The 72,089-nt window shown below is 46.8% G+C and overlaps 1 long non-coding RNA gene across 1 annotated transcript; it reads left to right on the forward strand.

Moving 5' to 3' along the window:
- Window positions 1-28,354: 28,354 nt before the first annotated feature.
- On the forward strand, window positions 28,355-56,338 carry LOC128322237 (uncharacterized). The gene is made up of 3 exons (XR_008305616.1): window positions 28,355-28,439; window positions 53,937-54,023; window positions 55,900-56,338. It is a non-coding gene; the product is annotated as an uncharacterized LOC128322237 (long non-coding RNA).
- Window positions 56,339-72,089: the final 15,751 nt, after the last annotated feature.

Below are 72,089 nucleotides of genomic sequence, written 5' to 3' on the forward strand. Positions count from 1 at the left end.
CCTATCTGGATTCCTTAGGTAGATCTGTGGAGGAAGGAAAGATGCATGGATCATTCTATCTTGCAGCTGGAATCATTCTATCTTACAGTTGGATTGTTGCATGGATCATTCTATCGTGCAGTTGGGCTTGCCCAGGGTGACTAACCTGAGGCTCTGCAGTTGTGGTTAAACTGCAGCTCCCATCATCCTCAGCCACATCCCCAGGAGGTCATGGGAATTGTAGTCCAACAACAGCTGCAGAGTCTCAGACTGGCCTGGGCTAGACAAAAGGCACATTCGTGTGTCTATTTGGGGATGGGCTGGAGGGCAGAGGAACTCTTACTCCAAGTTGAGCACATGAGCAGAACCCAGGAGACACATAAACAAGCCGGCCGTGGTGTCTGTTGTTGAAATTAGCAGCGGCAAGCCCCATTCTGTCATGGAGGGTCCTCCAAGGACTCATTTGCCTTCCCAGCATGCTTTGTACTGCCAGCAGAATGGAAAGGCTTCATGACATCAGTGGTCTCCCTCCCATTGGCCATGAAGGATCAGGAGGCAGACACGGCCCTGCCAGAGCTGTTTCAGCTTCAGGATCATATAGTCTGTTTTGCAGAGGAGTGTGTCCTTTGCTGACAGCTGCTCTGGCTACACAACTTTGTGGCTGCCATATGGGGGAGGGTGGGGAAGATGCTCTTTGGCCAGGTAGAAGGGCCACATGAGTTCTCACAACCACAAAATCAAGGTACTACAAGGGCTCTCTTCTCCTCCACCCTCTGTTGAAAGTTGGGTAGGAAAACTGGGCTGGAGGGATTTGTATGAGTTCTCATGATCATGCAAATGTCAGTAGCCCAGCTCGTACCTAGATTTTAATGGTTATGTGAACCAGCCTAAAATCTATTCATGAGATGGTCCAACTTCTTGAAAGTTTCCAGACTGATCATTCTAAAGCAATCGCATAGCTGCATATGTTTAGAGAACCCTAATGCATGCAGCCATCCTGGGCACCCTTCTTTCAAGCATCTCTTTTACACCTTCAACTTGGCAAAGGATGCCTTGGTTAAGGTCAAATCTCTATATTTCGCTGCCCTTCAAGCAATATTGAACCAGTAAAGTATCTTTTCCGTTACGGTTATATTAGAGATAGCTATTGACTTCCTACTTTTTTATTGCACCATAAAACATGCTGTAGCAAAAAAAAAAAAAAAAGGTTTACTTTGCAACAGAGAATTCATGGGCATCATTTACAACAGATTCTTCAGGTCCTTGGCCACATGTCCTGATGCTGGTGTTGCTTGAGATAGTCTGAAAACCAATTAACTCTCCTCCAACCAGCTACACTGACGTGTATAATTAGAGCAGACTCTTTTATGCACATCTATAAGTAGATGCTAAAATGGCCCCCCCGAGTCTTTGGTTGTATAATCAAAATACAAATGAAAGGTTATGAGTGCCCATTTTGTTGCTTTATTGTTTGAAGCACACAATCTGTTTTCTCGGCATTGATTCACAAGTGGTTGCACGCTTTTTCCCTTCTAGGCTGAAGAGGTAATTGCCTCCTGCTTGGCTTTTCCGTCCCTAGCAGAAATAGTGCTGACAGTGGGATGAACTCCAAAAACTTGGCACCTGCTTTAGTTTGGTGGCTGCCAGCTGAACCAGCTGATCGGAAGGAATAAGGCAACCAGTGCAATAATTGAGCGAGTCCCTTACAAACCCCACCCCAAAGTGGGCTTGGTGCAGCTTTGCAGCTGGCATAGAGGAAAAGTGGAAAAGAACCTGGGTGCCTTGGCCCTTGTCAGCTGATGGTATCTTGGGACTCCCCTGTCTGTAGGCATGTTTCTGCCTGCAGCTTCTGGCCAATAGGAAGAGTTTGGCATCCCAACAGCTTCCTTCCTGTTGGATTTAGCTTCTTTGTCTCACCCATGATCCTCCTATCCATCCATCCATCCATCCATCCATCCATCCATCAAGAAGTACAGAATAGATTGAACACCTTTAGGGAAACACCTTGGAATTTCCCTCTCTACCCAGACTGGCCTAGGGTTGCAGATATTTATCTCCTGCTCTGGCAGGGGAAGGTTAGGTTTGGGTAATAAGGAAGTTGATTTCAAGTCAGATCACAGTGTTAGGATAGGTGCAGGCAGGGAGTTATTGGTTTATGGAAGTTGACAGGCATCGTGAGGCAATGATGAGTGAAGGGGTTTCCAGGGATGAGTATTGGGGTCACTGGGCTTCAGCAGGGAGACAAGGAAAGAATGACTCAGATACTTAAGGCAGAGGAGAGGAGAGGAAAGGAGAGGAGAGGAGATTATCTGTATACTGCTCTTCAACAGAAGAGTCCTCAAAGTGGTTTACAAAGCAAGAAGAATAGGAAGTGGATGGCACCCTGTCTCCAAAGGACTCACAATCTAAAAGGAAATCCAAGGGAAACACCAGCAACAACCACTGGAGAGGCACTAGGCTCATTCACATGACCAGTGGCAGGGTAGAAGCATCCAGCCTGGGTAGGCGAGCAAGGCACACTCCTGATAGGCAGTCTTGAGTTTGCAAACATCTAGGTAGGAGGAAGGGACCATGACTGTGTGGAGTATGAATGTGTACGAGGCGGCACCTGGGTAGGATTAGTGTGCCCTACCCAGATTCTGCCCCCAGCATTTTATCGAGTTAGTGGGGAAAGCTTTCCTACCCTGCTGCCACCCTGCACACAATCATGCATCCACCTTGGTGTTTGCACACACACAACCTTTGTGCACAGCTCTCCTACCCAAGCTGGGTGCTTCTCCTACCCTGCTGGCAGCTGTATGAATGAGTCGATTGACTGATTGATTGATTGATTGATTGATTTTTAGGCCACCTTTCATTAAAACAATCTCAAGGGGGTTTACAAAACATTTAAAAACAATATAAAACTATTAAACAGTTCTCCTCCATTGCCAATTTTACCAAGATATACGGTGTATACATATAACCCCTTTTATTAATTGCCATCCAGGTTCTACAGACTCTTTTTATCTTGATTATCTTTTAAATGACCAGAATGACCTGAGATACTATAATGTGGCTAAGTTCGGTTTGATAGCCAGGAAAATCCGCCAGGAGTTCATTAAGAATCATTGTTAACTGATCTGTTTGCTTAAGTATGTGCTTATTATAGATCTGTAGGTTATGTAGACTTTGGTTTTACTTCTGTTTGTAAACTGTACTGGTCTGTGATCGTAACAAAGAAATTGAATTATTGAACAGTTAAACAATACAAATATTAAAATGAAATATAAAAAATACAAATCTAATTACAGGTTTTTAAAAAACATACACAATGAGATCATAAAACACAGAGCAGCAGCAACAAAAACAACACTCATAGAAAAGCCTGGGTAAAAAGCCAAGATTTCACTTGCTTTCTAAAAACTGTGATGGAGACTGAGGGCCATATGCCCACTAGGAGAGCAGTCCAAAGTCTGGGGGCAATAACAGAAAAGGCCCTGTACCTCATGCATGACAGCTGAGACTCCCTCACTGTCAGCACACAGAGCAGAGCCCCGTCCAATGACCTTGTCTAGTGGGCAGAAACCCTTGGGAGCAGACCATCCCTCAGATACCCAGGGCCCAAACTGTTAAGGGCTTTAAAGGACAAAACCACCACCTTGAACTGGATCTGAAAACAAGCTGGCAACCTGTGCAGCTCTTTCAAAATGGGTGTAATATGATCCAGTGGGCAGCTCCAGATAAAATCCTAGCTGCCACATTTTGCACTAGCTGCAGTTTCTGAATATTCCTCAAGGGCAGCCCTATGTAGAGTGCTTTATTGTAACCCAGCCGTGGTGTGACTAAGGTATGGGTGACTGTGGCCAGATCTGCCTTCTCAAGAAAGGGACACAGCTGGAGCACTAGTCAAAGTTGTGCAAAGGCACTCCTCGCAACTGCCTCCACCTGAGCTTCCGAAAGCAGAGCCGGGTCCACTTGGCACCTGCTCTTTCAAGGGGAAAGCTGTGCACCTGCTCCCAAGCTGTGCACCTGCTCTTTCAAGGGGAGTGCAACCCACTCCAGAACTGGTCAAATCCCCTCATCCTGATTGGCTCTTCTGCTGACCAACAGCACCTCCATCTTGCCCCTGGTGGCGCAGTGGTAAAACTGCCGCCCTGTAACCAGAAGGTTACAAGTTCGATCCTGACCGGGGCTCAAGGTTGACTCAGCCTTCCATCCTTCCGAGGTCGGTAAAATGAGTACCCAGAATGTTGGGGGCAATATGCTACATCATTGTAAACCGCTTAGAGAGCTCCGGCTATAGAGCGGTATATAAATGTAAGTGCTATTGCTATATCCAACCCCAATTTATTAGCCCACATCCAATGCATCACTGCCTCCAGCTCCCAACTCAGGACATCCACTGCCTCCCTAGAAGCAGGTGATAAGAAGAGTTAGAGCTGAATGCAATCTATATATTGCTGACAACTCAGTCCAAGTCCCCAGATGACCTCTCCCAGCAGTTTCATGCAGATGTTAAACAGCATGGAGGACAAAACCGAACCCTGTGCGACCCCACAGACCAATGACCAAGGAGCCGAGCAGTAGATCCCCCAAACCACCTTCTGGACTCTTCCCCCAGGGAAAGGACTGAAGCCACTCCAAAGCAGGGCCTCCAATCCCTATACTTGAGAGGCAGTCCAGCAGGATACCATGGCCGATGGTCCAGCAGGATACCATGGCTGAGAGGTCCAGCCGAACCAACAAGGACAGACTCCCGCTGTCAAGCTCCTGGTGTAGGTAATCCACTAGAATGATCAAGGCTGTTTCAGTTCCATATCCAGGATGGAAGTCAGATTGAAAGGGGTCTAGATAATCCATATCATCCAAGACCCTCTGCAGCTGGGACACCATCACATGCTCTATCACCTTGCCCCAAAAGGGCAGGTTAGAAACAGGTCTATCGTTATCCAGGTTGGAGGGACTGAGGGAGGGCTTTTTCAATAATGGTCTTACCACCACCTCCTTGGGGCATGGTGGTATCTTGCCTTCCCTTAATGAAGCATTGATTATAGCATCCAACTAATTGGCCTGTACCCTCCCTGGCAAATTTTATTAGCTGTGAAGGGCAAGGGTCAAGAGTGCATCATGTTGCCCACATGTTGGCCAGGATCATGTCCACATCCTCAGGCTGCACTAACTTAAAATAATCCAGTCCAACACAATAGGACCAGATGGTACCTGAGGTACGTCTGCCCTAATTGTCAAAACCCTGGAGTTCAACCTATTGAGATGGTGTTGGTGAGGGCCAGTTGTTCTTCATTATTATTATTATTATTATTATTATTATTATTATTATTAATTCAATTTATATACCGCCCTTCCAAAAATGGCTTACTAAACTTAAGAGAGGTACTGCTTCCAAAGGTGTCTCTTTGCTCAGTTATCAGGGGTTCAAGAATCCATCAAGATACCTTAGGAGGTGAGGCTATGAAGGGCAGATCAGCATAGATCCATGCATAGAATAAAACACTCAGAAGACGAGAGCTCAAGAGACTGGGAATTTGCGGGCGAGGGGACGGGGCTACACAAATAGGGGCTATTTCCATTCAGTTCCCAGTGACTTCCATTGAGATCTATGGGACAGGGTCAACAGTCTCTGCCACTACTCCCACAGCCCCCTTCCCCATAGCAGCCCCTCCACTCCCCTGCTGCCACTGGCCTTTGCAGCCACCATGGCTGGCAAAAGGAAGCAAACTGGCCATGACGTGGCCTAATGATGTCACCACCAGTGTTCCCTCTAACAGGAATTCCCAGATGTTGATGACTACCACTCCCAGAATACCCAGCTGCAATGGCTTTTGCTTGGGGATTCTGGGAGTTGTAGTCAACGACACCTGGGAATCCCTGTTAGAGGGAACACTGGTCACCACAAGCTGTTGCAGTGGTTAGCAGGGCCACAGACGCCAGCAGGAGGAGAGAGTGTAGGCAGGGGGCTGTGATGAGATGTGACAGGCAATGAATGGCAGGGCAGACGGTGGGGTCACAGTGGAGGCTGTGAATGGCAGGGCCTGTAGCATCTTCCTTCCGGCTGCCCCCCTCCCTGGTGGGTCTTCTGGCAGTCTGGGTTCTTAGCATGCAGCTGCACAATGGAAGGTCAACCCCTACCTGCTTCTTTAGCCTCACCACAATGGGGGACCCAGGGAGCTTTATGGCTGAGGAATGATTTGAACCCAGGTCTTCCCAGGCCAAATTCAGCATTGCTCAATCTTACACCGCACCAACACAGCCCTCATTTTAAAAATGCTTCCCCAGAGACAGCGTTCTTGGATGCATCTCAGTCTTGTGGCAACCAGAGTCAAAGAGTGGGGAAGCCCTGAGTACCAGCCGCTCTCTCTCTCTCTCCTCTCCTCTCCCCCTTCCCCAACCCCCGATTTTATTCTACACACTAACAAAGAGCTGGCGCTTAATTGCCTGATTTGATCTATTTCATTAAAACTCTTTCCCCCTCTACTTCAAAAGGTTAATGCCACTCATATTTCCTCCTTTTATTGTCTGGCTTCACATAACACCATGGGACAAGGCGGAATAAACCGTTGCTCCATCAAGCCATCATTCATTCCAGCAGAGCAGCGGCTGGTTGTAACTCAGGCTATTTTTAAATACCAAACGTAATGAAAACTGCTAAAAATACAGCGCTGGACGGAGGCCAGACAAATAGACCCCCAAAATGCGTAACAATTAGCACTCTGCCTCAGAGCTCCAGGCTTTGATGTGTCTTATGACTGTAAGATTTGTTCCTTGCAATCAGACCAGTTCATTGGTGTCTTTATTCTTCATTGGTGTCTTTATACTTAAAGTGTCTTTATTAGAAACAGATATGCCTTGTTCCCGCTATTTTTAAAACAACTGAAGCACAAATATCTGTCTCAGCACATAAGAGGGTGAGGAAGAGCCCTGTCCATCACAGCTCCAGTCCCAGGATCCACCAATCCTCAAAGCAAAGTAATTTGAATTCTTTATTAGCATTTAGGAGAACCCTAAAGACCTACCTGTTCGGCCTGGCCTTCCAGGGTTTTTAAATTGTTTTAAATGGTTTTCAATGTATCGAGTTTTTATAAGGTTTTGAATTGTTTTATTTTTTAGCTCTTGTATTGTATTTTAAAATTTTTATTCCCAATCATCGATTGATTTTAACTGTTTTGTGATAATTGTGAACTGCCCTGAGCTATTCTGTAAGGGCGGTCTAAAAATTGAACAAACAAACAAACAAATAAAGCAAAGTTCCTACCTAAGATGACTGGGTCTTCCCCTGACCTTCCCAAAGAGACCTGTGCAGAAGTCAAGGATACAAGTTGGAGAAAGACCATTTCCTCTTTGGAACGGAACTATCCCCCAAATTTCAGACAGTGCATCCATTTCTCACATTTTCCACAAGGACAGGCGTGAGGGAAGAGAGAAGCCCTAATCAGACATTGTTATGCACCTACATTCAGATTGCTAAGCACACATATATGTCTTTGTGTGCATGACTGTGGATATGAACCACAGTTAAATGTGAACTATATATAAATGAATGCGGGTTCACTGTATTCATTTACAAAATGAACCTGGGACACCTGCATTTCAGGGGGCCTTTTAAAAGGCCCCCTGAAATGCAGGATACAGGAAGAAAGTAGGATACAGAAAGAAAGTAGGTAAAGGATTCCGGACCTTGGAGAGCTCCAGCAAAAGAGCTGGGTACATCAAGATACGATGGATGTTGCCCTAGCAGATGTTTGGCAGTGACTGCCAGTTTATATAGCTATTGCCCATGCAGGATGGATTGGCCATACCCTTTCCCTGAGAGAGCCCTGTAGTTTAAAGATGTCTTGCCCTATTTGTAAGCCCTGGCTCTGTGGGCATTGGAGAACTTCTGCTTGGACTGGCACATCCTTGACTCCTCTGAGTTGGTGGATGAAGGCAGGTCCATATGCTCAGGTCATAGCCTTTTCTAAGGTTGCCCTGGGACTTTGGAATGCACTTCCTAACCAAATTAGAGCCTCCCCTTCTTGGGATGTTTTTAAGAGAAATCTGGAAACATATCTGTTTAACCAGGCTTTTAATTTCTAGTTTTAATGTTTTAAGTTTTAGAACTTTTATCTATTTAGAGAGGCTGTTCACACAAGCAGCCCTACTCAGGCTTGGGCAGCCCTGCATGGCGAGGGCTATTTGTGTGACACGCCAGGATCAAGGCCACTCCCAGTTCTGCTACCCTGGGTAACTTGGGGATTCCCCCCCAGGCTTTTACCTGGGTAAGAGGGCGTGAGCATGCCCTTTTAACCAGGTCCGGGGTTGTGTGTGTGTGTGCCTGGGCTGCAGGCTCCTTGCACAGTGCATTTAGGGATATCTGGAGGGCAGGCTTTATTTTCCCACTCAGAGCAGTGCAAATCGTGTGGGTGCATGAGCTGCGCACCACACAGAAGATGATCGTCTGGGGGCAAGGTAGGTCTGACCCTGCCTTCCCCACCCCACCCCTCCCTGCTCCAGTAATGTTCACGTGAACAACCTTTTGAAATTGTTTTCATTGTGTTAATGTTTTAATTGTTGTGTGATCGATTGTGCACAACCCAGAGATTTGCATATGCGGCAGTATAGAAATTAGACAGATAGATAGATAGATAGATAGATAAGAAGGTGCTGGTGCTGGCTTTGGTTCCTCTGGCATGGGGGGTCCTGGCAGTGTCTGATTGCCTAAGGTCTGGATCGTAGGCACTGTTCACTGTAACAGGGATTCTCAGATATCGTTGGCTACAACTCCCATCATCCCCTGTTGTCATTCATTCATTCATTCATTCATTGAATTTATATACCACCTAGTATAAAAATCTCAAGGTGGTTTTACATTAAAACATAATATAATATAAAACATTAACATTCATAAAAAGAGAAAATAGATAAAAACACATTAATGTTTAAAAGTTTAGTCTCACTTGAAGGCCTGGTTAAATAGGTATGTCTTCAGGGTCATCCTAAAAACAAACAGAGAAGGAGATGCTCTTATTTCAGCAGGGAGTGCATCCCAAAGCCCTGGGGCAGCCACAGAGAAGGCCCAGTCCCGAGTTGCCACCAACTGAGTTGGCGGCAACCATAGCTGGACCTCTCCAGATGATCTTAATAGGTGACAGGGTACATGATAGTGAAGGCATTCTCTTAAGTACCCTGGACCTAAGCGTTAAGGGCTTTATAAGTAACTAGCCAACTCCACCCAGAGCATCTGTGCATTCTTTGGGGCCGGCGGTTACTTCCCCCCCCACCTACTCTTCCCCACTACCCGCTTATCCCCCCCCACTTTCTTCCCCCCTCCCTGCTCTTCGGCACAGCTCTGCCACCCACTCATCCAGGCCCTCTGCCTCTTCCTGGAGGCCCAGCCACCGCCTCACCATGGGGCCTGGACACACCTCTGCTGCCACTGCTTCCTCACCGGCTGGGCCCATGCGGCTCTGCCGGCCGCCCAGCCAGGCCCAGCCAACTCTCCTCCCTGCCACCGCCTACTCCTCCCTGCCGCCCACTTCCCTCCCCCCCCCACTTTCTTACCCCCTCCCTGCTCTTTGGCACAGTCCTGCCACCCGCTCAGCTGGGCCCTCTGCCTCTTCCTGGCAGCCCAGCCGCCGCCTCACCACAGGGCCCAGACCTGTCACTGCTGCCACTGCTTCCTCATTGGCCGAGCCCGCACGGCTCTTCCAGCCGCCCAGCTGGGCCCAACTGCCTCTCCTCCGCGCCATCGCCTACTCCTCCCCAATGCCACCGCCACCTCCCCCAATTTCTTTCTCTCCTCCCAGCTAATAGGCCTGGGCTGGGCCTGCCTCCACCCGCCAAACCTCCCCATGCATCCCCGCATCCCCACATCCGCATGCATTTCCGCCGCTACTTCTGCCCGCCACACACTGGCTTAGTGAAATAATTATATAGATAACCAGCACTTTGTATTTTGTTCGGAAGTATATCGGCAGCCAGTGAAGTTCTTTTAGAATCAGTGTTAAACGGTCTCTTTGGGTAAACCCAGAGACCAATCTGGCTGTCGCATTCTGTACCAATTGTAATTTCCATACTACATGCAAAGGCAGCCACATGTAGAGTGCATTACAATAGTCAAGCCTAGAGGTTACCAGCATATGTACCACCGTTTTAAGGTCATTTGTCTCCAGAAATGGAGTTATCTGGTGTATCAGCTGAAGCTGATAAAAAGCACTCCTGGCCACTGCCTCCAGCTGAGAAACCAGGGACAGTTTGGGATCCAGGAGCACTCCCAGACTACTAACCTGATCTTTTAGGGGGAGTGTAACCACATCCAGAACAGGCAGATCTAAACCATCTCTCAGATCCCGACCCCCTACAGAAAGTACCCCTGTCTTTTTTTAAAAATTAAACTTCAGCTTAAACTTAAAATTAAACTTCAGTTATCCCTCATCCAGCCCAATATCGCCTTCAGGATTACGGGAGTCAACAACATGTGGGGATCCCTGTTACAAGGTAAACTGTCTTCCCACTATCTCATCACCTGAGCAGTCCACCTCATTCCCCAGCTGGAGGAGGAATCACAGATCTGCGGTTATGACCCCAACTGCCTGCCTGCTTTGCAGCTCCACTGTTAGCCTATTTAGTGCCTTCCAAGCTGTCAGCCCTTGCATACCTTGCTTATAAGAGCTCCATACCCATCAGCAAAAACAACTCTAAGCTGTTGTGTTCCCTTGTCAATGACACACGTTCAGCAGTCATATAATCTACTGTACCATTGACAAAACAAGAGAGTCAGCCTCTTTGGCTTCACAGGCAATATATGAGCCCCTATTTATATCCCAAATAAAATGGGAATCTGTATCAAAGGAATGATGATAGCATGGCTGACCCATCTCAGCAGTCTCAAGACTGATGGCCTGCTGGTACACACCACCTGTATTTTACTGCGATCTTCAGGGCTACCTGCCAAAGTGCCCTGCCTTCTGTGGGTTGACAGAACATCTCGGGACACAATGAACACCTGCAAAGTGCTGATTAATCTTTGGGCATGAGCCAAGAAGCAAGCTACTGTCACAATGTCCCTTTGGAATCTATATTGGCTTTTTCTTTTTTAATTATTAGTTCACGCCATTGTCTGATCCCTGACAAAAGTTCTTTTAGTGCTTGCAGTTTTGCAGCTCACACATCTGGAGATGGCTCCTCGGGGGCTAATGAAGCATTTGCCTGGGAACCAAAGGAACACGCTGAAATAAAACAGATGACTTCTTTCCTCTCCCATGGGCTACTTGAGTAAATATCAAACCTGGTAGTTATGAAATGGAGATTGGGGCATTTTGTGGGACTTCCTTACTGCGAGCACTATAATTAACTGACATGACATTGATCAGTAGGGGTATAATAATTTTAGAGATCCTGTGACCGGATCCCTCGGGATCATGGGAAAATCATTGTCATGAAAACATATGCATCTACATTTGGAAAATTATTCTTTCAGCAAATGCACGCCCTATGAAATTTCAGTGGGATTCTACAAATCCCTTCCTCTGACTCACAGCACACCGTCTGCCTGTCTGCACATTGCCTACCTCTACTATTCGCACACCTAACCATCATGGTGCCATCAGATGTAAATCATCCGTAGGACCACATCCAGAATCATATGTACAGTTCTGGTTGCCCTGTTTTATAAAATGTGCAAAGTGTTGGAGGACCCGTAGAAAGGCTAACAGGGTTTAAAAGCAGATGATTAAGCAGATCATGACAGAGGTTTATAAATATGGAAACCATGGAAGTGTGGACAGTATGGAAAGCAAGGATAGAGAGAAAATTGTGAAAAGAAGAAAGGGGGGGAAGAGAGCTGGTGTGGTGTAGTGGTTAGAGTGCCGGACTAGGACCAGGGAGATCCGATTTCAAATCCTGTCCAGCCATGAAGCTCACTGGGTGATTCCAAGCCAGTCACTGATCTCTTGGCCTAACCTACCTCACAGGGTTGATGTGAAGATAAGCATAACCATGTACAGCACTCTGGGTTCTCTGGAGGGGAATATAAATGTAAAAATAAAATAAATGTATGAATAAATAACTTTAATAGAAAATGGGCAGCGGAGGCCAGGTAGATCAACAGGTTGAAGCAGTTTTTGTGGTTTGAAACTGGAGAAGAAAGAGTTGATGGTATAAATGGAGTTAACTACAAACTGAGGGACTCCAAAAGTGCCTTTGTTAATATCAGAGAAATTTCTCAGAAGATTTTTAAAGCACTAAATTGGAGAAGTTGGGTCAGGAAGCAAATAGTAACCTGGGACCTTCAGCACACAAAGCAGATGCTCTTCCAGTGAGCTACCAAGTTTCTTCATCCCTGCTAGTGACCCAGCATGTGATATGATGATGTCACCAGTGTTCCCTGAAGCAGGAATTCATTGTAGATGACAACTCCCAGCATCCTTAGCTGCAATGACCTTTGGCAGGGGATCATGGTGTAGACTACAACTCCCAGCATCCTCAGCTGCAATAATCTTTGGCTGCGGATCATATGGAAGTTGTAGTCACCAATATCTGGGAATCCCTGTTACAGGGAACACTAGATGTCACCCTGAGAAGTATTAGTACACTTCACACAGAGAGGAAGAGAACTCAGGAGTGCTGATCTGTAGCTTCTGTAGCACACGTAATAAGCAGCTCTGACCTACCAGGGAGCCACTGTCAATCCCGGCTCCAAGTGTCCATCATGGTATGTCTATTTGCAAACACCTATTTTTATTTATAAATGCATCATCAAGGTTTAGCGAGCTTTAAAAGGTATAAGGAGAAAGGTCTCTGCTTCTTTAAGCTTATCTTAAAGACTGCATTTCTTGCAATCACACTTTCTATTTTTAAGTATATACATAAAGCCATTTCAATGTAAACCTAAAGTGTAAACCTGTAAAATGGCCTGAGTTGTTTGGTTTTGAGACCAAAACAACTGTCTTTTATACTATAGTTTCTTGTAAAGAGAAGGAAAAATCTGGTTCTAACCAATGTGCCTTTCTCTGTAGTAACTGGGAAATATGGCCGCATTCACACAAAACGTAAAACCACAGTTAAACGGAGCAGAGGTTTGAAATCATGAATGTCCAAACGCATGCAACTGTGGGTTTTTTTTTTGGCAAAAGCAACCTATGGTTTGCCTCACCAAACTCCAATTTGAACCTTTGGTTTGTAGTGAGTTTCACTGCCGTAACCTGAAGTTTTTTGGCAGCACCGATACATCCGAACACAGCCAGCACCATAATTGTGGTTTAGTTTAGTTTCTGGAACCATAATTATAGAAATGGCAGCACATACCCGCCCAAGATCACGCCCACTCCATGCCTGTGGCACTTCTTGCTGGCTGCCTCTCCACATACTTGCCTAGAACCCCTGCCTCTGATCCAATAAAGCAGTTGCCTGACAACAGGAATGCCACCACGTCCCTTCCCAAGCTTCAAAGCTTGTCGAACAGCCAAGTCACCCAGGGGCATGGCCTCTTCCTACTCTGCCCCATGCTCCTCACTCCTGGCAATCAGGAGAGAAAGGGAACAGGATGGCAAGGCAGGCACTACATGCCTTGCTCTCCAAAAATGAATGTACGTTCACAAGCACATGCAAAAAAGCAAAAAAAAAAAAGTATCTTCACAAGCACATGCACTCGAGGTAGCAACATAAGGAGGGCAACCCTATTTGAGTGCTGGGTCGGCAACCTGGGGCTGGGTTTAAAAGGCAGCTCCACCCAGGAATTTTTGAATGTCTAATGTCTATCTTTTGTACAATAATGTTGGGGAATGGGGGCCAGCCCCTTCCCCTTTGGGGACATGTGTGGTCCCTAGGCTTACTCATGAGAGGCCAAGCAGCAGGATCAGCAATGGCTGCAGTGAAAGGAGTTATTCGGCAGATGCGATGGTGATGGATGTTGATTCTGAGCAGACTGCTCACTCATGAGAGTGTAAGGCCATGGGGATACCCCGACACAGCTCATGAGAAGAACCATTTGTGGGGACAGGGGTGCCAGGCAGAATCACTAATAATGGGCAATGACATCCCTTCTCCCACAGACCGCTCTCTCATGAGAGTGTCAGGCCATGGAGACACACATGCGGGCCAGATGGCAAATGCCGCCCAGCCAGGTCGCTCTGTTCAAGCAAACCGTGGGGATGGGTACCCCAGCAACACCTCTCCCTGTCTTGGTGACTGCTGCAGAGAGTTGTCTAAGCATTCCTTCTGCCATCCCATCCACCCATCTGAACATGCCCATCTTTATTTTTGCCAAGAGCCGCGAGACCTTCTACTGCAATTGCTGGAAATTGGGGCTCCCCTTTCCTGCGACTCCCCACAGTGGCAGATCTGCACAACACTGATCCAAACCCAGGAAATTTGAATGAGAGTAACAATCTGACCCAGTCCCTGTGTTTCACGGTTTGAAATATTAACCATGGGCTTGGCAACCTCCGGTTTCACATTACATGTGACTGCGGCCACTATATCATGGACATTAGCAGCTGCCTACATGAGGTGAAGGGGAAGAAAGAAGATGCAAGTCTGTGTCTCAGGTGAGAGAATGAAACCTGAGACTATCAATCTAACAAAGGGCAAGCTGGACAGAGACAGAGAGTGGTCTGAGTGGATTCCCTTACTCATAATCTCTCTAATGCCCCTCATGGTCAGTTGATGCCTTTGGGAGCTGCATCTCCAACAGGAAAGACCCCATTCTGAGACCCCGAAGAGCCATCAAAAGAGATAACACGTAGTTCTCAGTAGGACTAAGGAAGTCTACTTTCTGATTCTTTTAATATGGTGTCTCTTACCTAAGACCCTGTCCCATGTGCTGTGAATTTGGTTTGTATCCTACTGTCAACACATGAGTTACATATGCCTATCATTTGAGTATACTTTGAGTATTGCCTATACTTTGAGTGGCCAAAATCTTGAAACAGCAGGCCAGCAAAAAAATACTGCCACCACGGTCCCCTGGGACCCTCTCCCAAGTGTTTTGAATTTGGTTTGAATCCAACCGTTAGCACTTCACTTACAAAGGGGTGTTGGCTATATGTTGAGTGGCCACAATCTTTAACCAATATGGTGGATCAGCCAAAAATATGTCCCTGTCAGGGTCCCCTATGTCTCCTCCCATGACCCAGGTGCTGTACATTTAGTTTGTATCAAACCGTCATCGTATGAGTTACAAAGCGGTGTTGCCACCTTGAGTGGCTGTCATCTTGAGTCAAAATGGCATATTGGGGTCAGAGGTAAATGCCCTTGTTGGGGTCCCCTAGGACCCCCTCCCATGCGCTGTGAATTTGGTTTGTATCAGACTGCAAATACAAAGGTTATTAGAGGGGGACACACAGAGAGACAGACAAACAAACCAACATAATAATCTCATATGGTAGGATTAAATTCTATACAAGTGGAACCCACAACAAAAATGTTGTGTCAGATCTGAAATCGGATGTGTTTTATTGGTGAGGAAGGGGCAGAATAGGGCATTGATGAGCAGCAGGAAGGTGTAATGTCACGATGGGAGGATCTTGTCAAAACAGGAGCCTATCCCAAGTCCTTGGAAAGAAGTGAGCTATAAAGTAGATTGAATCGATGGGTGTGCACCTGATCAATGACACAGAGCATTCAGTGACAGAGAGTCAGTGACACAGAGCATTAGGCTTGGGAGAAAAGCTGGTCTTCTGGTAGCAAGCATGAAAATTGTCCCCTTTGCTAAGCAGGGTCCACCTTGGTTTGCATTTGGATAGGTGACTATATGTGAGCATTGTAAGATGGATACAGGGGACAGATAGCTCAGTGGAAGAGCATCTGCATGCTTGCATAGAAAATGTCCCAGGTTCACTTCTTGGCAACTCCAGGTAGAGTTGGGAGAGACTCCAACCTGAAACTTGGGAGCGCCACTGCCAGTCAGTGTATAGACCAGTGGTTCCCAAACTGGGAGCCTCTAGATATTGCTTAACTACAATTCCCATCAGCCCCAGATACAATTGATTGTGGCTGGGGGTGATGGGAGCTGTAGTTCAGCAACATCTGGAGGCTCCCAGTTTGGGAACCACTGGTATAGACAATATTGAAATCGATGGGCCAATGGTCTGATTTGATATAAGCCAGCTTCCTATGTTTCTATATGTCCTTGAAATATGTGAACTCATAAATTTAATGGCAAGAAAATAATTTACTTTCTGCCTCAGTTCCCCATAAGTAAAATGGGAATAATAATGCCCAGCTGATTGTTGAGAAGATGAGTTAGATGCAGATGCTAGCAAGCTCTGCAATATTAAGTCCTGCATTAAAAAAATTAATGATAGTTCACTTGTCTTCACTGAAGCAGAATTAAATATATGTTTCCAACTAACCCTGACAGATGTTGATTCAACCTGCTATTTAAAAAGCTTTAGAAGATGGGAATATCACAACCTCGTGTGCTTATATAGGCATTCTTGTGGCTGGAAAGTTTTCTGTACCATTTAAGATTTCCTTTGGTGGTTGATGGCCATTACCTGAGAGTACAAATTGAGCTCACTTTATAAAGCAAAGCCCTTTGAAAAGACTCATCATATCCGTTCCTTGATAATGACGATGGGAAATTTCTCAAACATGGAATCCCAAAGCCAACAGCAGCACAAAGAGACGTGAGAGGCATAAAAAAGTGCAAACCATTGGCACTATCCAAAAGAATCACATAATTATGTGTGGCTAGAGAGCTGGTATAGTGTAGTGGCTAAAGGCCAAATGTGTCATGATGTAAAATAACATAATTTGACCCTAACTGTTTGCTTTTCTATACTTCTTGTTTTTAATGTTTGCAGAAATGTATCCCCAAAAAAGCCCCAAGCAACAAACAACAGATGGAACTCAACTCAGAAACAGGGGGTAGAAAGGGTTGAATATAATAGAGATGTGCACAAAATGAATGTTTGATTTATTTTGAATTCGAATCAAATTCCAAAAAATCATTTTGAATTATTATTATTAGTAGTAGTATTATTTTACATTTATATCCCGCTCTTCCTCCAAGGAGCCCAGAGCGGTGTACTACATACCTGAGTTTCTCTTTCACAACAACCCTGTGAGGTAGGTTGGGCTGAGAGAGAAGTGACTGGCCCAGAGTCACCCAGCTGGTTTCATGGCTGAATGGGGATTTGAACTCGGGTCTCCCCGGTCCTAGTCCAGCACTCTAACCACTACACCACGCTTCAAATCAAATTGACCCAGTTTTGGCACCTTTTAAAAATCAAATGGGGGTGTTTGTGTGCAATTTTTAAAAGGTACCAAATGGCTCTTGAATAAATTCAAAAATTTAGAATTTAGAATTTTGAAAATTCAATTAGAATTCAAATCAAATTGCCCTTTTAAGGGTTGATTCAATTCGAAGTGGAATCACTCTAATCACCCAAATTAAAATCAGTCTGCACATCTGTAAAATATAACCCTTCACTATTTTGGATTATTACTTCACTTTACCTCTCTGTAATTCCATCACAGTTAGAATATTTATAAATACAATTATAAAATAAAAATCTTTTCCAACCATTCAGGTCCTGGATATGCAGGGTTTTGGCATCAATAAAAATTTAAAAGTGTAACCAAATTTCAAAATAAAACAAAACTGGGATGCAAAGAGGCTTGTAGTTACAAACAGAGGTCATCCTGTACTAGGAGCTCCCAAAACTGATATGTGTTTAACCCATTTGTTTTAGGGTCTCTGTTTTGGTTGAATATCATCCATTGGGGGTGGGAGGAATCAGTGCCATGGAGCAATTCCTAGGGGCTATTCTCACGATTAACAAAAATCGGGCTAGGGAAGCCTAGCCCGATTTTTGTTAATCGTAAGAACTACTGGGCTAGCAAGCAAGCCTGGTGGTTCTTGAGCGGCTAACCCACTCAAGGAGCCCGCCCCTTAGCCCGGGTTTGCAGACCAAGCACGCCGCGAACCTGGGCTATCTGCTCATGAGTAGCTGTGGTGCGGCTCCGTGCCATGGCTACTTGTGAGTAGACCCCCGACCGGGAGGCGAAAAGCCACCTCCCAGCTCTGGGGGTCTCCCCAGTATGCCCTGCGTGCTCGCACAGGGCATACTGAGGCTTCTGGGGGCTGCGTGGGCCCCACTCCCCCCAGCCCCTGCCGGCTCCGTCACGGAGCCAGCAATTGTGTGGGCAGCCGATCCGGCCGCCCAGGGCTCCCTGACTGGTCGTCAGCGGGGAGAGTGGGCTTAGCCCACTCTCCCCACAGTTCCAGCGAAATCGTGAGACCTGCCTCCTAGAGTAACAGAATTAGTCATGTTACCATTTTTTCAATAACCGTAGCCATAAACAATTTTTCAAGTAAATACTATATATACCCACTGGCAAGATAACATCTACGATAAGACCATATTTTTACAAAACACTTATATATTATAGATAGTGTCTGAAATCTGCAGAATACTTTGGTAACAGAATCAGAAATGATGTTCAAAAATTCTGATTCCATTACCAATACATTTTGCACATTTCAGATATTATCTATAATATTTATTATTTATTTATTTGAAATATATATGTACGTATGTATTTAAAATATTTCTATACTGCCCAAAATTTGTGTCTCTGGGCAGTTTACAATGAAAATTTAAGGGGTTTTGTTGAAATATGACCTTATAATAGAATATGTTATATTTTCAGTAGCTATATATATTATCAGCTTGAAATTTTTCCTTTGGATACAGTCATTGAAAAAATGGTAACATGTCTGATTCCATTACCCTTGGAATTGCCCCATGGTGGGCATGCATGGAGGCATTTCCCTCTACTACAGTCCTGATGAAGATCCTGTCCACTCACAGCAGTCCCAGTCCTAATAACCCCTCTTTGTGGCTAATATTTAATAACAACAACAAGCCACACAAGGCCAAATAATGTTATTAATGCCATGTTTAGTTAATGTATCAGTTTCCAGTTCAAATCTCACCTCTGCCATGAGCTCACCCATGAGCTTTGGACAAGCTGCTTTCTCTCAGCCCGCAATCTGTAACCTGGGTATAATACTACTAGTCTATCTTGCATAGTGATTGAAGAGTTTCTAATCATCCAATTTCACAATCATGAACCTGAAAGGCAAGGCAAGGCAATCAGGGTTCAGGACCTCGGAGAGCTCCAACTGAGCAACTTGCTCCAATAAAGCCTTAAGCTGGAATAATAGCTCCAGTCCCACACTACTCCATCCCAGGCTTCACTAGCCTGCCTGGAGGGGAAAGGGATTTAAAGGGGCAGTCCTCTGGCCTGTTGTCTGACACTTCTCTTCATTTACACCAAGTCCCTCCTGGTCCATTGCTGCACTGCTATGCTGTCTTTGGGGAGCATGAGATATTCACTGTGAAAGAGACTGGTCCATTTGGAGGCCTGGGCTGAGGCCCAGTCCAGCAGGGACAACTACTAGTTTGGGGGAGCAACGAGGTAGCAAAGAACATTATTAAGGGAGTGAGACTTTTGCTATCCATTAAATCGGGGTTTCTCAAATTGGAGTCCCCAGATGTTGTTGGACTACAACTCCCACCATCCCTATCCACAATGGCACTTGCTACAATGGCACATGCAATTGTGGCTGGGGATGATGGGAATTAATATCTGGGGACACCAGTTTGTGAACCCCTACATTAAATACATAGATTGTTAAGGTAATTAATGTTGTTCGTTTATTTACCTGTTAATGAACTTGCCTGCATTTTCAAACATTCAGAATGTGAGCCAGATTCCTCTTTGAAAATACTGTCTCTTGGGATTAAGCTAAAATTTCTAGTTTTCTTTCCAGGCTAGTTTTCTTTTTCCTTTCCAAGACCATGTGGCAGAAAAGACTGGGGTGGGGAGAGAGGTCAGCTGAAATCTGAAATCTCAGCTGAGGCCAGGCCAGCTGAAATTGTCAGGGGGGAATATCCTGTACCCACCTGGACACATAGGCTGCATTCGGACATAACAGGGACAGAGGTTTCCCAACCGTGATGTCCGAATGCGTCCAACATCAGTCCCGTTCCTCCATGGCCCAAGGTTTTGCTCAGGAGACTCCAATTTGAACACTTGGTTTGTAGGAGTTTCACTGCTGAAAACCGGGGTTCAACAGGGCCTCTGTTGCAGCACTAGAGGCTGCATTCCCCCGGACCGGAGTTGAGGGAGGAAGTGGCTACCTCTCTCCTTGCTTGATTGGCTGTGCAGGCTGACCTTCAAGCAAGAAGGAAGCCCACACAGCCAGGTACCCCTCCTCTCTGCAGTCTCACTTACTGTAAAGAGGGAGCTCTCTGTTTCATTTGAATGCACACAGGAGAGCCAGGGTGGGGGGAGCAGAACCACAAATGCATTGGACACACGACTCTGCGTTATGTGCGAATGCAGCCATCGTCTCACCCAGCACTGTTCCTGGCCAGCAAGAAAGTTAAGGAGTTGGCCTGGCTTCTGAGAGACTGGAGGCATCTCCTACCTACCTGGTGACACTGGCTTCTACTGCTTGCTCTGGGACAAAGGAGTGATTGAATGAGGCATCTGTAAACCACAGAGGCATTTTAAAATAATCAATTCAATCTATAGGACCATACTATGCTATGACTGTATTGTCTGTCACTTGACTGTAAAGTTCCAGTCCGATGGATGGGAAAGCAAAAGGGGGAGTGGAAAATATTTGGGGTGAGGGAGTGCCCAGTACTTCTTGCTACCCGTTGGGGTCATCCCTGCAGTTCAGGGTCTCTGGTACGGGGTCTCCCAGCTGCCAGGCTCATGTCTGAGGGTACAAATGGGCTTGGGATTGAGGCTCTGCTCCCCCTTCCTCAGGGTCAGTTTCTGTGCTGCTGCTCAGAGTGGGGGGTCATGGCAAATATATATGAATGAGAGAACGAGAGAGAGAGAGAATTTCTGTTTATGACCATGGGTTAGTTTTAATGGCTGCATTCATCTCCCTGCTGATGAACTACTGCAGTATTATTATTTCCTGCTGTTTCGGTTTATCTTTATGACAATTTGATTATATGGCTTGTGTTTTTTTAATTCATGTTTCCTTTTTGCTGTGAGTCGCTTTGGTTATTTCCCACCACAGCAAGGTATGAATATTCTAAAAGAAATAAATCATAAATGTAGTGCTGGTTGTTATCATGGTTAGGGCCCGCTTGTACATACATGTGGGCACATCATTTGATCTTTCATCACTTGACGCCTGTTGGACGAAGGTTTGGATGAACACGACTGAAGAGCATGGCATGTGAAGTGGCATAAGGAGGCATTTTAAGCCCATAAGAGCAGCCCTACTGAATCAGGCCCAAGGCCTATCTAGTCCAGCATCCTGTTTCCCACAGTGGCAGTAGCAGCTGGTGCCGGTGCCTCCAAGGGGACTCCAAGAGGCACCTTTGAGCATAAATTAGAAGGTACTTACCTCTGCAGCACCAGCAAGCTCCAAGCTGCAGTGTGCCGCCCAGCACTCCCCGCACTGGCTGCTACTGCACAGTGGCCCACCAAATGCCTCTGGGAAGCCCACAGGCAAGAGATGAAAGCATGCCCCCTCTCCTGCCCTTGCTCCTCTGCAACTGGTATTCAGAGGCATAGCACCCTTGGACCTGCACCATGAATTTGTCTATGCCCCTTTTAAAGCCATCCCAACTGGTGGCCATCACCACATCCTGTGGCAGAGAATTCCACAGATTAATGATGCACTGTGCAGAAAAAGTACTTCCGTTCGTCAGTTCTAAATTTCCCGGCAATCAGTTCCATGGGACTATCCTGGATTCTAGTGTTATGAGAGAGGGAGAAACATTTCTCTCCATCCACTCTCTCCACACCTTGCATAATTTCCCCCAAAAGGCAAATAACAAGCCTGTGCATCGAGGGTTAATGTGGAGATGGGAGAGATGAGGCAGAGCAAGGCAGCCAAAGTGAGGAGAGGAGAGCGGGAACAAGCCAAACCTGTGGCTCATTTAACACCACCACCACCACCCTCCCGCCTATACAGGCTGCTCCTGGGTACACTTGTTAAGCCCCTGTCTTCATCCAAGTGGGGGGAAGAAAGGGGGAGTGGAAGGCTGGAGGTGAGGCAGTGCTTAAGGGGACAGTACATGGTTAATTCACTGAGTGCTAGAGTGCACAATTATCTCATTTTATCCTCACAACCACCCTGTGAGATAGGTCAGACTTAGAGGGAATGAGCTTCCTAAAACCCTCTGTAATGTAATGGTGTGTGTGGGGTGTGTGTGTGTGTGTGTGTGTGTGTGTGTGTGTGTGCGCACGCGCACATATACACAGGTTTCTTTTTCTCCTAAAGACAGCTTCTTGAGATTGCACGACAATTCTGCGCACCTGGTTTTTCCTAATAAGTATCAGCTAAAGCCGTCAAGCAGCTTAAAGAGCTGTCAGACAGCACTCGCTCTGCCAGGGAAAACAGTTGTTTTCTTCCGTCAAGTGCTCAGAGTGATGTTTTGTTGGTTCAGAGGGAAAGAGATGTCAAGGATTACAATAGCCTCTTTTAACTCCTCCATCCCTGTCACCAGGTACTAAAAATACAAAAACAGTATGGAAGACAGCAGTACCGTCGCACAGGCAGAATCAGTCCACATATTTTGCACAAGGAGATGATTCTGGGCTGTGGAATTCTGGACTGTGCCAATTCAGGACACGGATGGGGTGGTCATATTTCTGAATATTCCCACATGAAAAACACTTCCTCCCTGTAGTAAACTAGTACAAGAGGGAGAAAGTTTGAGCCGAGCCCTTTCCCTGTTTTGCTAGTTTTAATGAAAAGTGGTACAGAAATTGAACAATAAAGAAAATGTGTACAGACATCTGTACAATGTTCAAGCTTGGGCTTATCTGTTGGTCTAATTCTTTTCCATGTTGCTTTCTCATGAAAAGAGGCCTGGAGCTGTGTAGGACAGGAAAAGGCCATCCTTTGACCTCTGTCTTGATAAGCACTTCTTGTTGTAAGGTGTGGTTTGGCCCTCATTCTGGATGACCCTAAATTCTCTCTATTCTGTTATGTAATAGCAAGATGGACCTGAAAGCATTTTGGTTGCAATAGATCCACAAAGCTCTAAATGCTGCAATCACTAATCAATGTGTCTATCTATTAAAGGAGAAAAACAGAGGCTGTGCTCACAAACAGCCCTTCCCATGTTAGGGCAGCCCCACTTGGGAATTTAGGAAGCTACCATATTCTGAGTCAGACCATTGGTCCATCTAGCTCAGTATTGTCTACACAGACTGGCAGCAGCTTCTCTAAGGTTGCAGGCAGGAATCTCTCTCAGCCCTATCTTGGAGATGCCAAGGAGGGAACTTGGAACCTTCTGCTCTTCCCAGAGAGGCTCCATCCCCTAAGGAGAATATCTTACAGTGTTCACACATCAAGTCTCCCATTCATGTGCAATCAGGGTGGACCCTGCTTAGCTAAGGGGACAGGTCATGCTTGTTACTACAAGGCTGGCTCTCCAACTCCAACTCTAAGGGTAGGGCTGCTCATGTACACTGCTAGGATCGAGGCCGATCCTAGCGCTGCCTCCACAGCAAGCCTGACTTTTTAGCCTGGCCTTTTATCTGGGTTAGAGGGTGTGAGTGTGTCCTCTAACCCAGGGCCGGGGTCATGCACATACTCAGGCTACACACAGCCCAAGCATACACAGAGTCTGGTGCCTAGAGCACCCAACATCTGGGAGGTTCCCCCAAGGCACCACGCTTATCACGCGGTGATTTGTGGGATTCCTGGAGGCCGGGAAAATGAGTCCCAGAGTCTGGCAATCCGTACTGCTCACAGCAGTGTGGATTGTGTGGGCGCATGCCTGCGTCCCAAAGAGGACTGCAACAATCATTTGTGGGGAAGGTAGGTCCATCCCTGCCTCCTCCTGCCCACTACCAGCCCTCCCCATCTCTATTTTGGTCATGAGAACTGCCTTACAATCACTCTTCCATCTCCATGCAAATCAATCATTTTGAAATTGATCCCTCCATTACTTCTTTGTCAAATCCTAATCACTCGTGTGCTTGGAAACCAGGGGTTTGAATGGCCACTTAATAATGGCTTGGAAAGTAATACATTAAAAGTCCATGTTTAAAAATTGTTAGAGCAATGAAACCATTAATTGGGCTCGGGTGCACGTTAGCGGAGTGATTCTTATTAACCCAGAACACCTCCATGATAACCTCTGCCATTTTTTTCCTTAGCCCATTATCCTGTGATATTTCTGTCTGTTATGCTCTTTTGAGCATTGCTCATTCTATTCTGAAACAGTAAATATTTGCTTTCTTCTCTTTTCTTTAACTGAGCTGACTAGGGATGTGTGAATGGGTTGGACATCAAACGGGTTTGGTTCGACTCTTTGGGGATGAACTGGACCACCTCTTATTCAGTCCAACCCTGAACCGAACCCCCTCCCCCCCAGGGGTTCACGAGTTTTTTTATTTTTCTAATTATTTTTGTTTTAACTTACCCACTCCAGGTAAGGAGGTTCTCCCCCCCCCCAGAGGTCCCCTCCCCCCGCCAGCCTCCCTTATGTCATAAATCAGCCATGTGGACAGAGGCCTATTGTGCAGGCGTGGCTGCCTCCAAAATGGCCACCACACCAAGGGGGAAAGGCCGAAGAGTGGCCAAAGACCAGTTAGAGTTAGGGCATAAGGGAGGCTGGCAGGGGGAGAGGGGACCTCTGTGGGGGGCCCTGCCTCCTCAGACAACTCCCTCGGAGGGGGGACATTTTAAAAAAAATAAAAATAAAAACCTTGCAAACCCACCCACCCCCGGACCGGACTGGGGGGATCTCAAGGAGGTGCCCGACCAAACTGGCATAGTCCAGTTCAGATCCAGTTCAAACTCGAACCAAACCAGACCAGCTAGTTCCATGAACACCACTAGAAGGGATGGCTCAATACAACTGCAACAATAATAGAAAGAATGAAAAGAAAAAATGTTGGGGGGAAACTGGTTCTGAAGACTGCTAAATATAGTTACATAATTAGCTCAATAAGAAAAAAATATATTGAAGAGCCAGCTATCCACACTGCAAATTTAAATCATTTTTATACCAGCACAATTGCTAGGTCAATCCCAAGGAAGCCTGGGCACTGTCGTTTGGTGATGACGTTTGGCTCTGCAAACCTAGTGCAAACCCAATGCACACATGAATAATACAGCCACAGTCTCCATTTTTAAATATGGGTGCTGGGTCATCCAAGGATCAAAAGAACTATCCCAGCATGCATTGTGCTGGCTGGAGACTAGAAATCCCCATTACAGTATCAGCCATCCTCTGATTGGCTATGAAGACGCTGAGGTAGGCCCAGCCCTATTGAAGCCATTGCTAGGTAAGGAAAATAGAGTGTGCTTTACAGAGTGGCACATTCACAGATAGCGGCCCCTCTAGTCACAGTGCTCTCTTACAAGCATGGCTGCTAGCTCCCAGGGATTGCTGGGAACAATGGATGCACCTATATGACTGGAGCACCAAGGTAGGACAGCTGCTATTTTAGTTCTACCTTGGTAAAAACCAAGATATGAAAGGTGAGCTACCCAGATTTGAGCGGTCTGGGTTGGGAGAAATTGCATGGGCTCTCACAAACCTCTAAATCTGGCTGCTTGCCTCCTACCTTCATTTTGAGAATCGTGTGAATAGCCCTATTGTATGAAGACGTTTTTCCTTTTGACTGTCACGAACTTTCAGTCAACCAACTTCATTGGCAATATAACAATAGTAGCTGATGGCACAGCGGGGAAATGACTTGACTAGCAAGCCAGAGGTTGCTGGTTCGAATCCCCGCTGGTATGTTTCCCAGACTATGGGAAACACCTATATCGGGCAGAAGCGATATAGGAAGATGCTGAAAGGCATCATCTCATACTGCACGGGAGATGGCAATGGTAAATCCCTCCTGTATTCTACCAAAGACAACCACAGGGCTCTGTGGGCGCCAGGAGTTGAAATCAATTTGTTGACACACTTTACCTTTAGTACTATGAGAGAGGGGGAATAACAGAATAGATCTTTCGAACATTGCCTAGAATAGACATGCTGAAGGAGTCTGTGGGTATTTTTAATTTTTAAAAAACCTGCCTTGTGCTGCTGACAGGTTAATACCGATTAAACTCCCACGGGGTTAATCTATTACAAATTACCAGGCCTATTCAAAGAGAGGTTTAACCCTACACTCAACCGTGTTAGTCTTCATCAATGCAAGTTCACTGAGCCAGTAAAAAAGAAAACCATCTCTTAGCATTATACTTCCCGCCTACATGGGTTATATCAGCAGCAAACATCATGCAGGTCAGTGAAGCCGGATAAATGCATAGAATATTGCCGGCTAGGGTAGGGAAACAGTGACAAACAGTATATAAACATGAGCCGGTGCATCATAGTAACGAACTGTGCACTCCTATGCATGTTTCCTGAGGAATGAGTCTCATTGGCTTACTCCAAAGCAGGTGTGCACAGAATTGCAGTCTATGCCCTGTTTAGCCCTGTTCAGGCAGTTGCCAAGATGATGCACAGGGTTATGCCTCCATGACCCAGTGCCCTGGGGCTGCTATGGAGAGCTGGTCTTGTGGTAGCAAGCATGACTTGTCCCCTAGGGATGTGCGGAACTGGTCCGGCGGTTTGGTCCGGGGGTTCGTGGGTTCGTGGTCGAACCGAACCACCCCCCGGTTCCGTTGGACCACAACTGGACCGCCGGGTCCGGTCCGGCAGGTTCACGAACTTTTTTTTTAAAAAAAATTAAACGTGCAGCAAGTACCTGTAGACCCTTCGAGAGGCTTGCTGTAGCCGCGGGGGGGGGGGTGTCCACGTGGGTTCCCTCTCCCCCCACTGGCCTTCCTCATCACCACTGCGGCCGGGTAAGTGAAGCCTTTTTGGCCCTTTCAGGCCTCCGTAAGAGCAAGCGGCCGCCATTTTGGCGGCTGCCACACATGAGCAAATGCCCTCTGCAAAAGGGCCAAAAAGGATTCACTTACCCGGCCGCAGCAGTGATGAGGAAGGCCAGCCGGGGGGAGAGAACCCGCACGGACACGCACACACACCCCGCGGCTACACCAAGCCCCCTGAAGGGGCTACAGGTACTTTCTTCACGTTTAATTTTTTTTTTAAAAAAGTTTGCGGACCGATCCGGGACCAGACCGGATTGGGGGGAGGGGTTCGATGGGGACCGGACCAAACTGGCCTGGTTCCATTCCAGGCTGGTCTGGCCTCGAACCGTACCAGGCCAGATGGTTCCGTGCACACCCCTATTGTCCCCTTAGCTAAGCAGGGTCCATCCTGGTTGCATATGAATGGGAGACGAGAAGTGTGAGCACTGTCAGATATTCCCCTTAGAGGATGGAGCCACTCTGGGAAGAGCAGAAGGTTCCAAGTTCCCTCCCCGGCAGCATCTCCAAGATAGGGCTGAGAGTGACTCCTGCCTGCAACCTTGGAGAAGGTTGTATTGTCTGTGAAGACAATACTGAACTAGATGGACCAATGGTCTGATTCAGTATATGGCAGCTTCCTAGGTTGCTATGTTCCTATGTTCCTAGCCACGACCTAGCAGGACCAATGACTAGACTTCCTGTGTTCCTAATCTATCAGGAGGTTCTGCTGCACAAACCTCATTGAAGATCTGGGAGCTGTGCAAGAGCACAGAGGTTGTTGGAAGGTTGACCTTTCCTAATGCAGAACTGTCTTCTGTTTTCTTGAAACTTTGTATTGCTGCAGCTGATCGTGGAGGAAGCCTCCTTCATGGCCTTGAATAGAATTCCAAGAATGTGTGCCCTACTTCTCTTGCCGGGGACTGAAGGAAACAATTTTGCAGTCTGAAACTAAAGAAATAAAAGGTGGAAGAGAAGACTGAGTTATTGGAACTAGCTGGCAAAGCTTTGATGGGGTGAGGCAGCTGTTTGGGAGAAATCCATGCTGCTTATGATGTCTGTCTTGGTGCTTACCTGCAATTTCTTTATGCTCCGTTTGCATATTTGTAAACAAATATATGTCAGTAACATCATGTCCATTACTCTTTGCTTACAAGGAAACTGACACTATAACAGACTGCCCCGAAACTTTCCACCACTTAGGGGATGCACTCTACAAACTGCTTCAGACACATAAAAGGATGAGACAGAAGGAAGACACTCCAAATTTATTTATACCCAGGCGAGTAACAATGATAGGGCAAGGGGAGACAGTTGTCTGGGGGCCCCACTGCCTGGAGGGGCACCCCAGGGGCACCTCATGTGACTCCCCATTGCCCCCTGCCCAGCCCCATAGCCTCTCAGCCACTTGCCCTCTTCATCGTCTCTCCTGCTTGTTCTGCTGGCCGCAATCCAAGCAGCAGGCAAGCTGCCAAGAGCTCCTTTTCTCCCGCCTCTCAGCTGATCGGCGGGTGGGCGGGGCTTCCACGGAGGCCTCCGTGTAGGCCGCAGTGAAGCCTGAACTCGAGTAGGGCCCAAGCCAGCCAGGAAGGAGGAGGCAGCCAGAGTGTTCTCTGCAGCAGAAGACCCCTTGCTGCCCTGCTTAACCCAGACCAGCATTTGCCAGGTAGAGTGTGGTTACCTTTCCCGCCCCCCCCCCATATATAGGGATCTGCTTGCCATAGGGCTTGGATATGGGGGTGGGGGGGAGGGACCGAGAAGTCTCTGAATATTTATTTTGAAACAGCTTGGAAAATTTGCTGACTTAAAAAAAACTATCTAAAAAGTCCTATAAGTGGCTTGTGTCATGGCAGAAAATTGCAAAAACTTCTGGAACAGTATTTTATTAATTTTATTTATTCATTCATCCTATATAATAAAAGGCTAAGTGAGTGGCCGTGGCTTTGGAACGTTGGGGATCTGCGTCCCTGCCTCCCTGGGCTGTTCTGGGCCTGCGCGAAGCGCAGGCCCAGAAGAGCCCAAGGGACACAGGACCTCAGACACCAGTGTCTCACAGCCACGGGCGGCCATTAGCCGGTGTGTGGCGGCGGGGGAAAGTGGCCGAGGCGGCGGCTCCGCCGCCGCCTCGGCCATGAGCTGCGGCACGGCGAGAGGAGGCCGAGACAACCAGAAGCGGCCGCCCTGAAAAAGGCGAGGGCAATGGCGGCGGGGGAAGACCGAGACGGGGGACAGGGAAGCTGGGCGAGGTGGCGGCGAAGCCGCCAACGAGGCCCCCGCCCGCTCACAGCCGTCGCCGCCGCCTGCTCACCCGCCCTCCCAGCTGCCCAAAATCACCTTCCCCGCTCCCCCCCAAAAAAGATTAAGGGCCAAAATGGCCCATGAGAAGGTCGCCGCCCCCGCCTATCGCCCTCCCATCTGTCGAAGACCACCTTACCCGCTCCAGCCCGAGGGAAAAGAGAGGAGCTCACGAGCAGAGCTCCTCTCTGTGCTAAGTCACTGCTCAAACTGCCGCTATGGACGCAAAGGACGCCTATTGCGTCCATTGCGACAGTATGGGCAGCAGCTTAACACAGAGAATAGCTCTGTTTCTGAGTTCCTCTCTTCTCCTTCGGGCTGGAGCGGGTAAGGTGGGCTCCGGCAGCTGGGTGCGCGGGAGGGCGATAGGCGGGGGCGGCCACCTTCTCATGGGCCATTTTGGCCATTATTCATCCACACACACACCCCAAAAAAGTAAAAGCAAAATAAGGAAGAACAAAAACAGAGACAACAACAAAACAAAAAACAAAAAGAGAGAGGGGACAAGGGGGGGGGAAGAGACAGAAAGAGAGAGAGAGAGACAGAAAAGACGGGATAGAAAGCTAGCGCCCGTTATCATAACGGGCTTAAAAATACTAGTTCATTTATAAATGCACTTATGTTCAAGTTGTTTTGCAACCCAGAAGGTCTGAGTGAGAACTGTGAAGCATGTGTGGTGCTTTTATTTTATTTTTCTTGTGTGTGAACTGCTCCCCAATAACTTGCAGGGACTTCAGGGTAAATCTGGCCAACATGTGAATGCAGCACCTCCATTCCAGAGGAGATGTGTCTTAAAGGGCTTTAAAAGCCTCCTGTGAAAAACCTCCTGCAATCAAACTTGACTGAATTTGTTCAGAATTCTGAGAAAACAAACATAGGTTCACCCTGCATGGTTGAAAGTCTCCTTTGCTAATCTGCAGCGAGGGGCCCATTTTAATAATTCATCTTTCTAGTGTGTTCTAGGCATTAAAAGTAATACAAATGTATAGTACTCAATGTATATCACTATATATTGTGACGTGTGTGTGTGTATTCAGTGAAATGTATTTGCAGGCAGCATACTTATTTTGGAATATCAGACTTAAATCCTTGGGGGCCTGGGGTGTGCGGAGGCCCTGGACTTTGGGGGGGGGGCATTTTAAAATCTTGTCTCTGGGCCCACTCCAACCTTGCTACGCCCCTGTTTATACCAGTTTAACTTTCAGGGCTTTCCCCAAAGAATACTAGGATGTCATTTGGGAAGAATGCTGAGAATTCTCTGCTCATGTTTCCTAGCCTCCTCCTGTAGTGGAAAGCCAGTCTTGCAGTAGTAACCATGAATTGTCCCCTTTGCTAAGAAGGATTCACCTTGGTTTGCATTTGGATGGGTGACTACATGTGAGCTCTGTAAGATATTCCTCTTAAGGGATGGAGATGAAGCTCAGTGATAAGAGTATCTGCCTTGCATGCACACAAAAGGTCCCAGGTTCAGTCGCTGGTAGCATCTCCAAGTAGGGCTGGGAAAGATTCCTCTCTGAAACCTTGGAGAGTTGCTGCCAGTCAGTGTAGACAGTACTGAACTAGATGGACCAAGGGTCTGTCTCAGTATAAGGCAGCTTTCTATGTTCCTAACTTCACTTCTGGGGATTTCCTGGGGAAGGGGAGTTGCTATTAGACCTGCCTAAGTTTGTGAGGTTAATCCACATCTAGAGAGAGGGAGTCCTATCCTGCTGCAGGAGAGCTGGTCTTGTGGTAGCAAGCATGACTTGTCCCCTTAGCTAAGCAGCATCCACCCTGGTTGCATCTGAAGGGGAGACTTGATGTGTGAGCACTGCAAGATATTCCCCTCAGGGGATAGAGCCGCTCTGGGAGAGCAGAAGGTCCCAAGTTCTGGCAGCATCTCCAAGATAGGGCTGAGAGAGATTCCTGCCTGCAACCTTGGAGAAGCCACTGCCAGACTGTGAAGACAATACTGAGCTAGATGGACTGATGGTTTGACTCAGTATATGGCAGCTTCCTGTGTTCCTGTGTTCCACATGAATGCAAATAGGTGCCCAACATTAAGGCACTCTGCAATGCACAACATATAGAAGGGGGGTCCAGTCTTCAGCAATGTGCAAACGTGGGTGTGGGACTTGGGTGGTAATCCCACATAGCAGAATTGCTTCTTACCAGTACATCCCTGTTTTCATCTTGGAGGGTATAGGCTTTGGTAATCTGGAATATTATGCTATGAAGTTGTTTTATTATCTGCTTTTCATTTGTGGAGTGCTTGTGGTCAGAACTATACACCATCCCTCCCAGGTACCTTGGCCACACCCAGTGGCCCAGCAAGGCTGTAGTGGGCCCTGAGACAAAAAGTGAAGATGAGCCCCCTAGGCCCCTTGGGGCCTGTGCCTTCTTCACCTGCTCCCATATCTTTGCTGCAGAAGAGTGAGCGATTACTCAGTCCCCTCTCCTTCAAGGGCCCAGGGACATTTGTTCCCCCTGCTTGCTCAATTATAACTCCACCCCTAGCCACGCCCCTACATCTGGTACTACTAGCCTCCTGGGCTGCTTAGCCACGCCCCTACATGTTCATATCATGCCTTCTAGGTTGCTTGGCCACACCCTCTACACATTCCCAGGCATGCCCCTGTTTTCATTGGTGAAATGTTGGAGGGTATGAACATGCACACTAATATTGAAGAGTGTTATTGTGTTCCAGACAAACATATTGGCTGGCAAAAACGAAATATCTAGTTTCGCTCAGCCAAACGTGCTGTCTCATGAGTTTTTGGATGGGTTTTTGGATGATACACTTAGAAAATTATAGTATTCCATATTTTTTTCTCACACTCCTGAGTGCACATGGCTCGTTAAAACATCACTGCTAGAGAAAAGGAGCTTATTAAAGAAATGGGTCAGCTGCCTTTAATTCCTCTATTTCTCCTGTGCTACACGGGCTCATTTCTTCTCCTCTCTATAAAAACTTGAGGTAGACATTTTCTCAATGTGCATCATCTTCTTTTTATCCATTAGGGATTATCCTAAAATGCACAGAGAGAGATTCAAGGAGAAGGAATTAATCTAGATAGGTTTACTACCAAGTGCAGTGAGAGCTTCACCATTATTTCAACCAATGCAAGAGGGAGGGAGTTTGGACATTGTTTTTGCTCTGGGGCACTTCCCCGGCTGTTGGTGTTAGCCCTTGTCTGTTAATCACTGTTGTGGTGAGGTAGAAATCAATACAAAGAAAGACTGGGGGGGGGGAGAGAGAGAGAGAGAGAGAGAGAGATGAACTTGCAAACACTGGAGCCAGTAGTCTTATTCCCACCAGTTTATAGCATAGCAGAATGCAGATATCTGTGCACAGTATTCACTTCAGATTGAGGGAGATAGAAAAATCCTCCTGCCCAACTGAGACTTAGCTCATGATCAAGCTCTCAACCGCCAAACTTGTTTTTATCTAACACATGATCTTAAAATAGGTGTATGTACAGCCCCTAAATGGCGCATGCACCCCCGCAGTGATGTAGATAGGCTCTACCTCCCTCGCAGCTCAGGTGGAAGAGGAATGCTGCAAGTCCATCAAATAGTAGAGGAGGAGAAAAGAGGCCTTGAAGAATATATCAAGGACAGTGAAGAAGATGCACTTCAAATGGTCAATAATGCGAAACTATTCAACACCAATGAAACAAAGCAGGCCTACAAGAAAGAACAAGTCAAGAACCGAGCAGAAAAATGGGAAAAGAAGCCACTGCATGGTCAATATTTGCACAATATAAGTGGAAAATCAGACATCACCAAGACCTGGCAATGGCTTAAGAATGGCAACTTGAAGAAAGAAACAGGGTTTAATATTGGCTGCACAAGAACAGGCACTAAGAACAAATGCAATAAGAGCAAAAGTCGAAAAATCCACAACAAACAGCAAGTGCCGCCTTTGTAAAGAAGCAGATGAAACCATGGACCACCTAATCAGCTGTTGTAAAAAGATTGCACAGACTGACTACAAGCAAAGGCATGACAAGGTAGCAGGGATGATACACTAGAACATCTGCAAAAAATACAAGCTACCTGTAGCCAAACATTTGTGGGACCATAAAACTGAAAAAGTTGAAGAAAATGAAGATGTAAAAATATTATGGGTCTTCCGACTACAAACAGACAAACATCTGCCACACAATACACCAGATATCACTGTAGTCGAGAAGAAAGAAAAACCAATCAAAATAATCAACATAGCAATACCAGGGGATAGCAGAATAGAAGAAAAAGAAATAGAAAAACTAACAAAATACAAAGATCTACAAATTGAAATTGAAAGGCTGTGGCAGAAAAAGACCCAAATAATCCCAGTGGTCATTGGCGCCCTGGGTGCAGTTCCAAGAGACCTTGAAGAGCACCTCAACACCATAGGGGCCACAGAAATCACCACCAGCCAATTACAAAAAGCAGCTTTACTGGGAACAGCCTATATTCTGTGACGATATCTATAACAACTGACAATAAAATTCAGCCATCCCAGGTCCTTGGGAAGGACTCGATGTCTGGATAAAACAAACCAGTCAATAACACCTGTCTGACTGTGTAAACAAGAAATAATTTAATTTCTATACCACCCTTCCAAAAATGGCTCAGGGTGGTTTACATGGAGAAATAATGATTAAATAAGATGGGTCCCTGTACCCAAAGGGCTCACATTCTAAAAAGAAACATAAGAGAGACACCAGCAACAGTCACTGGAGGTACTGTGTTGGGGGTGGATAGGGCCAGTTACTCTCCCCCTGCTAAATAAAGAGAATCACCACATTAAAAGGTGCCTCTTTGCCCAGTAAGCAGGGGCTATGACCCAGTTAGCAGGGGTTATGACTCTGCCATCTTTAATTGGGGTGGGTGGCATCATCACAAACTATGCTAATGAGGTGTCCCTATGGTTCATTCACTACAAATTCAGTTCAAATTGGTTAGACAGCCACAAGTTAGCCCGCTTGTGCCTCAAACGTTCATGCATCTGCCATCTTGATTTGGGGTGGATTACATCATCACAAACTATACCACTGAGGTGTCCCTATGTGTCCCTACAAATGTATGCACTTTGGTTCATTTTGGTCCAGGCATTGCAAAGTTGATCAGGGCATGCACGCACACACACACACTGCTGGGTGATCTCATAAGCTAAGCTTACTTTTCTTAAGGAAAGTAGCCTAAAAATCTGCTTGCACACAGTAAACTAGGTCATCAGGGAGAAAGATGTGACTGTATTCATGCTATGCTACTTTACTCCGTGCAAGGATCTTTTTATGAGAGGGCAATCAAAAATATGACCTCCATCTACAGCTAAAATGATCTGGTCCAGAATTCTACCACTTCATTCTATGCAGTATGTAGAACAGCACTGAGATAGAGGTCTTTCTCTGCCCTGCCTTGTAAGATGTTTATACTAAGATTCCAGAGGACAGAACAGAGAACAACATATGATGCCAGCAGAAGCACGATCACAGAGTCATGGCCCCTCATTTTCTTAAAGAAGAGAGGGTTTTTTTACTTCTTAACTCCAGCCAAAGTTTGGGGAGATTTTTACAAAAAGAAATTGGGTATCACTTACACTATGTTCCACCTTCAAACCTCTTGGTAATATGCTTGTGTTAGGGAAAAAGAATTATTTCTTAAAAATGACTAATTTAAAAATGAAGGCTATGGAACAATTGAGAATGATGGAAACTGCTGAAGTTCTCTCTGGTCCTCAGATCCACACAGTGGACTCCACACTCAATTGTGGAGTCCACACTTTCTGCCAGGTCACACCGTAGGCATGTAGACAAAGAAGCAAGAGGCACAATCTATCAAGCACGGCTGTACCACCTCCATTCATTCACATGAGCCTTGCACTGTACTGGACTCACACAGTATTGCTGGCACTTCTGCTACAGCAGAGATCATGGCCATTTGGTTATCTGTTGCCTAAAACAATTCTAGCTGCCCAGTAATCCTCCTAGTACAGCAACCTTGTTGAAGCTAAGTAGCTCTAGATATGGTCAATGCCTGGATCACATGTACGCTGCCTTGAATTCCGTGATGGAAGAAAAGCAAGACAGAAATGTAATTGTCCAAATGGGTCCACACTGCCCTAACTACAAGGAAGGCACTTGGGGTCAGGTCTCTGAGTCAAAACGGGAGGGGTCACATGTCACCCTGGTCCTCCTTCCTAGGGCTTGGCAGCTACTGTGTCTCATCAGAGACAAAATGCCTCACTACTGTGTCTCTGCGACTGTGTCTCACTACTCTCACTGGAGGTCTATGACACTTCTGCCACAGAGTGTCAGAGTCTATGACACTTCCACCATCACTGGGCGTCTCTCTTTTATAGGCCCCCTCACAGGGCTCACATCTCCAGCCCTCCCACTTGGTTATGTCCCCACCCTCCTTTATTTATTTTATTTATTTATTATTTTATTTTTACATTTAGATCCCGCTCTTCCTCCAAGGAGCCCAGAGCGGTGTACTACATACTTAAGTTTCTCTTTCACAACAACCCTGTGAAGTAGGTTAGGCTGAGAGAGAAGTGACTGGCCCAGAGTCACCCAGCTAGAATCATGGCTGAACGGGGATCTGAACTCGGGTCTCCCCAGTCCTAGTCCAGCACTCTAACCACTACACCACGCTGGGGTTGCATTTGCATGAGTCTCCTGTGTTCAGCCCTTCCCCAGTCCTCGCCCTCCCACACCTCAGCAGTCACCCCCCTCCTTTCACATCGAGGCACACCACTGACATCACTGCAATGACCCTTGCACGCTGCCCCCTTGCTTGGTGACCCCCAGCTGGGCCTCCTCTCTGCCAGAGACTCCCAGGTGAATGAGCCACCCTCGGCCTCCAGCACCTCGCTCATGCCAGGAGACTCCACCATGGCTCTTCCCTTTAGGTCACCACGCGCCTCCGGAACTCTGTCAGCCCTGGAAGACGCTGCACAGCTGTCCTGGTACAGCCAGCAGGCAATCCCACTGGAGAATAATCAATAAATGCGACATACTATTTTGTTATTTATTTAGCATATTTTCATACCACCCAAAACTCACGTCTCTGGCAGTTTACAATAAAACTAGACAGATTAAAACAAACATTAAAACTAACAATGATGAAATCTAGAAGTCTAATTCAAAGTCTGGATGAACAAATGCATCTTAACATTAACAGTGTTCATGCAGGTGCAGTTAACGGTGGCAGCCAATGGCCTCCTTGAGCTTGAGGCAGGGCATCAAGTGCTGCCGCCCCTGCTCGCGCATGCGCATACACACATGCGCTCACACATCCACCTCCTCTTTCGTGGCAGCAGTGATCACTGCCTCCTGACTCACTGCATGCCCTCCTGTGACTCCCTTGTGCACTGCTGCTCCAGTTAAGAAAAGGAGGGCCGAGTGAAAGCGGAAATGTTGAAGAAGCAGTAGAGTAGTGAGCCGCTCTATAGACACTCTGCAGGAGATGTCAAAAGGGCAGTAGAGTACTGGGAGGGCTGCCAAGTCCAGATGGTGAAAAAAGTTGATATCCATCACCCAAAAAGTGGAAACAGAGGATGCTTTTCACACACACAAAAGGAAGTATCCCAAAAGTCTCCACTTTGCATAAAATTTGCATATTTGCATATTTGTTATTTCTCCATGTAAACCGCCCTGAGCCATTTTTGGAAGGGCAATATAGAAATTGAATGAATGAATGAATGAATGAATGAATATGTTTTTGGTATTATATATGCAAATTTTGATAAAAATTGGATCATTTGGGAATAAATACAGCTCACCACTGTGAAGCTGATGACCAGATTTGCTGTATGTCTGCTCAGTCTGCTGTTTAGGTGCAGAGTTCTCAAGGCCCCTGCTTCTGAACCATGAATTCATCTCCTGACTCGGTTTACCACACACACAGTCCTCTGTCCTCCTGCCCCCCACCCCTATGGGTCCCCCAGCCTGCTCTCCCCAGCCAGGCCAGCAACTTCACCTCTTGGTTCAAGAATGGGCAGGCAGCTAGCTACCGAGCCAGCCTCTTTGCATGCTGGTGCAGTGGTGCATGCAAAGTCACCCACTCACTTGCTGTTCTCCACAACTACAAACATTTACATATAGCTTTTCAACAGAAGGTTTCATAGTGGTTTTCAAAGAAACATAAATAAGAAGATCTCCTCTTGTCCCCAAAGGGCTCATATTCTAAAAAGAAACACAAGGTAACACCAGCATCAGCCACTGAAGAATTGCTGTGCTGGGGTTGGATGGTGCCAATTGCTCTCCCCATGATAAATTGAAGAGATTCACCACTTTAAAAGGCATCTTTGTACTCAGCACTGGTGTAGCTGCTAACTGAGTAGAGTTAGCGAGCTCACGGCTAACATTCTCACTGCTACCACCATTGACACCACAGGAAGGAAGCCAGCTGCACCTGCCAGGCCCACCTATCTGTGCTCTGGCATCATCACGTGACTCTGCAACTTGACACTGAAGCAGAACCTCCCCTCTGACTTCCCCGCTGGATGGATGGTCAGCAGAAAGCGGAAGGAGAGGGAGAGAGAGGAAGAGAAGCTGCTCATGAGAGCAAAGTGTGCTGAGTGAACAAAATGTTCCAGCTGCTCCCCAGAACTGCACACACCACAACAGATCCAAAGTTGTTCGGTCCCCAAAATAGTCTCTATTCCTCATAGATAGATAGATAGATAGATAGATAGATAGATAGATAGATAGATAGATAGATAGATAGATAGATCCCCAAAATAGTTCCATGTCCCTCTATAAAAGTCCCTAGTTGGCAATGCTAAGTGCTAGAGATGCTCTATAGAGCATCTCCAACACTCTACTGCCCTTTTGATGTTTCCTGAAGAGCAGCTGTAGCGCATTTCACTACTCGGCTGTCTTTGTGACATTTCCTTCCTCTGCTTCCTCTTTTCTTAACTAGGCCACCTCAATTTGCATTCACTTCTGCCCCCACCCTCACCCTTCTTCTCCTCTTCTGCTGCCACCTGGCTTGGGGGCAGCATGCAAAGAGCCGCTCCACTGCCCCTCAGCATGTTGTATTTGAGGAGGAAGTGGGCAGAGAGGAGAATCATGGGCTAGAGCAGGGATTCTCAACGTTGGGTCCCCAGATGTTCTGGGACTTCAACTCCCATAATTCCCAGCCCCAGTGGCCTTTGGTTGGGGATTATGGGAGTTGAAGTCCAGTAACATCTGGGGACCCAACGTTGAGAATCCCTGGGCTAGAGCATCTCCAGGGAGACGTTCTAGCCCACAAGTTCCCTCCAATCCATCCTCCACACTTCCGCTCCAACTTCCTCCTTTTCTAATACAGCATGCCAAAGAAGAAGATGGAACTTTCTTGGCACACTGCTCCGCGTCCATGGAGAAGGAGGGTGTCAGTGGTGTCAGGTGAAGAGCTAGCAGTGGCATTTGTCACTCTGAAGCACCCAAAGGTCTGGGACTGCCCCTGAGATGTATCAATGGCTATTCACCATGATACTGAACCTCCATATTCAGAGGCAGTATAACCCCCTATAGCACAGGCTGTGGGGCTACAGCAGGAGAGGGCTTCTGCCTTCAAGTCCTGTTTGTCATAGTGACATAGGAAGCTGCCATCTACTGAGTCAGATCATTGGCCCATCTAGCTCCATATTGTCTGCACTGGCTGTCAGAGTTTCTCCAAGGATTCAGGCAGGAGTCTTTCCCAAAGCTGGAGATGCCAGGGATTCAATGTGGGACTTTCCTCATGCAAGGCACTAACTCTGACCTACAGCCCCATCCTCAAAGTTTCTAGGCTTCCTGGAAGCATCTTGCCGGCCAGTGGATGAAGTGATCCAGCAGGTCTCTAATTAAGTCCTCATGTTCCACTAGCAATGGAGACTCCACCACTGCATTGGCCCAACCAGCTGTATGAGCAGGTAGCATCGCTCTCACAAAGGGTGGGCAAGCCAGGATCTGGGCCTGTGGCCACAGAAGGGGTGGGCACTCCTAATGTCAGGAGAGAGATTGCCAGCTGCAAAGATAGCCTCCGGGCTGGCTACCAGGAAGGCTACCAGGAAGCAACAAGAAGCAGTTGCTTCAGGCAGCACGCATTCCAACAGGTGTGCTACTGCCTTACCTCCCCACTCCATGTGTCTCAGTATAGCCCTATCCACATGTTATGTTCAGTACTCCTACAACAAGTGTACATAGGTACAAATCTGTACACAGCTACAGGTATTCATATGTTATGAACCCAGGTAAAAGGAAAAGGTAAAACCCCTGCTACCTTGGCAAAGAGGCACCTTTTAACATGGTGATTCTCTTTATTTAGCAAGGGGAGAGTAACTGGCCCTGTCCACCCCCAGCACAGGACCTCCAATGACTGTTGATGGTGTCTGTCTGGTATTGCTTTTAGATTATGAGCCTTTGGGGGACAGAGATCCACCTTATTTATTTATTATTTCTCTGTGTAAACTGCCCTGAGCCATTTTTGGACGGGTGGTATAGAAATCAAATAAATAAATAAATAATGAAGTGTGTTGTTGAGTCGGAGTCGACTCCTGGCAACCACAGAGCCCTGTGGTTATCTTTGGTAGACTATAGGAGGGGTTTCCCATTGCCATCTCCCGCGCAATATGAGATGATGCCTTTCAGCATCTTCCTATATCACTGCTGCCCAATATAGGTGTTTCCCATAGTCTGGGAAACATACCAGCGGGGATTCGAACCAGCAACCTCTGGCTTGCTAGTCAAGTCATCCCCCACAGTACAGTTCCTATTTATACACAGTGTACACATTTGAGGGCCTGTACAAGTTCACTTTTAATATGAGCACAGGTACAGTCATCCATTCACACAAAAACATGAACGAATGTACAGACATCTGTACTCTATACAACCTATTATCTGAATAGGACTTATGTGCCATTACAATGTGAAGGGATGGGGTGTTGTTTGGCATTGTCCTTCAAGTTTTTAAAATGTACCGAGGCAGCAGCAGAGAGCCTTCTGGTTTAAACTTCCCTCTTCTCTTGCTTCCCTGATCCAGATTTCTCAGCCAGGAGGTAATAAGGCAGTTCACACGATTGGTAAGAGTGTAGAACAAGCATCCTACCCAGCTTTGGGAGCTGTTGGTGCCCCTGAATCTTGATCATCTGTTAGCAAACAATTAGGTTGGGAGGGGTGAGGATCATCTGTGAGACGGAATCTGGGTGGGAGGACCTTTCCTCTAACCTTGTTAAAGTTCTGGGTAGGACAGCCCCATCCTACCCAGCAACTGTCTCACAGATTATCACTTCCTACTCCTCCTACCTAGTTGTCTGTTAGAACATGCAGAGGTGCTCTTACCTCTGGACTTCTGGGCAGATGTCCAGGGCCTCCACACCCCCTAGGGGCCCCCAAATCCTCTTTAGAGACAGAGTGGGGAGTGGGGAAAGAAATATGTAGGAGGGGAATATGTTAAGTTGCATATTAAAATGTTTCTGCTAATGCATATTTGCATAATTATACCTTTTTAATATTATTTCTTGTTTACACAGTCAGACAGGTATTATTGACTGGTTTGTTTTATCCAGACATCGAGTCCTTCCCAAGGACCTGGGATGGCTGAATTTTATTATCAATGTTGTTGCTGTTGTTATAGATATCGTTGCAGAATATAGGCTGTTCCAGTAAAGTTGCTTTTTGTAATTGGCTGATGATGATTTCTGTGGCCCCTATTATTATTATTTATTATTTATTATTTATTGTTATTTATTCGATTTCTATACCGCCCTTCCAAAAATGACTCAGGGTGGTTTACACAAAGGAATAATAAATAAATAAGATGGATCATTGTCCCCAAAGGGCTCACAATCTAAAAAGCAGCATCAGATAGACACCAGCAACAGTCACTGGATGTACTATGCTGGGGGTGGATAGGGCCAGTTACTCTCCCACTGCTAAATAAAGAGAATCACCACATTAAAAGGTGCCTCTTCGCCAAATTAGCAAATGGGCAAAATAGCAAAAATATGGGCAAAATAGCAAAATATTCTTACCTCCTTGTGAATTCAGTTACTGTTTGTGCCCTCAAGAACGCACGTGTTAAAAATACTGCATGTGCTACGGCATGTGTGTGTTGAGGGATGATGCTTAACTTGCAGCGGGAGTGGGGGTAGGTCCAAAGGCCTTTAGGTCCAGGCTCCAAAATTGCCTAGGTGCACCTCTGAGAACATGATTGAAAATCAGGAACACGCACAACTCCTGAAGCGATCCTGTGAGCCGCTTTACTTCTTGCAAATCAAGAGGGGCTAGCACTTCAAAAATACATTTGGGAGGAGGCACTGATGCTCTTTCACCTCATTTGATTCCTCTGAAATTGCCTCTGTTGCTGAAGCAAATCCTCCAGTCCTCCCAATTGGGAAGCACCACGTCTGAGATCCAAAAGTCCTCCCCCCACTCCCCTTTAAAAGGCGACAGAACGAAAGACAAAAATGAATGGGAATCCCCCCCTCCCCCAGGATTCCCAGCCAGCAAAGTTCTTTTCTGGTCCGACTCCCTTGCCACATGCCCTGGTGAGATTAACTCTCCAGTCTAAATTCCCTCTCTGGAAGCCAGAATCCTACTGTGATCCCCTGGTGGCAGCTGAGGGGCATCAGGCTCTCAGCACCTCAGCAGGCTGGGCGCCCATTATGCCAAGTCTTGAAGTACACTGCTTTGATTTTGGCTGAGAAGCAGGAATTCCCGAGCAAAATCTCATTAACCCCTATTACCTCCCTCAGGTGATAATAGTGATGCCCTTCTGGCGGAAGCAGCAGCACAGCTTTCATCTGTAGATCTCAAAGAGCTGTACAAATATAATTAAAGCCTACACAGCACTCCTGCATGGCAGTGATAAGCATTCTTTATTAAAGCTCTTTTCTGGATGAGTAAGTGGAGGTACCAGGAGGCCACCCAAAACCACTGGGGAGGGGCGCAGAGAAGCAAATCCCGTGTCTTTTTGCTACCTCTCTTTGCCTCCACAGGACAGCACAAGCTGCAGTGACAATGCCCAGCAATGTTTGTTGGCGTTTATGACTATTTTTTACTTTCCTCCCTCCAATTTTATTTTGGACATCCACAAATATACAAAGTCAATGCCCACGGTCCAGAGCAAAGAAACACTTGTGGAAGGACTTTACGCCAATGCAAAACTGGCGTGAAGTCACTCTGAGTCTGAAAGATGCCTTTTTGTCAGTTGGCCTGCATCAGTGGCTTCAGCTGAATGCACCTTCAACATGTTGAAGCCGGTAAAGAACTATCACAATTTAGCTACAGGACAAGAACTTTTTGATGGGCTCGCCGTGCTTAGTATCAACCGTGACATCGCACAGAAGCTGGATTTCCCTTCAATAATTAGCACATTTGCCCAGAAGTAGGCTAGAAAAGCATCTGTTACATTTTTAAAATTCATCTTCCATCTCACCCTATTTTTGGTGCCTTGTTTTGTTGTCATGCGTGGTCATTTGTCATTTTAATTATGGCTGGGGGCCTCAAAAGCTGAAAGTGGCCCTGGTCTCTCTGGACCTCTGAGAGAGTCTGCACTACAGTTGCACAACTGCAGCACACCTCACTTATTTCAGTGGGCACTTCTGCGCAAGACCACTCTCTTCCACAACCACCATTTTGAGTGCTACTAAGCCATCCTCTTGTGCTAGCACTATGGGGCTCATTCCACATGCGGTTCCTTGCTCTGGATATCAGCCAATATTTGTAACAAAAAGAAAGGCGCTCTGAACACTACTGTTCAATAGTTCTTATGTCCACATTCAAATGAGCAGGCATATAACCATATGAGGAAACCAGTCCCCAGTTCCTTCCAAAAGTTTATCTGCTTTTAGAGGGGTTTAAAAACAAAAACAAAAACCTTTTACTACAGGGGAAACTCGGAAAATTAGAATATCGTGCAAAAGTCCATTAATTTCAGTAATGCAAATTAAAGGGTGAAACTGATATATGAGACAGACGCATTACATGCAAAGCGAGATAAGTCAAGCCTTAATTTGTTATAATTGTGATGATCATGGCGTACAGCTCATGAAAACCCCAAATCCACAATCTCAGAAAATTAGAATATTACATGGAACCAAGAAGACGAGAATTGAAGAATAGAACAATATCGGACCTCTGAAAAGTATGCAGTGTACTGTGCTTGATTGGCCAGCAAACTCGCCTGACCTGACCCCATAGAGAATCTATGGGGCATTGCCAAGGGAAGGATGAGAGACATGAGACCAAACAATGCAGAATTGCTGAAGGCCGCTAATGAAGCATCCTGGTCTTCCATAATACCTCATCAGTGCCACAGGCTGATAGCATCCATGCCACGCCGCATTGAGGCAGTAATTGCTGCAAAAGGGGCCCAAACCAAGTACTGAATACATATGCATGCTTATACTTTTCAGAGGTCTGATATTGTTCTATTCTTCAATCCTTGTCTTCTTGGTTCCATGTAATATTCTATTTTTCTGAGATTGTGGATTTGGGGTTTTCATGAGCTGTACGACATGATCATAACAATTATAACAAATTAAGGCTTGACTTATCTCGCTTTGCATGTAATGTGTTTGTCTCATATATCAGTTTCACCTTTTAATTTGCATTACTGAAATTAATGGACTTTTGCACGATATTCTAATTTTCCGAGTTTCACCTGTATATGGCCTGGTTTGTACGTAACATGAAGCCGGAGGTAGGCAACCCCACGGTTTCCATTTGGAACTGTAAATTATGCTGCAGACATTCTCCAAACTGCAGCCAGCCAAACTCCAGTTTCTGGAAAGGTTAGCCCCTCCCAGCTGCCAAGGCCAATCCCAGCAAGCTCCACAGCCAGACTGTGGGCAAAGCTTCAGCACAGCAGTGGAACGGCCGTATTTGGCCACAAATCTCAACGGGGGCAAGCCGCACATGCATTTCTGGAGCACACCACCCACCCTCAGCAGGGAAATGGCATTTAAATCCCTTTAAATGCTCTGCCATGCCATGCCAGGGCAACACATCTTCTGGTAGTGATGGCACCAGTGCCCCCCAAAGAGTCCTGCACCCTAATAGTCCCACGCAAGCATGAATTCAGGGGGAGGGGCATTTCCCGGTTACTCGGGGAGGGGAGGGGAACACTGAGACTTCCTAGGAGGGGATATGTAGATGAGGGAGGGCAGAGGATCCTGCGGGGTCTGTCCCACTGTAATCTAGGATGATGTTGCAAGGCGTCACCCAACCAAAGCTGCCCATCCGGACCCAATGAATATCCTGCTCCATTGGCAGCTTACTACTGGTGGGCTCCCTCTCTCATGAGAGGGCCAGTCTTCTGAGGAGACTAATGTGGCTGTGAGCGCACTGGTCAGCCCATGGACTGCCAGTTCATGTGTTCAGCCCGTCCACCAGCCAAGCCAAGGAGGCCTCACTTGTGTGGGGCCCCCAACTCTCCATCATAAAAGATAGAACAGATTCTTGGCAACCTCCCCACCCCCATTCCCTGTGAAGACTTTGTTTGTTTGTTTGTTTGTTTGTTTGTTTGTTTGTTTGTTTGTTTAACATATTTTTATACCGCCCAAAACACAAGTTCTCTGGGTGGTGAACAAAACAATAAAAACAACCAATAAAAAGATTGACACATTTCAACAATTAAAATTTAAAAAGTTACAACTATTAGAACACAATTAAAACACAATTAAAACAATATCTAATTAAAAGCCTGGGAGAACAAATGCGTCTTGACTGCCCTTTAAAAAGTTGTAAGAGATGGGGAGGCTCTTATTTCAGCAGGAAGTGTGTTCCAAAGCCTCGGGGCAGCAATGGAGAAGGCCCGTCCCCGAGTAGCCACCAGACGAGTCGGTGGCAACTGCAGACGAACCTCTCCTGATGATCTCAGTGGGTGGTGTGTTCATAGCAAAGAAGACATTCTCTTAAATACCCAGGGCCCAAGGTGTTTAGGGCTTTATAGGTGATAACCCAAACCTTGTACTTTGCCTGGAAACTTATCAGCAGCCAGTGTAGATGTTTTAAGATAGGAGTGATATGGTCTCTCCGAGATGACCCAGTCCAAACCTGGCTGCCACATTTTGGACTAACTGCAGTTTCTGGACTACTTGCATGCACCCAAAGGAGATCTAGATGCTCCATGTGTCATAGCCTGGCCACATGCACAGAGGGGGTAGACACTGAGATGAACCTTTAAACCCATTCAAAATTCAAGATCCCAGTCCAGCATCATGGCGTATGCAGATCTGCTGGTGTAGAGAATCACAGAATAAGGGAACCCCATGCATTTACATGCAACCCCGGGGCAGCGGGGTTGCTATTTCAGAGTGTTGATAAGGCTGCAAATGTCCACATGGGCAGAGAGGCTGGCAGGGGGCATGCTTCCACAGCTACTCAGTGGCAGTGTTCCTTCTAACAAGGATTCCCAGATATTGTTGACTACAACTCCCAGCATCCCCAGCTGCAATGGCCTTTGGCTGGGGATTATGGGAGTTGTAGTCAACAACACCTGGAAATCCCTGTTAGAGGGAACACCGCTCAGTGGCAGCCACCAGGACATGGAAAAGCAGTCTCCGGGGTACCCCTCCCTACAACTTTCCCCCACACAGCAACCTGGCTCAGTATAGAGCCCACATGGCCTGTCACTCCCGTGAGGGAGTGATCCATAGGAGAAAGGGATGTTGTGCTGTCAGGCATCATGCCTGAATTTGCTCAGCATTTCTTTCCCCTCCCCCTCTGCGTGGGTTCCCTCTCCTCCCGCGGCCGTCCTGATCACTGCTGCGGCCCACTGCGGCCGGGTAAATAAATTTTTTTGGCCCTTTTGGGCCTCCGTATGAGCGTGGCGGCCACCATTTTGGTGGCCAATGCACATGCGCCAATGCCCTCTGTGAGGCCAGGCCTTTAGCCCCTTTAGCCCCAGGCCTTTAGCCCCTGCAAGGCCAGGCCTCACAGAGGGCATTGGTGCATGCGCGGCGGCCACCAAAATGGTGTCTGCTGCCCTCATACGGAGGCCCGAAAGGGCCGAAAATGGTTATTTACCCGGCTGCGGAGGACCACGGTGGTGATCAGGACAGCTGGAGGGGGGAGAGGGAACCCACGCGGACACACACACACACACCCGCCGCGGCCTCAGCAAGCCCCCTGAAGGGGCTAAAGGTACCTACTGTTTTATTTAATGTTAAAGAAAAAAATTGCGGACCGGCCAGACCAGACCCGGCGGTCCGGTTCTGGTCCGAAGGAACCGGGGGGGTGGTTTGGTTCAACCGCAAACCCCCGAACCCCCGGACTAGACCTCCGGAATGCTGGAATGGTTCGCACATCCCTAGTGAGTAAGCCTAGGGAGCACAAAGCTCCAAAGGGGAAAGGGCTGGGGGCCCCCTGACCCAACCTTTCTGTGTAAAAAATAGAAATTGGCTGCTCCAGAATCCATGCTTGGGGCTGCCCTTTGCACCCAGCCAAGAGCAACCCCGCCACAAGCGCTGATGGGGGAGACACCAGGTTATGAGACAGAAACCCATCTCAAAATTTAACCTCATTCAAAATTACTGGGTCCGGCCCGGTGTTGTGCCATATGCAGATCTGCCAGCGCGGGGATTTGCAGGAGAGGGGAGCCCTAGTTTCCCACTACCCCAGGGGTGCAGACAAGGGTGCACATGTCCACATGGGTGGGCAGGCTGGCAGGTGGCACTCTCCGACAGCTGCTTGGCAACAGTTGCCAGGACCAGGACAGCACTTGCCGAGGTACCCGTCCCCACGGCTTTCCTCCCAAGACCATCCTGGCTTGATTTTGAGCATCTGGTGGCCTTGCACCCTGGTGAGAGAGTGGACCATGGGATAATGGGTGACAAGTGCTCAAATACCTCCTAGTAAATTTTAAATTACTACTCACTGACAAGAAGAGTTGTGGAATGCAAGAGCACCTCAGAGTACCCCCTACTCCTCACAGATAGTTCTTCTCATGAGTAAGCCTAGGGACTGATAACCCCCAAGGGGAAGGGGCTGGGCCCCCTTCCCCAAGCTTTCTGTGAAAAAATTAGAGCCTGGCTACTCCAGGATCCCTGATTGGGGCTGCTTTTTAAACCTGACCCCGGGTACCCTGCCAAGCCATTTGTTCCCCTCCCGGTTCTGTGATGGGGTGCCCTGATTATGTTGCCACCTGCTTGCAAACATACAGTACTGTTGCTTACTTCCCGAGGAGCAAAGTACTTGATGCAAGTGCTGTCATCCCGTCCCCTTTCCCTCCTGCTTGCCTAGTGGGGGGAGTAAAGGACAGAGTTGGGATAGGGAATGCCTATAGAGGATGGCAAGGCTTCAATGGGGCATCATGGCATCCCTGTCGTTGGGCAACTCCATAGCTGCATAAGTGACAGGAGGGGTGGGGCTGGTTTTCCAAGAGGCAGCCAGCTAGAAGCACAGCTGGCATAGAACAGCCTCATCCCCAGGCAGGTCTGCACCACCACCTCTATGATTCCAGTTTGAAAATCAACGTGAAACTGTGGTTATGGCGGCACCTGGAGTCAGATGTAATGTTTCAGTGGCCAAACTGGATATTTAAGTGGGGAGCCTTTGTGCAAACCCAAGGTTCAAATCTGAGTTTGCCAAGGCAAAGTAGAGGTCACTTTCCCCACAAAACTGCAGTTTCACGTGTTTGGAAATACTGGAGTTTCAACCTCTGCCATGTTTAACTTCAGTTTAACGTTTTGTATGAACCGGGCCTATGTATAGGTTGCCTTTCAGACATATTGGTTCCCAAGTCAATTTACAATAAAACTGATTCACAATTTAAAAGATTTGGAAGGGAGGGAGGGAGGGAGGGAGGGAGGGAGGAAAAGGGAGGAAGGGAATGGAAGGAAGGGAGGGAGGGGTGGGTACTTGGGTTCAAAACCATTTCAACCTGTGAAATGCAGGACCAAACCAGTAATGAGATGGGAGCTCTGTGTTTGGAATTCTTGACTATTTTGATTTTTCAAAAAGAACCAGAGGGGACCCTGCTTTGGATCAGCCTTGCAGTGTGGGGTGAAGGAGGGGTCTATCTTCAGATTGCCTCCCCAAAGTTGCTTTATGCTGCAAAGGGAAAAATCAAGGCATAGAATGGTGCATCATGACTAGTGTGTCCCTTCCTTAATAAACACTGGGCCAGTCACTGCCTCTCAGCCCACCTCACAGGGTCATCCTCTAGATAAAATGTGGGCAAGAGAATCATGCACACCACCTTGAGCTCAGAAGAGCAAGAGTGGTCTGCAGAGATCTAATAAACAAACACTGCGGACTTCTTTAGTACATTGATGCATGGCCTTCCTAAAATGTCAGCTATGTTTGGGAACAGAGAGTGGGGAACAGGAGTTAAAAGGAAACAGGTCTTAATGAAGTGTTGCTAAGATTAATCATTTGTCTCTGAGAGCCTCCAAACTTCGCTCAGCACTACCAGGGATTGACTCCTGCCAAAGGCTTCTTGTACAGTAAATTCCTCGCAGATTCAGCCATCCGTTGAATAGATCTATTGCTTTCTAAGAATACAGTGTGGCATGTGTCTGCCAGGCAGCCTGCCGAGAAATTCTTTTCCAGTGAAGTACCCAGCTAGGCAGTTTCATGTTCTCTGCACTCAATTTTTCAAGCAGTGGCAGTAAGAGGTGCTGCTTGAGATGCCCAGATGAAAAGTGAAAAGGCAGGCGGCCAGTTAGGAGCTGAATTCCATTTGCTAACTGAAAGGGGATGATCGTCAGAGGCAAATTGTACACTGGGGGCTGGTAGGAGATGCTCCCATCCACCTCTGGAGCACCATTCAGAGAGGCGATAGGGAGGCAGGCACATTTATTTATTTGTTTGTTTGTTTGTGTATTTATTTATTTATTTATTTAATATATTTTTATACCACCCAAAATGCAAGTTCTCTGGGCAGTTTACAAGAGAATAAAAACAACCAATAAAAAGATCAAAACATTTCAACCATTAAACTTTATAAGTTAAAACTATTAAAACACAATTAAACCACAATTAAAACAGTATCTAATTAAAAGCCTGGGTGAACAAATGCGTCTTGACTGCCCTTTTTAAAGTTGTAAGAGATGGCAAGCCTCTTATTTCAGCAGGGAGGGTGTTCCAAAGCCTCCGAGCAGCAATCGAGGAGGCCCATTCCTGAGTAGCCACCAGACGAGTCGGTGCAACTGCAGACGGGCCTCTCCAGATGATCTGAATGGGTGGTGTGGTTCATAGCAAAGAAGACGTTCTCCTAAAAACCCGGGGCCCAAGCTGTTTAGGGCTTTATAGGTAATAACCAAAACCTTGTACTCTGCCCGGAAACGTATCGGCAGCCAGTGTAGATCTTTTAACATAGGAGTGATAAGGTTTCTCCTCCACTTGTGCTCTTATAACATAGGAACATAGGAAGCTGCCTTATACCAAATCAGGCCATTGGTCCCTCTAGCTACAGCAGCTCTCCCAGCCCTAACTGGAGATGCCAGCGATTGAACCTGGGAACCTCTGCCAGCAAAGCAGATGCCCCACTACAGCCCCACCCCCTAATGCTGCCCTGCCCACAACTTTGGTGGGGGTCGTCAAAACTGGCCCTTGCAAGCTTTAAAAGTGGTACAGGAGGAGGGGAGGTTGCCAGCAGCCTCCCCTTCTCTCCTTGTCCTTCTTGCGAGCTTTGCAAGGAGTGTGAGGAGAGGCACTGCTTGCAGAGCTTGCCAGGGTCAGATTGGCCAGGGAGAGCTGCCTGGATAACAGCAAAAGGTGCCATTTTGCCGCCCTGCTGGTGCCTCAGTAATCTGCCGCCTGAGGCAACTGACTGACTCACCTCACCTCATGGAAAAGCCACCCCTGATCACATACTTGGCATGCATAAGGTTCCATAATCCATCCCGGGCATCTCCAGATAAGAGATGGCAGGGACCAGAAAATAGGTACATAAGGACAGTTGTGCATATTTCCTTCCCTTCCCATCTTCCTTCCACGGCACAATCTTCTCACTTCTGCCCTTCCTCCCCCAATGTCCGCATTAGAAAGGCATGCCCACCCCAAACTGTGCTTCCCCCCCCCCAACTTTGAGCCTCCATCCCTTTTAATCGAGCACTACAGAAGTAGCAGTTGCTATGGAGATTCAAGTCAGTAGCAAATTCTATCCCTGACGCCAAGATCCAGACACGGTTTTCTTCCATTATAAGCAGCAATCTGTACATGAGCCACAAACCCCCTCCTCTACATAAAATCCGCAGTGATGGCTGGGTGGGAGGCTATGTCTGGCGTTATAATTGCTCCCTATTGGTGTTTGACAGATCGCAATAATTCATACCCGGCATCAGGCCTGACTACCACCCAGTTTACAATTTTGCAATTCTGTTGCTGCAGCTATTTTTAAGGCTGAACATTCTCCTGGGTCTTTGGTGTGTGCTGAAGCCAAGTCCTGTAGTAGTAATGCAATCCTTGTGAATTATATGGCCGAGACACAAATGTGATGCTGGATGCCGTATGGCAGAGCTCCGAGGGGTATTATGCTGCATCCCTGTTTCAAGAAACCCCAGCCGACTCTTCTCACTTGTAAAGCACCAACAGGAGGGGGCATTTTGCAGCAGAGAGGGGGCTGGGGAGAAGGACATGCTTAACCCTTTCCCTGCTAGTCGCTTGACTCTGAAGCTCCTTCCTTCCCAGTTGTTTTGCCTCTGCAGGATTCCAAAACTGTGTTTGCAAGATACACTTGGATCCATAATACTAGTTCTGTTCGGATATTAAGACTGTCCTTATGGTCAGGAGTAGGGTAGGAGAAGCCGCCTACTCTAGTCTGAAAGCTGTGCATGCTCCCGATATTTGACTGTGTGTGAGATAACAACACGGGAAACCTAGGACCAACAAATGGAAGTACTTTTTCACACAACGCATAATCAACTTGTGGAATTCTCTGCCACAAGATGTGGTGACAGCCAACAACCTTGATGGCTTTAAGAAGGGTTTGGATAACTTCATGGAGGAGAGGTCTATCAATGGCTACTAGCTGGAGGGCTGTGGGCCACCTCCAGCCTCAAAGGCAGGATGCCTCTGAATACCAGTTGCAGGAGAGTAATAGCAGGAGAGAGGGCATGCCCTCAACTCCTGCCTGTGGCTTCCAGCAGCATCTGGTGCGGGCCACTGTGCGAAACAGGATGCTGGACTAGATGGGCCTCCTTCGGACTGATCCAGCAGGGCTGTTCTCATGTTCTTATATAAGGTTGGTGGCAGGGAGCTTGCTTGTCTGTCAAGCACCAATTGGGTGGGATGAGCAGACCCTACCCAGATTCCATCCCAAGCCTCCATTGGAGATTGTTTTTTTTTTTAAACCCCTACCCAGCTGGGACTGGATAGAAGAGCAAGCTCTCCACCTCCAACTCTGATTTTATCTCATGCACTATTGACTACCCTACAACTACAACAAATACCTATATTGTACTTTTCAACAAACAGTTCCCAATGCAGTTCACATCAATATAGATAAATAAATAAAATGGCTCCCTATCCCCCAAGGGCTCACATTCTAAAAAGAAACATAAGGCAGACACCAGCTACAGCCATCGGAGGGATGCTGTGCTGGGGTTGCATAAGGCCAGTTATTTTCCCCTTGCTCAAAAGAGAAAAACCACCAGTTTTAAAAGGTGCCTCTTTGCACAATTAGCAGGGGGAAATATCAGGAGCGTACACAACTCCTGAACGAAGGGAGGAGGCTCCTCCTTCCCAAGCAACAACTGTGAGAACAGCCCTATAATCTTGTGCATGCACATAGCTGTCTGCACACATGGACTTGTTTTTTGTGCGGATGACGACACGTGCATTCATTTTCAAGATGAACCTGGCTGCAGGAGCCCTCCAATGCAGGATACAGATAGGAAAAGTATGACTCTGCATGCGCTGAACATAATGTGCGAATAAACTATATGTGCATACAGGTCAGTTTTTTTTATTGTTTGTTTGTGCGTTTGCTCGCTTGCTTGTTATTCATATGTATGTGCTGCCCAACATATGCATCTCTGAGTGGTTTATATAAAAAATTAAAATACAACAGAAATGAGAAACAGTCAAGAGTAAAACCATTTCAAGATGGCATATGCACCCAGTATACACAGATTATGTGTGCACTGAGCATCATGTGTAAATAGGGTTACTAACTGGAGCAAAAGCAGCAGGGTGGAATTTGGGGGGAGAAAATGGTTGATAGATTGGAAGGGTTAAGTACTCTCTTGCATTGTAAATGCTCTGATTCATCTTTTAAACGGATATGGACCTACCTGTTAATTAAGAGCTGGATCTTGCTCCAGATGCCACCACCTTCAGATGTGTGACACAGGGCAATTAAGGACAAGGCTTTTTCAGTGGTAGTACCCCAGTTGTGGAATGCTCTTCCCAGGGAAATCCAGCCGACATCAACCTTTTTGTGTTTTAGGTCCCAGGTGAAGACCATTTTGTTCTCCTTGATTTTGAAATAAACACAGTTCCTTCTGTTTTCTCTAGGCTTATTACTGCTTTCCTTTCTATTTTTCACTGCTGTTTTATGGTTGATGTAATTGTAATCAGATTTTATTAACCATTGCATTTTAAAAAGAGTTTTTCATTGGAAAACTTCAGCTGGAAGATGTCGTAGAAATCTAAGGAAGGAAGGGAGGGAGGGAGGACAGAAGGAAGGAAGAAGGAAGGAAGGAAGGAGAGAGAGATTGAAAGATCCTGATTATTCTACAGCTGAAAAACTGCTGAGATATTCAAAGACCTCAAATTCACTTGCTTCCTTTTAGTATGGGCCCATCAACCTTTTATAAAATTATGCTTGATTGTTTAGCTAACCTTGAAATGGCTTCAGTCAGAGAATCCTCATTGCCCCCAAGAGATGTCTCTTCCCAAAGTCGGAGCTCAGACAATACTTTTCCTGCAATACGGCCCATGCTTCCAGTGCCAGCTTTCCCCCTTCCTAGGCATCACTTCCTTGAATCCAATGAAATAATTCTTCTCTCCCTTGAAGTTTTACACCTTCCAGAGCCTTTTCAATCCACTGTCGCTGACATCTTGCCAGGTTCTTCATATTTAGTTCTGTGGCTCCTTCCAAGAGGCTATTCTCGATTATGTAAATAAAATAAGGAGCGTGTCATGTGTAAAACAAGAAGGGTCATTCTTCTGCTTCACTTGGCACTGGTTTGAGGCCTCAGTTGGAGTGCTGGATTCGGTTTTGGCTGCTGCTTGTTATGGAAAGGCCCTGACGAATAGGAGTCAGCTCCAAAGAGTGAAAGAAAAATGATTTTAAGAAAAGAGTTGGTTGGGAAAGAAAGCACTCTCAGAACTCAACGGAGATATACTACCTATCTGAAAACTCAGGAAGTGACATGTTGAAGAAAAGCAGGAGCCAGATAGTCCGGAGCGGGGGATGAAGATGGTGGACACGCATTTGTGCTAAAGAAAGGAACAATTCTTTTAAAAAAACATTAAAATGTGCTAGAAAATTCTGAGGCTGATCACACAACTGAAAACTGGGTAGGACAAGTATCCTGGCCAGATTTGGGAGCTGTGTGTGCTCCCAATTTTCAGTTGTTTGGGAGCAAAGGACTAGGTAGGAGGGAGAAGTGCCTGTGGGGGGGGGGGAGACAGGAGCTTGGTAGGGCTGCTTTTCCTCCAGCCTTGGTCAAATGCTGGGTAGGACAGCTGGGTAGGACGGTGCTGTCGTACCCAGCTCCTGCCTGCCACACCATCACTTCTCCCTTCTCCTACCTAGTTGCTTGCTCCCACACAACCCAAAATCGGGAGCGTGTTCAGCTCCCGAACCTGGGTAGGACACTTGTCCTACCCAGTTTTCGGTTGTGTGAACAGCCTCACTACCAGCCAAGTCCAGTATCCTGTTTCCAACATTGGTCATATCTGAGCAACATATTTCAGTCCTGACAGGGTATTTTTTGTTTGTTTGTTTGTTTGTTTGTTTGTTTTAGGAAAAGATTATTTCAGCTCCTTTTTACATCTGGGCCTAGTCTGTGATCTGAGAACACCTGAGGAGCAGCACTGCTGAAGCTAAACTGGTATGTGAACTTAATTTCTCCCTTGGACGAGAGACCACTGGAAGCCTCAGATAAGAGAATGGTAACAATTGGAGAAATGCTGTGTTCAGGGATGATCTTTTCATAAGACAAGGTGAAGCAATAAGCTCAAGCACTGGATTATTAGGGTGCCAGCAAGGTGGCAAGACCCCCCCTGTTTTATAGCTGCTTCCCTCAGAAACACAAAGTAATCTTATATAGGTTTAACTAAAAGTTTGTTCAGAAACATCTGCATTTTCTCCTTCTCCTTTCCCTCACTTTTCCTTTCTGGACCCCACTCCCAACACACACACACACACACTCTCTCTCTCTCTCTCTCTCCAGGATCCCCACTAGGACAAACTTCTAAACAACAAAATATGTCCCTGAGGACACAGCCCTCAGGGAAATATTTCTGGGTGGAACAGCATGCTTCAGCAGGAAGGGGAGATCTAAATATTACCCCCAACCGCTGTGTGAGCACCTGAGCTGCTGCAGTCTAGAATGCCACCCCTGCATGTGGGCTGCCTTTGCTGCATATGAGCTTCTTTAGTCAGGATGTCGACTGTTATTATTAACGGCTGACATGATGAGAAGAAATTATCAAAGTCATCTCAAGGAGGACAAATCATTGCCTCATTTGCCCGTTTAATTTCAATGGAACTACTCTGAGTAATTCTCCTCATCCTATCAGCCATTTTATTAGCCATGTTTCTGGTGCTGTACATACTGTATACCCTTAGGTGTCTCTAACTGTTTTTCCTCTGCTGGAAGTTTTTATTGTTCTTTATTATTATTTTACACAACTACACTTTTTGTACACAATACACTTAAGCTGGCCATCACTTCCATGGCATCCAGAAGAGTCGCCTTGGCCAATCTTTCCTATAGTGCTTGCATCTGGAAGATTCCGTCCACAGAGAAGCCATCAGGCCTAATGCCATGGTTTCCAGCACCAGTTGGCATCGGAACAAACAACACAGACTGGAGTTCCCAAAACTGGAAGCAAGTCAGAAGAAAGCGAAGGCCAAAGGAATTTTCTTCCCACAGAGCTTCTTGAAGAAACGTCAGCTAACTAGATCATCTAATTGGAGAAATCAGGAGGTCCTGTCAGTTTTAATTGATTCATTGGTGTATCAATAGTTTAAATCTGCATGAATTTGCATATGAAGAAAAACAAGAGTTTGGAAGAAAAGGCTTTTTTCCCCACATGCACTTGACACAGCAGGTAGCATCCTAGGAGAGGATTTCTTCTTCCTGTCTCATGCAGAGGGGGCTACCTCTTCTTAGATGTCTGCTGTCTGCAGCTTTTAGAATTATTAATTAATTTATTTTTTTAATCTCTAGCGGTTTTTAAAAGATCTTTGAAGACTCATCTTTGTAACCAGGGCTTTCAACTTTTGTAATTTAAATACTGTAAAGCAGCTTTTGGAGTCTGAATTGATTTTAATGTTTTATTTATTTGTATTGTGGTTTTATAATTCTGAAGCGCCCCGAGGCTTTGGTTTGGGGTGGTATATAAATGTATTAAATAAAAATAAAATAATAAATAAATGGCTGTTTGCGTGTGCAAGCATGTTGTGCAAGCACAAGGATGTTGTGGTAGTTCCGCTCTGTTGGGAACTTGCATTCCAGACCAGTGTTGCATTGATTCAGGGCAGGCAACCTTGACTCTGTTGTTGAACTACAACACCCATCACACCCAGTCACAATTTATTGGGGTTTGGGCTGATGGGAGCTGTAGTTCAACAACAGGTGGAGAGCCAAGGTCACCTACCCTTGCACTAGTGCAACCATCCTTGTGCTTGCACAATAAAGTACACAACCTGTGGTGCGCCTCCTGCTCAGAAACCTCTTCCTTCTTCCATTTACATTGCAGGGATCATTTGCACAACAGGACAAGCACAGAACTTCAGATCTCCAGGAATCGGCATCAATCTCCAAGTGACGACTGAAAGTTTTAATGACTTGATCTTGTGAAATATATTGGAAACAATATTGGGTGGGGGGTGATCTCTAGGAATAGCTTCAGTTAGAGTTAAGTCATTTTCCTGATGTAAATTGACACCTAAAGCTGCCATTTGCCTCAGTATATGGCATGATATATGTGCATTTTGCCCTACTGCGCAAATAGGAGATTTAGGGGAGTGATTTCCATGGAGCCATCATAGGAACATATAAAGCTGCCTTCTACCGAGTCAGACCATTGGTCCATCTAGCTTAGTATTGTCTAGTCCAGGGATCCTCAACGTTGGGCCCCCAGATGTTAGTGGACTTCAACTCCCATAATCCCAAGCCCCAGTGGACTTTGGTTGGGAATTATGGGAGTTGAAGTCCAATAACATCTGGGGGCCCAATGTTGAGGAATCCTGGTCTAGTCCAAGGTTGCAGGCAGGAGTCTCTCTCAGCCCTATCTTGGAGATACCTTCTGCATGCGAGCATGCATGTACTCTTCCCAGAGCAGCCCCATCCCCTGAGGGGAATATCTTACAATGCTCACACATGGAGTCTCCCATTCATTTACAAACCAGGGAAGACCCTGCTTAGAATAGGGGGAAATTCATGCTGCTACCAAAAGACCAGCTCTCCTCCCAGACCCATCATCCCCTCCCACAGTGCTATAGGCCCAATCTGAATAAGGGGCCACTGGTGGCTACTGTAGAAGGAGATCCTATTCAAAGTTCTCCCACAATAGCATTTAGCTTGGCCCTAAGAAGCAGTTTTCCTTTACTTGTGGAAGGACAGGTCATACAGAGTAAGTTGCTTTCAGATGCATAAAGCTTGTCCATTTGCTTGCCAAAGGCCCTAATCCCCTACAGAGTCAGGCTGCTTCGTTCTCATTTAGTTCAGTGGCTTTTAAACTGTCTACTTATGTGCAGGATCGCAGCCAAACGTTTTTGGGGAAAGTGCTCAGCCTGGTCTGGCAGATGTGGAGTTCTCAATGATGTTGCAATTACCGCAAGTCTCCATAGGAATTTCTGATGAAACTCACAGAAACCGTTTTTTAATATGGAATCTTGGCCCAGCTGAGCAATTTTGTAACTAAACCCCATGCAGGCATCAAATCCCTACAGCCTTCAAGATTCCATGGAAGAGAATGTGAAGAGTACAAAGTTGAAATGTGTAAGTGTAGATATGGAGTAAGGACAGTGGCAAATCTTTGCAAGGCCCAAATCAATGTCAGCTGTCTTATAGAGATAGAAATGTTATGAGCCTTATGGATGCATAACCAGAGCACCTGTAGGTGAGAGGGAGGTATCAGCAGGATCACCTGCAGATATGTTGGTTTCACAAAAATTTGAAGGGGGAAAATTGAATAAGGCAAATACAAAAAATTTTTTTTGAAAAAAATCCCAAAACTGCCTCAGTGTAACTCCATGGAGCGGAATGTTCACAGCCTCAGAATGCTGTTAGAGCTAGTGGAACTTAGTGGCGAGGAGGCGGGAAAGAAAGACAAAAAGAGCAAGAAATTTCTCAACTTGAAGAATGCTCCCTCAATACAGTCACAACCCCTTCTGCTTCTGAGCAGGAAAGGCTCGGGTAACACATGCACACCAGGGATATACTGCAACGTGTTGTTGAAAGTCCATACTTGTTTGTAATAATTCATGTTATGATGCAAAATCAAGCCCATATTGAATCATGCTCCAGCATTTCTCAAATGCTAATGGGAAATTAAAACATCTCATCATCAAAGCAACCCTGTGGGCTGCTAATTAGCAAAATAAAAACCACAGAAGATCTCTCTGGCTGAGTCTAGTCTGGCTTGCCCTTAGTGTCATGATCAGCAGGGAACTTGATGCATGGACCGTCTGATCTGCATTGCGGTGATTCACTCATGGCTGCCATGCACAAGCAGAGGTGCACCTGGGTAATTTTGGAGCTTGGACCTAAAGGCCTTTGGAGGCCACCCTCCCCTGCTGAAAGTTAAGCATCATTTTTTAGCACGTAGCTTCTTGAGGGCACAAACCACACCACCCAGGACAGACTAAAGAGGATTTGGGGGGCCCCAGGGGGTGTGGAAGCCTGGACTTCAGCTCCAAAGTCCAGGGGTAAGAGCGCCTCTGAGCACAAGGCATCTGGGACCTTGGGGAAGGACCATAGCTCAGCGGAAGAGTAACTACTTTGCAGAGGCAGAGCTATAATAGTGTGGAGAGGTTCAAAGAACCCAAGGAGCCCTGGGTCCTGGAGCCTTTGACCTCCCCCGTCCCCTCTCAAACTGGCCAGGGCTCCTGCAACTGCCGGCCATGCCAAAAAGCAGTGCCGGTCCATATTCGAGTTGAACCGGGCCCGGTGGAAGGAGGCGGACCTGGGAGCCGGGTGGCAGGAAATAGCGGTGGCCAGTGGCAGTGATGGGCGGAGGTGCCCACCACACAGGCAGTGAGGGGGGCAGCAAATGTGAGAGAGGGAGTGGGGTGGGTGCATGCATGTGAGTGCACGCTGCCATGGGGTGGGGCACCACTGGGAGGAAGGAGGTTGCCCATATTCACTCTGTGAACACGCGCCCAGCCTCCCCTCTTCACACCCCTGCTGCAGAACACCCAAGGCCGGGAAAAACCCATTTGAAAACCCTGGAGAGCTGCTGCCAGCCCAGTTAGTGTGGTCAAAAATATTTATTTATTTATTTATTTAGTTAGTTAGTTAGTTAGTATTTATTTACTTTTATACCGCCCTTCCAAAATAGCTCAGGGCGGTATACAATTAAAAACAGAAACCATTAAAACCAATAACAATTAAAACAGAAATATAAATATGAACACCAATTTAAAAACAATTAAACTATCAGAACAATTAAAACCCTGAAAACCAGGTTAGCATTAAAACAGTGAAAACTAATTAAAAACCCCGAAAGTCCATGCCAAACAGATGGGTTTTAAATACTGAGCTAGATGGGCCAATGGTCTGGCGGCCGTTGCCTATAAAACCTAGGAAAGGGACACCTTCCGGCTCAGGTATGGCTCCGGCTCCAGACAGTCCATTGGTTCTCCCTGAACCTGCCTAGCTATAAATTCTCTCAGGTCAGGCTTCACCTTTGTCTTGAGCAACATTCCAGTGCAACCAAGAGGGCGAGAGGCCTGGAAACCAAGTCCTGTGTGGAACCGTTCAGGGAGCTGGGTGTGTTTAGTCTGGAGAAAAGGAGACGAAGGTGAGATATGGTAGCCACCGGGCTGCTGTCACGTAGAAGAAGGAGTGGGCTTGTTCTTTGTTGCTCCTCCTGAGGGCAGGGCTGGAACCAATGAGATGAAATTACCAGGAAGCAGATTTAGGCTAGACACGAGGAAGAATTTCCAAACCATAAGGGCTGTTCAACAGTCTGCCTTGTGTAGACAGTAGGCTCTCTGTTACTGGGGGTTTTCAAACAGAGGCTGGGCAGTTATCTGTCAGGGATGCTATAGGACAAGCCTGCTCAACTTTGGCCGCCCAGTTGTTTTTGGACTACAGCTCCCATAATCCCCAGCCACAGTGGCCAATAGCCAGGGATTATGGGAGTTGTAGGCCAACATCTGCAGGAGGGCCGAAACTGAGCAACCCTGATATAGGAGATTTCTGCACTGGGCAGGGGGTGGGGCAGAGAGACCTCCAAGGGCCCTTCCAGCTCTGACATTCTATGATTCTATTCTGTGATTCTAGGTCTTGCCTTTATACCCTCCTGCAGCTGTCTGGCTAGCCAGTGAACAAGTAATTTGTGGACAACCCCTTCTGCACAAAACTAACTGCTACAGAAACCCTCCACATGTCGCTCTTTCCTATCATCTTGCTGGAAGATCTCTGGCATGTTTGTTTCCATCTCTGTTCTTCTATGTGAGACATGAGTACCCAGTTTTGGAATTCGCTGTGCTTATCGGAATGAAAAGGAGATCTCCTGTGAACCCGTGAGCCAAATCCTCATCTTGCAAACAGCCACTGTCTTATGGGCCAGACATAATGGCAGATCCAAACAAACTGGGATTCGGGAGTGGTCCAAAGTGGGAATCCATATGTTCTGGGTTAAGCCTATGTCTGTTCTTTAGTGGCCATATCAACAGCGGCTGCACTCATTCCCCTCTCAGCTGATCCCACTGTTGGCCATAATCTTATCTTGGAATGTACACCAAAAAGTACAGTCAGGAAAACCAAAATGGAAAAAACTTAGGAGGTTTTCTAATCCAAGATGAGAAGATGTGGCTGATTAAATCCTCCCTTGGGGAAGCCAGGGGTTCCCCAGCCTCACAATAAAATGTCTGTTGTACTCCCTGGCTTCCATAAATACCCATGAATGCCCTCTCCAGAACATAAGAATCGGCCCACATCGCCATCAGCTGCTTGATGGCCATTGAAAAGACATTTGAAAATCTTGTACATGGTGGCCTGTGACGAACCTGTGTTATTCTCCTATGTATTTGTTTGTTTATTTGAGGTGTGTATAAGTCATGCATGTTATGAACATATGCAAAAGTCATACATTTCATGAAAATGTGAACCTATTTTTCTACTGCATGTCTCATGACAACTATCCTAATACAATCAAAGGATTTGTATCTTTGATACACATACCTAGTACAATTAGTAATAACTAGCTGGCCTGGGCACAGAGCATCTGCACCTCTAGTTCTCCCCTTTCCCCCCTCCCTCTCAGATCTCCCCCCATTCTCAGCCCCCCCAGCTGCTGCCGCTTTCTCTCCCACCACTGCTGTTTTCTCCCCCCCATTTTCTCCCTGCCCCACTGTTTTCTCCCTGCCCCCAGCCACCGCTTTTCCCCACCACCACCACTGCCACCATTTTCTCTGTCCGCCACCGCTTTCCTCTTCCCTTCCTGGCAGCTCGCTCACAAACTCTCGCGAGAGCTGCCACGCATGGGATTAGCGACAGGTACATCTTAGAGAATTATATAGAGAGATACTTAGCAATATATAGCACTTCAGTGAGTTCAAAGCACTAAACACACACACACAATCTTGTTGTGCACTTTACAACAACCCTGCAAGGCAGGTCAGTTTCATCCTCCTCCAACTGCATATGCAAGGAGCTGAGAGGAGTGGTTTGCCTAAGGCCCCTTAGTGAATTCATGCAGACTGAAACCATGGTCATCTTGATTGACAGCTCAGCTTCTAAACCACTATGCTACATCAGCTCCACACAGGCCCATCAAATCACTTAATGGCAACGGCTACCGCAGTGCCTTGGATCCAGAGACGTGCAAGTGGTATTCCACTTGAGCAAAGGGGCTTTCCTCCCCCCTCTTCCCCACTGTGGTTCCCTGGCTCCCCAGATACAATCTTGAGACTGGGGGAACTTCAGAATGGTGTGGAATGGGGGCTGAGGGCAGAGGGCTGTGTTGGGTGGAGGGAGATGAGGCAGCTCCTTTCCTATGCCTTTCCATTCAGCAAGATACCTTTAGATCCAACAATGTGCAGTGCAGGTAAGTTGGCCAGAAAGTAGGTGGTCCTGAGATAGACATGTGTTCTTCAAACATGGAATGGGGAGGACTATCCCATCCTGTTCTTGCTGAACTGTGGCCCTGGGATAAACTTGCAGTTCATACTGCCACTTCCCTGACTTCTCTTTACCCCCATCTGACCTGTGCAATGTTGGTGCCATGCAATTAATAATGATGACAGTCATGGAGGACTCATCAGAACTAATGAAGCACCTTGACAATTAGCCCTGTAGCAAACACATCAAAAGATACATCCTGCCCAATGGACTTGCAATCTAATTGCACAGTCTTGTTGCCGCACAGCGCAATTGCACTGTCCTGAGTTGCTGTATCTGAGGAGCAACCTCGGAAAAGGACTGTAACTGAGTGGCAGGGAACCTGCTTTGCATGTAGTAGGGGTGTGCGAAGCGGCTCAAATCAATCCAGATTCGATTTGAACTGGACCAGCCCTCCAAAAATGGGAGTCAGCCCAAGTTTGAGTCTAACTGGGCCCGGTTCAGACTGAACCAGTTTGGTCCGTTTCCATCACTCTGACTTGCAAAAGGGAATCGAGGGGACCCTACGGGGTTGAAAAGGGGCAGGCGTGGGGATGGGTGGGAAGTTAATGTATGCAATGTGGTGGCGGCACAGCTCCTCAGCAACGAATCAGCAGTGGCTCCCCTAGGCCCTGACAGTACTCCCCCCCCCGCATCAGCACAGGCCAACAGGGGCCCAGTTTAGGCCTCCATGCAAGCGTGGAGGCCATTTGCCCATGCTGATGGGTGGGAGCACTAGCAGGGCCTATGGGAGCTACCACTGCCAATAAGCCATGCTGCCGCTGACTGCCCTCAACCACCCTTTTCCAACCCCGTAGAGCTCCCCCAATGCTTGTAAAGGGGAATCCTTACCAGATTCCCCTTTGCAAGCACTAGACTCAGGTCAAACTGGTTCAAACTGGTTCGACCTGGTTCTAGGCATGAACTGAGCTGCTGGCTGTTACTAACAAACCAGCTTGTGGACCAGGCAGTTTGGTTTGAATTTGGTTCAGATTTGAACTGAACCACATGGAGAGGGTCTGTGCATACTCCTAGCTTGCAGCAGGTCTCAGGTGTAATCCCTGCATCTCCAAGCAGAGCTGAGAAATGTCTATCTGAAACCCTGTAGTACATGATCCAGCCGGGGTGATCAGTACCATTTGCGGGGACAAAGGCTCATTGTGATTTTTGACAAGGTCTGCATCCCTAAAGATGGAAGATAGATGTTTTAGAGCTGAAAGTATTGCACGGTTGTGAGTTATCATGCTTTTATTGTCCTGATCACTGGGCCTGCAACAGCAAAATTTGCACTTTGAAAAGCTTTAAAAAGTGTTTAAAACATAAAAATTGCTAAAACATAGTTAACTTTGGGAACTTTTGTAGAAAAGTGGTATATAAATATCTGTCATATTCGTATTCATCTAAAATGTTAACCATGTTGTCAGAGGAATGGAAATGACAATTGGCAGGAATGCTCTCCAAACATTCCTCCATAGAGTACAACAATTTGTTCATTGTTACCCTAACCCTGATCCTAACCCTTTGTTCTGTACAAAAATGGCTACAATCTTGCTCTAATAATTTGGCAATAGAGATAAACAAGAGGTGATAGCCAGTGTTCTCTCTCATTTTTTCCATCTGTCTGCGGAATGAGTTTTGTTCTGGGCAGCAGTATCCAGGCAATGTGTGAGCACCTGCATTCAGAATGGGGCCTTCCTGATTCAACCTGAGTGGGACCTAAAATTAACTGAGCAGACATCAAAAAATGTTTGAGCACACGCACATGCACACGCCTTAGCGGGGACTCTAGTGATAACCCAGAGAAAGCTGTAAGTGCAACAATGCTATCACCTATTTTCTATCTCTAGCGGGGTAGATGTTAGGACTGTGCAATTCAGAAGAATCGGAAGCCCATGTCAGAAGACTAAACTAATAACAACAGGTACAACAACCAGCCTCAGAAATGATAATGAAGACCCTGAAGTAGTGGATAGCTTTTGCCTTTTAGGATCGACCATCATCAGTAAACAATTCAGCAGTCAAGAAATACGCCGTAGACTAGCGCTTGGTAGGGCTGCAATGAGAGCCTTGGAAAGGATATTTAGATGCCGTGACGTGTCTATACCTACAAATATTAGAATCATTTGGACAATGGTTTTTCCCTTGACACTCTATGGATGCAAAAGCTGGACTTGGAAGAAGCAAGATAGAAAAGGTATTGACGCTTTTGAACTTTGGTGCTGGAGAAGATTTTCGAGGATACCACGGACAGGCAGGAAAACAAACAAATGGATCAAAGAACAAATCAATCCAGAATTTTCACTCGAAGCACAAATGACCAGGCTCAAACTATCATACTTTGGACACATTATGCGAAAACCCAGCTCTCTTGAGAAGTCCATATTGCTGGGAAAAGTTGAAGCAAAGCGGAGAAGAGGATGACCAGAAATAAAGTGGATGGACTCGATTACAACAGCAATGAGTGCACCACTGAGAGACCTTAAAGGCCAAGTTGAAGACAGATCATCCTGGAGAGAATCTATCTATGTGGTCACTAAGAGTCAACACTGACTTGATGGCACTGACTTGATGGCACTCAATCAATCAATCAATCAACCAACCACAAGGAGGAAGCCAATTGTTGGGAAATTGCCCCAGGTAGTATGGTGTTGGATGGGTTTTTTTTAAATGCCGACGCAGCACTGGCATGGGGAAAACTTTGTGGCTGTGGAGAATCTTGGAAGAGTCTGGGGGTGGGGTGGGGAGTGACCCAAGGGAGGCTGGAAATGAGCATGGGGAGGCCAGGAAGAGGTGCAGCAATACCTGAGGGCTCTAGTTCCTCCCAGAGCTCTTCCCATAGGAGGGAAGGAAACATTCTCTGGGAAGAACTGCTATCCCCAGGCATCCCTGTGCTTCTTCTTGGCTGCCCCACTCTTGTTCGCAGCCTCTCCTACATCATGTCCTGCCCACCCACCCTGGACACTCCCAAGATTCTCAGCAGCCACCCAGCTTTCCCAGAGCCAGTGCTGGGTCAGCATTTAAAGAACCCCCACCCCAGTGTTGAAAGAACTACACTGGCTGCCGATATGTTTTCTGGCAAAATGCAAGGTGCTGGTTATTACCTATAAAATCTTAAACAGCTTAGGCCCTGGGTATTTAAGAGAATGTCCTCTTCACCAAGAGCCCCACCACCAGTTAAGATCATCTGGAGAGATTTGCCTGCAGTTGCCGCCAACTCGTTGGGCAGCTACTCGGGAACGGACCTTCTCCGTTGCTGCCCCTGGACTTTGGAATGCGCTCCCTGTTGAAATAAGAGCCTCCCCATCTCTGGAAACTTTTTTAAAGGCACTGAAGAAACATTTATTCACCCAGTCTCTTAATTAGATTTATGGTTTTATATTTTAATGTTGGTTTTAATGATTTTAATGTTAATGATTTTAATGTTTAAATGATTGTAATTGTTTAATTTAGTTGTTATTTTAATTGTTAGTTGATTTTAATTGTTTTGATGTAAAACTCCCTGAGCCATTTTTGGAAGGGCGGTATAAAAATCAAATAAATAAATCAAATAATAAAAATAAACTGCCACTGCCACACCACCTGGGGCAATTGCCCCACTATCAGCTGCCTCCTCATGGTGGAAGATGGGATTTCTGATGTGGATTTCTGACTCGTCCCATTTGCACAATCCTAGTAGATGTTGCCAAACATCACTGTGGGCATTCCTCCCCTGAGATGGCACCAATGGCCATTTGTGGGCCTGGCCCGTGGATTACTGGAAGACTGGTGCTTATTTAGTGCAGATAGCACTGAACCAGGTGGACCAATGTTCTGATTTGGTGTAAGGCAGCTTCCAGTGGCTGAACATGACATGCAGCCCACTGTTGCCATAATGGTTCATCTCGCGTCTGCAACAGACTTCTGATGCTGTTCAGAAGCAGCATTTCTGCAGGTTCCCCCATTCGCAACAAGGGGGAAACCTGCAGAAACACGGCTTCTGTACCTGCTGCTTCTGAACCGTATCAGTGTTGCTTTGACATCTGCAGCAGTCCCAGGAACAGGGGTGTAATTATAATAGGGCAAGGGGAGACAGTTGTCCAGAGGCAAGTCACATGACTGACTCCCCCAGCTGCGTACCCACCCGGGCTTCCTTCAGTTGTATTCATCCTCCGAAACTGATGTGAGTGTTAAGACCTGGAGCTACCAGAACAGCATGTCTTTCTCTAGTACCTTTAAAAAAATAATTTAGGATGATGTTCTATTGTGGCATATCTATATCTATATCTGTATATCTATATCTATATCTATATCTATATCTATCTATGCATTTTGGTACCACTATTCAGCCTCATTTAAGATGTCTTTACTTCATGAGCTGAGCGTCAGTGCGGGGGAGGCACATTTTAAAACCTTGTCTCTGGGTCCACTCCAACCTTGCTACGCCCCTGCCCAGGGCACAGTCTTACAGAGCTGCTATGCTGTGTATAATGCCACCTGATATCTTTTCCTACACTGCTGTAAACTGCACCTTGTCATCTTGAACGGCCCCTTCCACATTGTTGTTGTTGTTGTTGTTGTTACCTTTTATAACAGACATAAATACCAGACTTCCATGCCTTCTGCAGTTACAAGAATCTCACATTTGTGACTCTCAGCCTTTTGCAAACGTTGACTGAGCCTTTATACACAGCATTTTGTTCTCTCTCGCCACTAACCAAATGCTTGGCCCACCCAAAGCAAACCTGCAAAATCTCAGTCGGGACCACACTGTCTCTTGGCTAATGTTTTGGTGTTAAATGAGACATTCTGCCTGAGAACAGGCATCACAGCCCTTTCAAAAGAGCAATTACTTTGTTTAAAGCACTGTTAAGCGATGGCGAGACTGGCTGAGATGATATGATCTTGCACTGCAGACAATATTGGTCTGTCTCTCCTTCATAGGCACACTGCTGCTTCCGATCAAATATCTCCCTGTTTCACAGACCTCATTCCAGAAGGCCTGGAAAGAAATCCAGGATTGTCTGCCTGGAGCCCTTCTTGGTTTTCAGATGGGGTTCTTTCTCTGGGAAGGAGAATTGCACATGAATGCTTTGAGTAGTTTACTTATCCACTTACTATCTTTATATATACTTGGGGTTTTTAAAACACAGGGCCAGCCTAACTTCACAAGCATCCCAATTAGTTGCTTGAGGTAGCAATATCTTTAAATGCATCAAATGATGCAGCATGTGATCTGAGAAGTATATTTCTGGAGGATTTCAAAAAAATCACAGCATGGAACATTTGTGATATTACCAGAGATCCCTGGGCGCAATAGAAGTGGGATTCAGAAAAGGGATGGATGGTGAATGGAACCACACTGAGAGAATCAGGTTCTTCAATGGGAAGCATTTAGCAAAGGGACTCTGCCTCATGCCTCTTGCAGGAAGTCCATGTCCTGCTCCAGAAGGACCCTTGGCCAGTGTGGAGGCATAAGGGTTTGGGCAGAAGTTAGGTGACAGTCAATGACAGGTTAGGTGGGGAAAATAGCTGGGCACCAGCATTACTCAGAGCTCAAACTGCAGAATGCAAACAAACAGTTCAGAGGCAGGATCAACAGGACCAGGGACAGCTCCAAGGCAGCAGAGAGCTTTGGCCAACAAGGTGCAACTTTTCTTTGGGGGCCTGCTGAGCCCAACCCTCAGGAAAAAAATGATTTAAAGCGATGGTGCCCTGGCCTGCCTTCGTGCAAGAGGCATCTTGGTGCCTTGGTCAAATCCCTCCCACTCTAGAACTTGATTCTTCCCATTGGCTCCATTCATCCTATTTTCTGAATGCCATTTCTATTGCAGAAGAGGCAAAGTGGTTGTCAAGTTGAGTTTAAAAATTTAACCAGTGGTCATTTGCACGATCCAAGAGGTGTATGCCAGGAACTCTGGTATTAATCTTACACTTCTACACCATTATGTAAACTCCTTGTGTATCTTCCAGAATCTTCATTAAGAGTTTATAGAGCAGCAAAGGGTAGTTAACTTATAAATGTGCTAATCGGAGGGATGAGGCTCAGTTTGCCAATCAGACAGCTGGAACTGCTGGTTTTGATACCCACATCTGAGGGCTTGTCCTTCACAGGCATCCACAGCCTTTCTCCTCCATATTGGGCTTCTGCTGAACTTGGGTTAGGCAGATGTCTGTCAATAAAGACATCCATGTCACTTTTTGCAGTTGGGGTCATGATTGTACGTAGGAGAGATCTCTTTCTTGAATTAAACAAAGTGGAGAAAATCAGGTCCTAGTGTAAGAAGCAATTGTGGGGAGGGAAATTTCATGCCAGTGCATAATGGTCATGTATGAAAAGTACAGCATTCAGACGAAATGTTAAGCCATGGTTTCAAGGAGAGCTGGTCTTGTGGTAGCAAGCATGACTTGTCCCCATAGCTAAGCAGGGTCTGCCCTGGTTGCATATAAATGGGAGACTTGATGTGTGAGCACTGCAAGATATTCCCCTCAGGGGATGAAGCCGCTCTGAGAAGAGCAGAAGGTTTCAAGTTCCCTCCCTGGCTTCTCCAAAATTCAAGATTCAAGTTCCCTCCCAAGATTCTCCAAGAGAGAGATTCCTGCCTGCAACCTTGGAGAAGCCACTGCCAGTCTGTGAAGGCAATACTGAGCTAGATAGACCAATGGTCTGACTCAGTATATGGCAGTTTCTTATGCTCCTATGTTCCTAAGGTATGAGCGCAAGAAAACATGAAAGCATGAAATCCATCCCTTTATGCTTCCCCCTGCCCCCTCTCTGCCACACAAAAAAACACTTCCATTCCTGGCAAATGATGATTTGTGCAAGCCATAGGCCTCTTTTGCACATTAAAAGGTAAGATGCTGTACCCATGAACAGCATCTCAAATAAGGCCAGAGGTCCTGCCCTGGCCCCATCACGCACCCCAGTGCCCGCTGCTCACACTTACAATGGCATTCTTTTGAAGAGGTACACACCTCTTCCATGATGGCAGACCGTTTCATGATCAGGAGGCTTGGGTGCCTGCACCTGCTGAGCATGGAAGTGCCCACCATCACAGAAGCAGTGTTCTGTAAGCATGAGCGATGGGACTTCCGCACTTGAGATGCTGTACATGGGTACAGCATCTCATCTTTTAACTGAGGCCTCTGAATGGGCTACTGCTTGCGCACAAGCCAGGATTGCAGATCATGGTTTGATCCTGGCTTGCAATCCCAGTTTGCAGACAAACCATAGCCCTATTCACACATTATCTTCAATACACGTACATTCTATATATAGTGCACACAAATACAGAACCTGTGTCCTGTACACAAGTACAGGACACAAGTACTGTTATCCATGAATTATGTTCAACACACATACATTAATACATTTCCAGTCTGCACTCTACGATTGAAGAGGTCTGTACCCAGGGTCACTTTTAAAATGAGCACATGTGCAGTCATTTACCCCAAAACATGTACATGCGCACAAACACCTGTAAGCACATACACTATAATGTCTGAATAGGGCTTATGCTTTGCTGCAAACCAGGAATGGAAGCTTCTAATTTCCTTCTTTTGACTGCCATGCAGACTAATGCTGCTCTAGTGAAATGGGCAAAGATGCCCACATGCAAGACACACCTCTGGGCAGATGCTTGAGCTTGCAGAGTCTCTTGAGGTCCTGGTTCGCTTGCGCAAGCACTGCAATTCTGCAACAAGGATAGCAGGTCACTTTGTATCATTTCCTGCAGCCTAAATGGACTGGGAAGAGGTTTCCCAACAGGTGCCACAGGCTGAGCAAGTGCACTCTTTTGCGACACTGCGGCACTAGTCTAGAGCACACACTGTGCATGAGTGCAGTGCTAGCTCTTGGGCATAAAAGTAAGGCTGAAAGGAGTGTGCAAATCCAGATTCTCAGTGAAGTGTTTTATTATTTCTTGTTTACACAGTCAGACGGGTGTTATTGACTGGTTTGTTTTATCCAGACATCGAGTCCTTCCCAAGGACCTGGGATGGCTGAATTTTATTGTCAATGTTGTTGCTGTTATAGATATCGTCGCAGAATATAGACTGTTCCCAGTAAAGCTGCTTTTTGTAATTGGCTGGTGGCGATTTCTGTGGCCCCTATGGTGTTGAGGTGCTCTTCAAGGTCTTTTGGAACTGCACCCAGGGCGCCAATTACCACTGGGATTATTTTGGTCTTTTTCTGCCACAGCCTTTCAATTTCAATTTGTAGATCTTTGTATTTTGTGATTTTTTCTATTTCTTTTCTTCTATTCTGCTATCCCCTGGTATTGCTATGTCGATTATTTTCACTTGTTTGGTTTTCTTTCTTCTCGACTACAGTTATATCTGGTGTATTGTGTGGCAGATGTTTGTCTGTTTGTAGTCGGAAGTCCCATGATATTTTTACATCTTCATTTTCTTCAACTTTTTCAATAATAATAATAAATTATCTATTATATTTAATCCCCATAGATGTGCTTCTTTGGGGATGCGTCCCGGCAACCCAGCTGATTGGCTGGGCAGCGGAGTGGAGGAACGCACCTCATTGGCTGAGGCGCGTCTGTGGTGGAGGACAGAGGCGGCGGCGGCAGGCCTTGCTGGGCCATGGAGGCCAGGGTGGCTGTGGGCCTGGCCCGGATGCCAGCGGCGGTGGGCCTGGATGCCAGGCGGCGGGCCCAGATGCCAGGCGGCGGCGGGCCTGGCGGTGGTGGCGACACTCGGCCGGGCTGGAGACTTGGGGGGGAGAGAGAGGCGGCGGATCTGGCCCGGCGAGAAGTCCAGGCAAGGAGGCGGCGGCGGCCCGGCTGGAGACTAGGGTGGGGTGGGGGGGAGAGAGGTTGCCGGCCCCAAAAAACGCACAGATGCTCTGTGCGGGGGTCGGCTTGTATATATAATTCTCCTGGGTGTGCCTTTCGAACGTGCGTCCCGGCAGCCCAGCTGATTGGCTGGGCTGTGGGGGCGCCTGATTCGGTAAGGCGCACCCAGGAGAATTGGCTGGCTGGGCGGCTGCGGAGGCAAGGCCCGGCCCGACAGCGCGGTGGTGGTGGTGCGGCAGTGGCGGGGCGGGGGCAACCCGGCCCGGCGGCACGGTGGTGGTGGCAGTGGGCCCGGCCCGGCCACGGGTCGTAGGCAGGACTCAGCCCGGCCGCAGCGGCGGCACTCGGGTTCAGCTAGTTATTATTATTATCCAAATAGCACCTTCCTACCCAGCTGGGACTTGATAGACAAGCATCCTCCCCACCTCCAACCTTGATTTCATCTCACACACAATCAAATATCGGGAGTGCACACAACTCCTGAACGAAGGGAGGAGGCTCCTCCTTCCCAAGCAACAACTGTGAGAACAGCCCTATAATCTTGTGCATGCACATAGCTGTCTGCACACATGGACTTGTTTTTGTGCGAATGACCACACGTGCATTCATTTTCAAGATGAACCTGGCTGCAGGAGCCCTCCAATGCAGGATACAGATAGGAAAAGTATGACTCTGCATGTGCTGAACATAATGTGTGAATAAACTATATGTGCATAAAGGTCAGTTCTTTTTTATTGTTTGTTTGTGCGTTTGCTTGCTTGCTTGTTTTTCATATGTATATGCTGCCCAACATATGCATCTCTGGGTGGTTTATATAAAAAATCAAAATACAACAGAAATGAGAAACAGACAAGAGTAAAACCATTTCAAGCTGGCATATGCACCCAGTATACACAGATTGTGTGAGCACTGAGCATCGTGTGTAAATAGGGTTACTAACTGGAGCAAAAGCAGCAGGGTGGAGTTTAGGGGGAGAAAGTGGTTGATAGATGAAGAGTTAAGTACCCTCTTGCATAGCAAAGGTTTCTATTCATTTTTAAAACAGATATGGACTTACTTCTTCGTTCAGAGCTGTATCAGGGAGAGGTCCATGGCCTTCAAGGTCCAGGGGGGACTCCAAAGGTGCGGGGCTCCTGACAAGACCCCACACCACGCCCACCATGCCGCTGCCCCACGGCACCTGTGCAGTTAGGATAGAGTGTCATAAGCCCATGACGTCGGGGCTTGCGAAACTCTATTCCAACTGTGCAGGTGCATTGGAGGGACTCACAGTTCTCATGGGCCACTGCGCCAAATGGTCAGGCCAAGTGGCCACTCCCACTCCGCCCGCTGCCACCACAGGGGTGGGGGGTGGGCCTGCATGGTGGGCTCACCACCCCATTCCCCATAACCCAGCCATACACATGGAAGTTCTTAGCGCTGCGGTTTGGTGTAGTGGGACAGCAGTGGCATGCTTCTCAGAGGCCCTCCACGGGAGGCCTTTGAAAAATTCAGGTTCTCTTTTTAAAAAAACTTTTTAAAAAACCTCGTGGTGGTGGGCCACGGTGGGGGAGGGGGCAGCCTCCAAAGCCCTTCAGGTCCTGGCACCAAAATTACCTAGGTGCGCCCCTGGTATCAGGGATCTTGCTCCAGATGCCATCGCCTTCAGATGTGTGACACAGGGCAACCAAGGACAAGGCTTTTTCAGTGGTAGTACCCCTGTTGTGGAATGCTCTTCCTAGGGAAATTCAGCCAACATCAACCTTTTTGTTGTGGAATGCTCTTCCTAGGGAAATTCAGCCAACATCAACCTTTTTGTGTTTTAGGTCACAGGTGAAGACCATTTTGTACTCCT

The sequence above is a fragment of the Hemicordylus capensis genome, chromosome 4 (genome assembly GCF_027244095.1).
Source record: "Hemicordylus capensis ecotype Gifberg chromosome 4, rHemCap1.1.pri, whole genome shotgun sequence".
Taxonomy (NCBI): domain Eukaryota; kingdom Metazoa; phylum Chordata; class Lepidosauria; order Squamata; family Cordylidae; genus Hemicordylus; species Hemicordylus capensis.